This window comes from Impatiens glandulifera, chromosome 1 (genome assembly GCF_907164915.1).
Source record: "Impatiens glandulifera chromosome 1, dImpGla2.1, whole genome shotgun sequence".
Classification (NCBI taxonomy): domain Eukaryota; kingdom Viridiplantae; phylum Streptophyta; class Magnoliopsida; order Ericales; family Balsaminaceae; genus Impatiens; species Impatiens glandulifera.
In genome coordinates this window covers 18,034,581-18,106,669 of record NC_061862.1, presented here as the reverse complement: position 1 = coordinate 18,106,669, position 72,089 = coordinate 18,034,581, and the positions used below count along the sequence as shown (strand labels likewise).

The following is a 72,089-nucleotide window of genomic DNA, read 5'->3' as shown; positions in this document are numbered from 1 at the left end:
GTATTAAATTTTCTTTTCATGATTCCTAATTTCAATGGGTGACGGCATGGTTGAATTCATACTGATCTTTGTTGAAAATTTGAAATTGTTGTTGTGAGAATTTTATTCGGAAACAAGCATGATCATTCTATTTGAAAAAATGAAAAAATAAGTAGAGCCATCACTAGATCCTTTAGTTCAATTTTCTTTCATTTCTTTTGAAGAATTTGGCAAACAGAAAAGGACATTGTTCATATATACTTATAAGATGTTTATTCTCTTGCATTAACTCAAACAATGCACCTTTTGATCCATTGGCAGCTGCTGAAATTGTAATTGATTTGGTTAAGGTGAGAAAGGTTGGAACAATGTAACGCCTTTTTTTGACCAGCTCAAAAAAGACGATATTTTTTACAATCTATTATTTATAAATAATTTTAACATCGAATAAGGCTAAACTTGATTTTGAAAGAGTTCGTCGCCCAATTTTCCTCGTTAAAAATTAAGAAATAAAATTATTTTGCATGTTCAAACACATTTTTATACGATATTATTTATAAACTAATTGTTTATTTTAATTATGTGCAATAAGCTTGTATAGAAGTTTTAAAAAAAAAATTGTTAACTCAGAATTGTTTAAAATTTATAAATTGAGCTTTAAAAATGAGCATATAGAGTTAAAAAAACAACTTGGTAGGTGTTTTATTGTTTTATTTATTCCTCGAAGTTTATGAGCTCATGAGTTTTCAATTACGAGATAATATATGATTCATTGAGGTGGTTTTACTTAGAACCAACAAAAGTGTTGCTGATTTTTTTATTATTATTTTTAAAACTTCTATAATTATTTAAGTCAAAAAGAAATTTTTTAGAATTAATAAATTTATTAGAGTTGTCACTTTTAGTCTGAGGATGATAAACAATTTCTTTTCACTTGAGGATACTCAATTTTTTGTTATCTTTGCAAAGAACTAATGCATTTGAAATCACATTTTGTTGGGTAGTCGCAAAATGTGAAACACTCATGCTTGATGAAGAGTTGATCAATTGAGGAACTACACATGCTTACGTTTTAATTTCTCTAAATTCAATAAAAACTCAAATATTTTGAAACATTTTAATTTCTTGTATATAAATTATGTGATTAATCATGACAGAGAATGAATGTCATTTGTATAACGACATAAAAAATGTTATTTGTGTTAGAATTTATTCTAATCATGCATTTAAAGAGACAAGACTATGTTAGTCGAAATTGTTTTCACAAAAATTGTCTCGGTGAGAACAATCTACCCATATTTGTTTTGAGCATGCATAGTTGTTTCACGTCTATTATTGTTCAAAACATGGCAATGTAAATGCTTCGATTAAGACATTAAATATATTTGTAGTTATATTTTATTTGATTATGTTGATAAGTGAATATTTAAATATATCATGCATATTAGTTAATAATATGATGATTCATGTTCATTCATATTAAGTATAATTATCTTGTAATTTGTATATATATATGAATAAAGATCTATTAAGTATAATTATCTTGCAATTTGTATATATATGAATAAAGATCTATTGTATATATATATTTTGTTTTAATAGATAATTTTGAAATTTGTCACAAAATTATGTGTGTTTTGATTGACAACGATTTTTTCTATAGAAAATTAAAGTTCATCTACTTAATTAAGAAACGAATAATTGATAACACGAATAATTATTTATATAATTAATTAGTTTTATATTTGATTAAAGATAAATGGTCAATAATATAATTAATTGTATTAATTAATATTTTAATTAATTATTATGTATTTTATAAAGGTATTTTAATAATATATGAAATTGTATATATATTTGTTTAATAATATATGAGATATTATTTATTCGATTATGTTTTTAAATTATTGAATATATATATATTTATATTTATTGTGAATATAGTTTTTTTTGTCGTGCATATATTTGTTGTTGGAGGTGGAAGACAAATAGAGAAAGAAATTCAGATTAGTCAATTCTCTTACAATGAATAAATCATTGAGATTATAGTTGATTGTGTTTATGAATAAAATAAAACAAACAATAATATATAATATCATATATATTTAGAGACAGTGGTCATAAGATGCTAATTAAAAAATGAAAAAAGAGCTATTGATATGCGGGCAAAATTGAATGATTTATTCTCAAATACTTAAATTACCTATAACATTTTTTTAACTATATCCGTAACAGTTGCATCGGTGTAAATAAGTGGAAATAAGTTTCTCGAAGTTGAAGTTAATCAAGAATTATCTTCGATCAACAATGTCACATGATATACTAAATGGGCTAGCAATGTTGTCGATTGAGAAATAAATAATTCATCAATTAGATTATACATATTTGATCAATATTTTTACCTCTAAAATAGTTAAACGAGTGATGTTTATTTAGTTATTTCAAATATTGTTAATGTTTGTCTTTTTATTCACGTGCCATATTGTTTCTGGTTTATTTATTTATATATATATTGCATACTAAATTTTACGGCAATAAAAGAGCCCTTATCGAAACAGTTATGACTCCGCTTACCTTACTTTTTAGTTCAACTTAATTTGAATTCAATTTCCTTTTAGGCATATACAAATTTTCAGACAACTAGATTGGTGATATTGCTTAAGATCTTCTACATTTTAAACAAAAGAAAGTCAAATGGTGTTCGACTGATATAAATAACATGAATATTATTAGGGCATCCAATTATGGAATAGGCTTGTCCCATGGTCACCACAACACCTTGTGATTATTAAATATTTGTACTAATTATTATAACTTTACTTCTTCTTCTTTTTTCCTTTGAAGAAACTAAATTATGATCTCTACTATCTCCTTAGCATAAAGAATCATTATATCTCCTAATCATCATTATGTGTTGCCTCTATCTAAAAGAAGTTGTCTTGACATTAATTACGTCAAAAAGTGTCAATGTTAACTTATTAAGTTAAGTTGTTAAAACACCCTTATTTAAACAAGAGAACAATTAATTTAATTTTTATTTTTTAGAAGGCTATGACGTGTCGCCTAATTTTCCTCGTTAAAAAATAAGAAATAAAATTATTTTGCATATTCAAACACATTTTTATACGATATTATTTATAAACTAATTGTTTATTTTAATTATGTGCAATAAGCTTGTAGAGAAGTTTTAAAAAAATTTGTTAACTCAGAATTGTTTAAAATTTATAAATTGAGTTTTAAAAATGAGCGTATAGAGTTAAAAAAAACAACTTGGTAGGTATTTTATTGTTTTATTTATTTATCGAGGTTTATGAGCTCATGAGTTTTCAATTACGAGATGATATATGATTCATTGAGGTGGTTTTACTTAGAACTAACAAAAGTGTTGCTGATTTTTTTATTATTATTTTTAGAACTTCTATAATTATTTAAGTTTAAAGAAATTTTTTTAGAATCAATAAATTTATTAGAGTTGTCACTTTTAGTCTGAGGATGATAAACAATATCTTTTAACTTGAGAATACTCAATTTTATTGTTATCTTTGCAAAGAACTAATGCATTTGAAATCACATGTTGTTGGGTAGTCACAAAATGTGAAACACTCATGCTTGATGAAGAGTTGATCAATTGAGGAACTACACATGCTCACGTTTTAACTTCTCTAAATTTAATAAAAACTCAAATATTTTGAAACATTTTAATTTATTATATAGAGATTATGTGATTAATCATGACAGAGAATGAATATTATTTGTATAACGACATAAAAAAAGTTTTTTATTTTAGAACTTATTCTAATCATGCATTTAAAGAGACAAGACTATGTTAGTCGAAATTGTCTTCACAAAAATTGTCTCGGTGAGAACAATCTACCAAGATTTGTTTTGAGCATGCATAGTTGTTTCACATCGATTATTGTTCAAAACATGGCAATGTAAATGTTTCAATTAAGACATGAAATATATTTGTAGTTATATTTTATTAAATTATATTGATAAGTGATTATTTAAATATATCATGCATATTAGTTAATAATATGATTGATGTTCATTCATATTAAGTATGATTATCTTGCAATTTGTATATATATATATATGAATAAAGATCTATTGTATATATTTTGTTTTAATAGAGAATTTTAAAATTTATCATAAAAGTATGTGTGTTTTGATTGACAACGATTTTTTCTATAGAAAATTAAAGGTCATCTAATTAATTAAGAAACGAATAATTGATAACATGAATAATTATTTATATAATTAGTTAGTTTTATATTTGATTAAAGATAAATGGTCAATATTATAATTAATTGTATTAATTAATATTCTAATTAATTAATATTTATTTTATAAAGGTATTTTAATGATATATAAAATTGTATATATATATTTGTTTAATAATATATGAGATATTATTTATTCGATTATTTTTCTAAATTATTGAATATATATATTTATATTTATTGTGAATATAATTTTTTTTTTGTCGTGCATATATTTGAAAGAAATTCAGATTAGTCAATTCTCTTATTGAGATTATAGTTGATTGTGTTTATGAATAAAATAAAAGAAACAATAATATATAATATCATATATATTTAGAGTTAGTGGTCATGAGATGTTATTTAACAAATGAAAAAAGAGCAATTGATATTCTATAATGTCTGGCAAAACTGAATGATTTATTTCAAATACTTACATTACCTATAACATTTTGTTAACCATATCAGTAACAATTACATCGGCAGAAAAAAGTTTCTCGAAGTTGAAGTTAATCAAGAATTATTTTCGATCAACAATGTCACAGAATAGACTAAATGGGCTAGTAATATTGTCGATTGAGAAATAAATAATTCATCAATTAGATTATACATATTTGATCAATATTTTTATCTCTAAATAGTTAGACGAGTGATGTTTATTTAGTTATTTTAAATATTATGTTAATGTTTGTCTTTTTGTTGACGTGTCATATTGTTTTTTTTATATTTATATATATATATATATATATATATATTTATTTATTTATTTATTGTAGACTGAACTTTTGATTTATTTGATCAAGAAACTAAATTATGATATCTACTATCTTCTTAGCATTAGCATGAAGAATCATTATCTCCTAATCATTATTATGTGTTGCCTCTATCTAAAAGAAGTTGTCTTGACATTTAAGTCAAAAAAGTGTCAATGATAACTTATTAAGTTAAGTTGTTAAAACACCCTTGTTTAAATAAGAGAAAAATTAATTTAATTTTTATTTTTTTAGAATGATATGACGTGTCACCGGACTAAAATCGAGGATCTAATGAGTACGAGGATATTCAGTACTTTTTTTTTTGTTAAGTTAGAAGAGAGGAGGTAAACATTTAATTTGAGAAGAGGGTATGTCATGAAATTACAAATAATATTGTCAATTCCTAGTCAGCATGTGGTGGATAAATATATATAATTTTACCTTTGAAGACCTAGAAAAAAAAAGGATAAATTTTTAGTTGAGGGATTTGCCATTGCAGTTGACACACCTTGATTGGTGGTGATCTATATAATTTATTATATATAATTCACATTAACCCTTATACCAGTATAAGACTTAAAGCTGATTGATCAAGCATATTTACTCCACATGCTAGCTAGCTTTACAATGTTTTCTTTTGCCCATATATTAATATTATATAATATAGAAATTGCAATGATTTTCAACAAGAATTACGTGACACCACTATCCCTTGTTGGCCCATTGGAATATTTTAATCTTCTCAACATTTGATGAGTAACTCATATCTATGTAGTTTCCAAAACTAAATTTCCCAATTTTTCATCAATATATTTTTTTATGTGTCAATTTATATGCCTCTACTGCATAAACAAAACCTAAACCAAAGAATCTTGAGATAGTGATGATTTCTGACAAAATTAAAATTAAAATTAAAACAGCAACATAAATCAATCATACTAAATCCTGTGTCTTTCAAGGTGTAGACGAACAGATGGAGGAATTACTTTAAGAAGACCATGACAATGGTATTCAAACAAATCAAATTCTATGCTTGCTTGAATATGACTATACTCCCAACTATCAAATCTTTTGTACGCCTTCTTGTATGGACTAAGGCCCAATTCTTTAAGCACAACTTCGTTTTGATTTCCCCCAAACCCATTCACCTTTACCTGGCTTATGGATCCATTAGGGCATTTCTCCATGACCTTTTCCTCTTCTTCATCTTCTATCCCCATCTTTGTTTTTTTTTATCAGCTGGCTCGGGTTGAAAGGTCTGTCCAACTGCAACATTAAGAATAAATTAATAATCTAATCTAATCAACAACTACTAGGAGACATTTAACTCCAATGTTTGTAGCAAGGGGAAAGCCTTCAAGATATATCTAGCCCATATCAGTTTGTCTTCACTGTGGGGAATGGAATAACAGGCAAAACCAATCGCCTAATATTAGGGAATTCAGTCACTGGTTTAGGGTTCATGAAATACTGGGCAGCAAGCAACAATAACAACTTGGTTAGTTACAAGAAGATTAAATAAATAAATAAATTAACTTGGAGGACGGAAGAGAGATTTACTTGTAAATTATTTCCCGGCGATAAAATTAGATTCTTCAGCATAGGGAAGTTAAGAGCCAATCTAGAGATGTTATAATCTAAATTTTTGGCATCACAACTAAAGTAGCTTATAAAAGCATTTGTCAGTCTCGGGGTTTTCATAAATGACCACGATATTAACTTTCCAGTGTATTTAAGTCTATCGACATTGTCAGCACAAAGATCGATATGCTCAAGTTTGAAGCATCTCTTCAAAGAAATAAACATCAGACTTGTGTTGTTAGAAGAATTACGTACCAATCCTCAGATGGGTGAGTTTTTGACAGTAGTACAGAGTTAGGTCTTTAAGTACCGGGCAACTTTTTAGAAACTTCGTCTGCTCGTGATTACTTATATATGACTGTTTAAACTTAAAGGAAATGAGATTGTCCGCACAGAGATTAATCTCCTTAAGTTTGCATTGCTTCAAGTACAAAACTTTCAACCGTGTGTTGTTCAAAGAATCGCCATTTCTGAGATAAGTGAGTTTAGTACAGAAATGCAGACTTAAATTTTTAAGTAAAGGGATCATTGTAAAGTTTCTGAACTTTGGATTGATTTGTAGAATTAGGTTTGAGAAGAATGAAGAAGCAGATTAAGAAAAATGCTTTGGGAGCCCTTCAATCTCTTTTATTAATGTAATAAATCTGTTACAGTCCCTAAATTATTTATCAGGTTTTAATAAAGCTATAAACTTATAAAAACATATAATATCAACATATTTTCACATCCCTCCCTCAAGATGAACATCCCTTAAGTTCATCTTGTCTCTAAGATTAACAAAAAGTCGAAATTTTAAGGGCCTTGTAAAAATGTCAGCTTGTTGAATTTTTTAATATACATGTAATGGATGAATAAAACCTTGTTTGAAACTGTCCCTCACAATATGACAATCTATGTCGAGATATTTCGTTCTCTCGTGGAAGACTGGATTTTCAGTAATATGTATTGCAGCTTGATTGTAGCAGCGTAGTGGAATCGGGAGATGGACTGCAGCATTGAAGTCTTTCAGCAAAAAAGTGATCCATTTCAGCTCACTCACATACAGTGGTGGCCATGCTTCGGTATTCCGCTTCTGCAGTGGATCGTGAGATTGTGTTTTGTTTTTTTTGTTTTCCAAGACACCATGGCTCCTCCAAATTTAACACAATAACCTGTAAGGGACCTCCGACTGTCTGTACAAGTTGCCCAATCGGCATCTAAAAAAGCCTCAAGTACACTATTAGTATTACAAGAGTAAAACAGTCCAAGTGAAGGCGTGCCTTTAAGGTACTTGACAACCTGTAAGGCAGCCTCTCAATGGACTTCCAGCGGTTTCTGCATATATTGACTTAGTTGCTGGACACTAAAACCGATATCTGGTCTTGTAAAACTCAAGTAAATTAAACGTCCAACAAGTCTTCTGAACATCTCTGGTTCATCCAATTCTGGACTATTTAATTCATTGAGTTTGATCCCTTTTTTCATTGGGATATCAACTGGTTTACATCCAGTAAGACCTGTGTCAGCCAGTATGTCAAGAATATACTTGCGCTGATTTAGTACGATGCAATTCCAACCCTAGAAAATATTTGGCTTCGCCCAATTCTTTGATTGTAAATATTTTATCAAGATAAATTTTAACATCATTTATAACTTTTATGGAATTTCTAACAATAAGTATATCATCTACATAAACTAACAAGGCAGTAAATGTTTTTTCAGTTTTAAAAATGAATAAACAGTTATCATTATTTGATTGAACAAAACCAAAATGAATTAATTGTTTTGAAAACTCTTTATTCCACTGCCTTGAAGATTGTTTTAAGCCATAAAGGCTTTTGTTTAGATGACATACCAGATTTCGTTTATTTAATTCTCCCGTTAATCCTTCTAGAATGTGCATAAAAACATCCTCTTCCAAGTCACCGTTGAGGAATGCATTGTTGACATCAAATTGCTGCAAAAACTAGTTATTAGCAGATGTTAAAGCAAATAAGATTCTTATCGTGACTGTTTTAGCAACTGGGGAGAAACTGTCGTGGAAGTCAATGCCGTCTTTTTGATTGTATTCTTTCGCCACTAAACGTGCCTTGTATTTAGCAATCGATCCATCTGGATTCAATTTGGTCTTATATATCCATCTACAGCCTATCGCTTTCTTCCCTTTAGGAAGTTGAACTAGACTCCATGTGTTATTTTCTTTTAAAGCTGTTAATTCATCATCCATAGCATCTTTCCAATGTTTGATTTTTACAGCTTCTTTAAAATTTTGTGGTTCTTTAATAGTGGATATGTTTCCTAAAAACACTAGGTGTTCAGCATTCATACATTTAGTCGAATAAGGGAATGTGTTTGGAGTATATGACTTATCATTGTTATTTGTATTTGAATTGACAACATAACTGTCAAGCCAAGTAGGAGGCTTTCCATCCCTGTTTCTTTTTCTTTGTTGTTCTTGTGGATGAATCAATGAATCATTTTGACTAGGCTGTGTAGATATGTTTGACTCAAAATTTTGATTTTCAGTTTGATGATTATCAAAATCATTTGAAATTAATGGATCATCTTCACCATATAATTCTGATTCTTCATCAGAATTATCAAAAAAATCTACATTTGTAGGGTTTTGAGGTTTTTCTACAAAAATATTTTCATTTTGATATGGAAAAATATTTTCATGAAAAGTTACATCTCTTGATACAAAAATATTTTCATTTGAAATATCAAACCCTCTATAACCCTTCTGTCCACATGAATAACCAATAAAAATATATTTTTTTTCTCTTGGCTCAAATTTAGTTTTGTAAGGTAAGTTATTTTTCACATAACACAAGCAACCAAACACCCTAAGATTTAAAAAATCTGGATTTTCTTTATACAATTTAAAAAATGGACTTTCCCAATTTAAAATTTGTGAAGGGTCCTATTTATGATATGTGTGGCCATAAGGATTGAAAATGGCCAAAAAGTTGTGGGTAATTTAGCTTGAAAAAGCAGAGAACGTGCTACTTGTAGTAAATGTTGATGTTTTCGCTCTACCACCCAATTTTGTTGTGGGGTGTAAGGGCAAGACTTTTGATGAAAAATACCATTTTTTTAAAAAAACTTTTGACATTCGTAACTTAAGAATTCACTACCATTATCTGTTCTTACTGTTTTGATTGATGATTCAAAATGTGTTTTAATCATTGTATAGAAATCAATAAAAGTTTTACAAACAATATTTTTTGATTTAATCATATATGTCCATGTGAATCTTGAAAAATCATCTACAATCGTGAGCATGTAAGGACAATCAATAAAAGATGTGTCTTTATAAGGGTCCCATACATCCAGTGAGGGATGTGAAAATTCTCATTTTTATCTAAATTGTAAGCATGCTTAAGTGCTATATCAGATAGATGACCAAGTCTTCTATGAATCAACTTGAAATCATTACATGTGTTATACACTTTATTCCCTAATTCAGTTTCTAGTAAGTAAAGGTTTTGGAAAAGATCTCCTCTGCCTATGATCGTATTGTCATTAACATTCTGTAATAGACAATCAGTAGAAGAAAATTGACAACTAATATTGTTCCTCTTAGAAAGTTTTGAAACTGAAATTAGGTTATATGTGAAACCTTGTACATGCATAACAACATATAATTTTAGTTTTGTAGAAAGTCTAACATTACCTATATGTTTTACATTTTTAAATGTTCCATCAGGCAAGAATAAAGGCAGACTATTTATCATCTTAACATCGGTCATCAAACTCAAATCAGAACAAATATGACAACTAGCACCAATGTCTACTATCCAAATAGGTTTTTCTTTATTATTACTATGCACATTTAGACTATAAACACTAGCAAAATTTTGATTAGAAGACATACCTTCGTAGTACTTGTCTTTACCTTTTCCTTGGGTTTGCAGCCCTTTTATGACTTCCTTCACCACATCAGCAATTTCAGTGTTACTGAATTTAGAATTTTGATTTGATGATGATTCTGGTTGATCTTCACAAAAGGAAAATGGATTATTCACTACAGTAGTTGCTGCATTTGCAGAATTTTTTATCTTCTGATCTCGGTTTCCTTTCCACCATTCCGGATAACCTATGATCTTGAAGCATCCTTCTTGAGTATGTCCTCCATCCTGCAATGTGTACAAAACATGTTTGTTGTTCCTTTGTTGTTTCTTCTTGTCTTGTTGATTACTCATTTTCCTCTATTGTTTCGAGTATTATTCTGACTTCTTTTCTGATCAAAATTCTCCTTCATAGACATTGCAAAACTATTTGTTTGTTCATTCATTAAAGTCTGCACTTCCCTTTATTTTTCAATGCTAAGCAACATGACATAAGCACGATTTAGGCTTGGTTTTGGGTCAATGAGGAGAATCTGTTGTCTTGCGTTATCAAAATATTCGTTCAATCCCATTAAGAATTGTGTCAGCTTGTTTGATGTATTAACTTGGACCACCAATTTCGTCATTCTGCAGCAGCAAATAGTTCTTGGGTCACAATCGCATGCTGGTAGAGGTTCTAAGATCATCAATTCATCCCAGAGTTTCTTGATCTTGGAAAAATATTTTTCAAGACTTAATGTACCCTGTCTCAGGTTACTAATGGCCTTCTGGATCTGATAAGCTTGTGGACCGTTGTTTTCTTGATATCGTTCTTTGATATCAAGTTGTTTTCTTGATATCGTTCTTTGATATCAAGTCATAAGTCCAACGCTGTGGTTGTGGAAGAATAGTTTGATTTAATCTCATCCGACACAGTGTTCAGAATCCAAGAACGGACTAAACAGTCCATCTCTCGCCATTTATCAAACATTTCTGATTCTTTTGGTACAACTAAAGATCCATCAATAAACCCTAACTTTGATTTCGCTTCTAGGGCTAATCGCATATCACTACTCCGGCCAATATAATTTCCACCATTAAAAATAGTAGTACATATAATCACACATGTATGATCTAAGTTACGCATCGTTAGCACATCATTTTCGTCTTTCTTCTTTCTAGACATTCTTGATCTTTCGTCGTTCGAACTATTTGTTGAAGAAGATGAAAGGTAATCGCTGGAAGAAGAATCGTCGGTGTTAATTTGAGTCTCTTCTTCGTCTTCTTGATTTCGACGAGCATCTAGCTCTGATACCATGTGAAATTTCTGAACTTTGGATTGATTTGTAGAATTAGGTTTGAGAAGAATGAAGAAGCAGATTAAGAAAAACGTGAATGATGGCTTTGGGAGCCTTCAATCCCTTTTATTAATGTAATAAATCTGTTACAGTCCCTGAATTATCTATCAGGTTTTAATAAGGCTATAAACTTATAAAAACATATAATATCAACATATTTTCACAATCATTCTTGAACCTCCTTGAGTTGAACATCGTTTATAGTCAGTCACCTTTATAAGCTGAAGGGAAATGAGTGAATCAAATTTCATGGAACATGATGCTTTAGTGTCCCGGAAAGTAACGGAAAGTTGGTTAGAAGCCACGGAAAGTTGTAGCACTTCTGGAAGGATGAAGAAAGATTAATGGAATGTAATTTCAAAAAATCAAGATTAATGGTCTCAACACCTTTTCGAAGGGCACAAATCCACATATCTATAGATTGAGAAAAGAACTCCCCCAACACAAAAGAAACGCGAAAATAATTAATCTTGCCTTCTCTTTTGAACCTCTGTTGCATAGTTTGGTCCACGTATTTCACAAAATAACTGTCTGCACCTACTGAATCTTTCGCAAGCTTTTTACGGTCCAATCCAAATACATTAAGATGATTAAATACGAGGTCTGGATGGTTAATCCAAATATATTTCCATCTTTTCGATAAAATACTCGTCTTCACTGCATCTTTCAGGTCCAACTTACCGGTGATCATTCTCAGAATATCATTTGGCAACTCTCTAATGTAATCATTCGTTGTTTCCTGCAAGTTTAATGCAAGTTTAATTGAAAAGGATCAATATCATTAACAATTATTTATATAAATTAACAGGGTCGGCCAGTCTGTCTAGTAGGCTTTTTCGTACCATCAATTTAGGGGCTTTGTGTCCTCGACTCATCGCGTAATCCTCGGTAGTTATATGGAAATACACCTGCAAATATCAACTAAATAACTATATAACAAGTTATTAATAACAACAATGGAATTGGCATAAATGCTAATCAACCAAATTCCATCTAAGACTCATCACTGATACTATCTGATTCTTTTTTCAGCATGTTTGAAAAGTATATCAGCAAAAAAAATTGAAACTGACCAAAGTTATATATAAAAAGATGGTTTCTGCGGATTTGACTTCTAGGTTCATTGTGTAATCCTTCCGATCTAAGAGTGGGAAGCAACTATTTAAAGATGATGTTGAGACACAAACAAGACCGCACTAGTACTTATCTTCTTCAATCAATGATGATTCTTCTGTAATAATACTTAATAGTTCTTGAGAATAAACCATGTTTTAGCACCAAAAGTACACATTCAAGTATAAAATTCTCTTCAATGCTGTCTCAACAAGCAATACACAACTCAAAAGCAAATTATCAAAAACAATGACATGCAAGATTTCAACTAATTAACAGTGCATGTTTGTTTGTTCACTGTGCAGAGTTGTAAGTTGATCCTTAATACGAATGTATAAACACAGAGTTCTTAGTTGATATATAAACGCGAGACGATTCACCGTTTCCCTTCTGGTCTAGATCAGGTTTACCAGATTTGGAAGATGTTGTCTTCTATAACATAGCAGTTCTCGTAGTCAAGAAGTAAGAGAACAAAGTTGAAGTGAGTCTATGAATTAAAAAATAGTTAAAATTCTTAATCACTCAATATCTCTCAAATCTCTCAATTTGAGAGGATCAGTAAATTTATCATATTTATTCTTCTCTTTTTAAATTTGTACTAAAAAAACCCATCAGCTACGAAAACATATACCTACATTCAGATTTGTCGCAAATATTAATTAAGGAAATGCTCTGAAAAAATAGTGGCTATTTATCCACATCTTACTCGTCGCAAAATTAGGAGGGTAGTATCAGTAAAAAAATTCCTAAGAAAATTATTAATTTGTTGAAAAATTCTAAAAAAATGTATTAGAAGAAAAGTTGTAACAAGTTTTTCTATGAGTTTTTATTGTAAAAATATTATTTACTTCGCTAACCAGTAAATAAAATATTTTTGAATTATTATGTAATTACATATTTTTCATAAAAAAAATATTTTATATTTTTACCTAAGTCAAAAATATAGATTATAACTTTTAATCTAAATATCATATTTTCTTTTATAATATTTTCATATGTAGAAGTGTAAATATATTCACTTGTAGACATAGAGTCTTTCATTTAATAATATTAATATATATTTTGTGGTGTGCAATTCACATCCTTAGTGGATTTAATCATTTTTATCGTAATTTTAAACGATAAAAATATCATACATAAGACATGTAATGAAATAAGTTTCATTGTCTTCATAATATATAGTTATCACATCCATTTTTAATCAAAGTATGATCAAAATTTCATATTATTATAATAAATTTTGTTATAAATCATACAAATACTTTTAAAAAAAAAAAATCATCTCTTTCATAAAATTCTTTTGAAGACATTCGTTCTTCAATTTTTTATGAAAGTAATGTCAAAATCTTACACGTTTCTTGATTTCAAAATTCTCAAATTAAAATATCGATTTGAGCACCAACTCAGCAAATGTAAATAAGATATTTTCTTGTTATTTTTTTTAAGGTTGCGTAATTTTATCTTTTGTAGAGAACATATTTCTCTATTAATAAATTATTTTTCTATTTATCATAATATACATAATAATTTTTGTGTTATTATCAATAAAAACATTTGCCCCACATTCGTGTGTTGTGTGTTAGTATCTTTTTAAAGTCTCGTCTTCCTCTTAAAGTCTCTTGGCGATTTCGGCATCAGCGCGAATCTGTTCTTGAGTCTTATCAGCTTGCATTTTAGACAGCTCCTCAATCTGAGCCGCCATAGTCTGCATCATGTCGAGTAAAGGAGCGGTTGCGGTTTGAACAGATTCGTCGATCATTGACTTGATTGATGTTTGAACCGTTTCGGCAATCTTTGAGTGAATGGATGCCCGACGGTTTCGGTTAGATTGGTTTCAACGGTTGCAATCTTCTCATCTGTAGCAATGCTATACTTGTGGAGACTAGAAATAATTGTGTCTATAACCACTCCCTTCATTTGCTCAAGTCCCGGACCCTGATCAGTCTGTGGAGGAACACTGCTCCGGTTTTCTACTGTCTTGGAGGACTCTCCAGTAACAAAGAAGGGTTTGCTTCGAAAAAGATCGGCATGTGTTAAAACATGTTTGCACACGTCTCTCCATTCTGCTTCGAGCCGGTCAACACTTTGTGTGAGATTGTCCCGCACCGTATGAAACCGCTCAAGCATTCTTAACTCCATTGGAGTTAGGTCTATCCCTTCTGCCTTCTTCATGGCATCTTCTACTGCATGCAACCTGGCGTATTCTTGTATCGCCATAGTTTTGGAGTATGCGGCTTGAATAATGTCGGTACCTGTTAACTTAAGAGTCTCTTCTTATAAAGCCAAAAGTTTCTCCCAATACTTGTTACCGCTAAGATCGGGGATCATGTCTGATAACTTTGTTTCACAACGCAGCTTGACCCATAAGTGGTACAGTGAGGCCAGCTCTTCAGCTTCCTTGTTCATATCCTTGATGAATTTCTGGAACATTTCCTCCTCTTCTTCTGCTGAAATGGGAACCTCGGCTTCGGTCATAATCTCAGTTTGTGAGCCGGTTTGTAATGCACTTTCTCCTCTCACTTGAGGACTTTCAACCAGGACTTCCTTGCCTTTGCTAACCTGAGATGGGCCTTCAGGTGTGATCAATGGATTTGTCGGCCCGTCTTGAGCTGGTTGGATAGTTGTGTCGGTTGGAACGGATTTACCCCCAACGGAACCGGATGGTTCTTTTTCTTCGATGTTTCCCTCCTAAGCCGGAGTGGTGATGTTTACTGTGGTGGCCGTTTCTTCGACCGGATGGATTTCATTTTGACTGGTTACTTCAACTCGATCAGTTGGTTTGAGAAGACTTGTTACATCGTCTTCGGTTTCATGATTAATCGTTTGGACTACGTCCACTATGACCTCTGAGGTTTGCAAACCCACATTGGCCATTACTTCATCGAGGTTTTTGATTAGGGACTTGGAGTTTTCGGAATGAACACTAACCTCTTTAGTCGAATTCTCCTTCGACTTTGACTGAATTTCTTGGCTCCCCGAGAGTTCGGTTTGCCTTGATGATGGGGATTCGGCTGGATTTGGATGAACTGTGTTGATGGGAATGGGCTGAAAGATATATGTGGTTCTCTTCGGTGAATTGTCCGAGGATAAAGTTTTCTCGGAATCTGCCGGTTTCTAGGTGCTCTTCTTTGCCGACTTCTTCTTTCTTCCCTTTTTCTGTGGGGCTTCGGCTTGAACCGCCTTTCCCTTAGGATCGGCATGTTTTGAACTTTCACCAGCCGGTGCAGACGAGCTGGTTCCTTTTGATGATTTGGTTCTGGATGATTTCGGCCTAGCCGCTTTAGCAGTTTTCTTGCTCATCTGCTCAGAGTTTAGAAGATTACCGGATGGAAGCGGTTCACCTTCACCAAGTTCAACTTGAAGGAATTGCAAGATCTTCCCTATTTACATGGCGTATGCCTGAACCCGGCCATCCTTCTTTACCACCATTTCACAGAACTGTTCGAACAGAACGGTTCCCCAGTCAATCTTGTCACCACGGACAATTGCCATCAACATCTTCAGTTTCAGCTTGGTCAGGTTGTCGAAGTTACCTCCTCTACCCTGAAGTGATTAGGAAATTATGTTCAGCATCCATCTGAACTCCGGCTTGAGTTTGTTCTTCCAGCTAGAGTGAGTCACTAGATCCTTGTCATCACTTGATATGGCCAACCGGACAGCAAGTTTATCACGTTTTTCACACGTTTTCCACACGTTTTAACACGTTTTTCACGCTTCTCATACGTTTTTCACGTTTTCACACATTTATCACGTTTTTAACACATTTTTGGAACATTTAACACGTTTTTGACATTTTTAATATATTTAACATGTTTTTTTACACGTTTTGATAGGTTTAAAACGTGTTAAACATGTAAAAAACGTAGAAATGTGTTAAACGTATCAAAAATGTGTTAAAAGTGCCAAATAAGTGAAAAACTTGTTAAACGTGCCAAAACGTGAAAACGTGTTAAACATGTTAAATGAGTTAAAAATGTGTCAAACGTTTTAAAAACGTAAAAAAATATGTGAAACGTGTCAACAACGTGTTAAACGTGTGTAATGTGTTAAAAACATTTTAAACGTGTTAAAAATATTTTAAACGTGAAAAACGTGTTAAACGTTCCAAACATGTGAAAAACTTGTTAAACATGTCAAAACATGAAAAACGTGTTAAACGTGTCAAAAATAAGGTAAATGTGTCGAAAACGTAAAAAAAATGTGTTAAAGGTGTCAAAAACGTGAAAACGTGTCAAAACGAGGTAAATGTATCTGAATCGTAAAAAATGTGTTAAATGTGTCAAAAACGTAAACAAATGTGTTAAATGTGTCAAAAATGTAAAAAAAAAACGTGTTAAATGTGTCAAAAACGTGATAAATGTGTCAAAAACGTGTAAAAAATGTGAAAAACTTGTTAAACGTGCCAAAATGTAAAAAACATAAAAACGTGTCAAAAACGTGTTAAACGTTCCAAACATGTGAAAAACTTGTTAAACGTGGCAAAACGTGAAAAACGTGTTAAACGTATCAAAAATGTGAAAACATGTTAAACGTGTCAAAAACGTAAAAACAAAAACGTGTTAAATGTGTCAAAAACGTGAAAATGTATTAAACGTGTTAAAAAAGTATTAAATATGTGAAAAACTTGTTAAATGTGCCAAAACGTGCAAAATGTGCCAAAATGTAACAAACGTGTTAAACATGTCAAAAACGTGTTAAAAACGTGAAAATAATGTTAAACGTGTCAAGGATGACGTGAAAAACGTGTTAAATGTGTCAAAAACGTGTTAGTGTCAAGGACGTGAAAAACGTGTTTAATGTGTCAAAACGTGTTAAACGTGTCAAAAACGTGTTAAACGTGTCAAAAACGTGTTAAACGTGTCAAAACGTGTTAAACGTGTTAAAACGTGAAAATCATGTTAAACGTGTCAAACGTTTCAAGGACGTGAAAAACGTGTTAAATGTGTCAAAAACGTGTTAAACATGTCAAAGAGGTGAAAAACGTGTTAAATGTGTCAAAACGTGTTAAACGTGTCAAAATCGTGTTAAACGTGTTAAAAACATGAAAATTATGTTAAACGTGTCAAAAATATGTTAAACGTGTCAATGACGTGATAAACGTGTTAAATGTGTCAAAATGTGTTAAACGTGTCAAAAACGTGTTAAACGTGTTAAAAACGTGTCAAAACGTGTTAAAAACGTAAAAATCATGTTAAACGTGTTAAAAACGTAAAAATCATATTAAACGTGTTAAACGTGTTAAGGACGTGAAAAACGTGTTAAATGTGTCAAAAACATGTTAATTATAATATTGACCATTTATTTTTAATTAAATATAAAATTAACTAATTATTTAGGATCTTCCATTTTTTTATTGAAAAAATTTTGTGAACCAAAACACACACGTAAGTTTATTTATTAAAACAAAATATATATATAATAGATCTTTATTTATATATATATATACAAATTACTAGATAATCATACTTTTTATTATTGTTATAAATTATTATTATTATTATTATAAAATATTATTATTATACTTATTATTATTATTATAAATTAATATTATTAAAAATTATTATTATACTTATACTTATTATTATTATAAATTATAATAAAAATTATTATTATTATTATTTATTATTATAAATTATTATTATTATAATAAATTATTATTATTATAAATTATAATAAAAATTATTATTATTATTAATATAATTTTTTTTTATTATTATAAATTATTATAATGCATATACCTTTTATTATTATAAATTATTATTATAATTATAATAATTATAATTATAATAATAATAAGTATAATAATAATAATTATTATAAATATAATAATAATAATTTATAATAATAATAATAATAATTTATAATAATAATAATAATAATAATAATAATAATTTATAATAATTATTATTTATAATAATAATTTATCATAATAATAATAATTATTATTATTATTATAATAATAAATATAATAATAATGATACTAATAATAATAATTATAATAATAAATTTAACAATAATTATTATTATTATTATTATAATATTTTTATTATTATATTATTTTTATTATAATAAATATAAATTATTATTATTGTAAATTATTATTATTTGTAATAAATATAAATTGTTATTATTATATTTATTATTATTATTATTCCTAATAAATATAAATATAAATATAAATTATTATTATTATATTTATTATTATTATAACTATTATAATTATTATAATTATTATATTTATTATTACCAATATTATTATTATTATCATTATTATTATTATATATATTATTTTTATTACACAATTTTATTATTATTATATATATTATTTTTATTACACAATTTTATTATAATTATAATTATTATTTTCATTATTATTATTATAAATTATTATTATAAATTAATATTCTTATTATAAATTATTATTATTAATATATATTATTATTATTATTATAAAAAATTATTATTATCAATTATTATTATAAATTATTATCAATTATTATTATAAATTATTATTATTATTATTATAAATTATTATTATAAATTATTATTATAATAAATTATTATTATGTAATAATTATGAATTACTATAAGTTTTATTATATAAATTTTATATTATTATAAATATTATTATAACTAATTATTATTATTATTTAGACTTATTATCTATAATATTATGAACTTAACTTATTATTATTATTATTATTATTATTATTATTATTATTATTATTATAAATTATTATTATAAATTATTATTATTATTATTATAAATTAATATTATTATTATAAATTATTATTATTAATATATATTATTATTATTATAAATTATTATTATTATCAATTATTATTATAAATTAATATTATTGATATAAATTATTATTATTATTATAAATTATTATTATTATAAATTATTATTATTATTATAAATTATTATTAATAAAAATTATTATTATTATTAATATAATTTTTTATTATTTTTATAAATTAATATTATACTTATTATTATTATAAATTATAATAAAAATTATTATTATTATTATTTATTATTATAAATTATTATTATAAATAATAATTATTATTTTAAATTATAATAAAAATTATTATTATTATTAATATAATTTTTTATTATTATTATAAATTATTATTATAATTATAATAATTATAATTATAATAATAATAAGTATAATAATAATTATTATTATAATTATTATAAATATAATAATAATAATAATTGATAATAATAATAATAATTTATAATAATAATAATAATTATTATTATTATTATTATAAATATAATAATAATAATTATACTAATAATAATAATTATAATAATAAATTTACAATTCTTATATTATAATAAAATTATTATTATTATATTTTTTATTATTATAATAAATATAAATTATTATTATTGTAAATTATTATTATTTATAATAAATATAAATTGTTATTATTATATTTATTATTATTATTATTACTAATAAATATAAATATAAATTATTATTATTATAATTATTATATTTATTATTACCAATGTTATTATTCTTATCATTATTATTATTATATATATTATTTTTATTACACAGTTTTATTATAATTATAATTATTATTTTCATTATTATTATTATAAATTACTATTATAAATTAATATTATTATTATAAATTATTTTTATTTTTATTAATATATATTATTATTATTATTATAAATTATTATTATAATAAATTATTATTATTATCAATTATTATTATAAATTAATATTATTGATATAAATTATTATTATTATTATTATAAATTATTATTATAATAAATTATTATTATTATAAATTATTATTATTATAAATTATTATTACTATAAATTATTATTATTATAAATTATTATTATTATAAATTATTATTAATATAAATTATTATTATTATAAATTATTAGTGTAATTATTATTATTATTATTATTATTATTATCAATTATTATTATCAATTATTATTATAAATTATTTTTATTATAAATTATTATTATTATTATAAATTATTATTATACTAAATTATTATTATTATAAATTATTATTATTGTAAATTATTATTATAAATTATTATTATTGTAAATTATTATTATACTTATTATTATTATTATAAATTATAATAATTATAGTTATTATTATTAATATAATTATTATTATTTATTATTATTATTATAAATAATTATTATTATTGTAAATTATTATTATTTTATTATAAATTATTATATTTTAGTGTTTAGTAAATTGTTCTCTTTAGTTTATAATGCATGTTGTTGATTGTGAGCGTCCAGAGTATGGATACACTACCTACTCCTATTTCTGTCTAAGTCTTACCATTAAACTGCAAACTATAATTATTTTGATTATTGTTATTATAAATTATTTTTATTATTAATATATATTATAATTATTATTATAAATTATTTTTATTATTATATAAATTATAATTATTATTATAAATTATAATTATTTATTATTATTAAGATAATAATTTTATTATTATTATATTATATAGATTAAGCGGTTATTATAGATTATTGTTATTAATATTATTTTTATTATTATATTATTCTTATTATAAATTATTATTATAATTTAATATATTAATTTTTATTATTATTATTTATTATCATTATTTTAAATTATTATTATTATTATAAATTAATATATTTAGTTTTATTATTATTATTTATTATTATTATTATTATAAATTATTATTATATTATAATAATTATTATTATTATATTGATTATTATAATAATATTTATTACAATTATAAATATTTATATTATAATAATAATTATTATACTTATTATTATTATTAATTATATTTAATATTATTATTATATTTATTGTTTATTATTATTATTATATTTATTATTATTAATTATTATATTTAATATTATTATATATAATATTATTATATATAATATTATTAAATATTTTTATTTAATATTTTTATTATTATTATTATTATAAATTATTATTATTTTTCTAATTATTATCATTATTATTATTATTATTATTATTATAAATTATTATTATTATTAATATAAATTATTATTATATTAATTATTATTATAATAATTTTATTATTATTATAAATATTTATATTCTAATTATTATTATTATATTTATTATATTTATTATTATTAAAGATTTTATTAATTATTTTCATTATTATATTTATTATTATTATATTTATTATTATTATTATCATTATTATTATTATAAATTATTATTATTATAAATTATTATCATTATTATTATAAATTATTATTATTATTATTATTAATATTTATATAAATTATTATTAGTATTATAATTATAATTATAATAATTATTATTATTGTGATAATTATTATAATTATTATTATAATTATTATAATAAGAATAATAATAATTATTATTATTATTATTATTATTAATATAAATTATTATTATTATAATTATTATAATAATAATTATAATTATAATAATAATAAATTATTATCATTATTATTATTATAAATTATTATTATTATATACATAATTTATTTTTATATAAATATTTATATTATAATTATTATTATATTTATTATTATTATTATTATTATTAAATATTATATTTAAAATTATTATTATTATATTTATTATTATTATTATATTTATAATTATAATTATTATTATATATTATTATTATATTTATTATTTTTTATTATTATAATCAATTATATTTATTATTATTATAAATATTATATTTATTATTATTATATTTATTATTATGAATTATTTTTATTATTATATTTATTATATTTATTAATTATTATTATTATTGTTATAGCATTCCTAATATATGTGGATATGCTGCCAATTAAATGGCGGATGATTAAGAGGATATTATAAATTATTATTATTACTTTCATTATCATTATTATTAATATTATTATTATATTATTCACATGATACATTTTTATTATCAAGGCTGAAATCACGGCTGAAATCACAGAGATGGAAGAAAGAAACGGTAAAAGACTCTGACCTTCACATAGATTAGTCGGGTAAATCGATTTTTGATGTCGGTAGTCATCCAAATCGACAGGGGATCAGCAGTAAGAGAGTCAACCGAAATTTCTGGAGAAAGAAGACTTGAAGAATCATGGATTTGATGAATCAAGATCAAGAAGTAGAAAGTCTGAAATATTATTGATGAAAAAGTAGTCGGTGATTAACACCAATGTTTGATACATAGCAATTGTCATTTGCCCCGATTGTTCTTTCCGTTACAACAAATAATACAATAGTCCTCAAAATATTACTTTATATTTAAGTAAGGTATTGAACTTATTATACTAACAAATTATCTTTAAACTTTATATTCTGCACAAATTAACTCACAAATTAGTTAGTATAAAATTATAAATAACAAATTAATATTACTTATCTCAATACTCCCCCTTCAAGATGAACATCTTGGAGAAATAGCTTGGATCGAAGATAATTGAACATCGGAAAATCCAAAGCTTTAGATAATATATCTGCAATTTGATTCTTGGTAGAAACATATGTCAGTTTAATAAAACCAGCTAAATAATGATTCCTAACAATATGACAGTCAATGTCAAGATGCTTTGTACGTTCATGAAACACTGCATTTTCAGAAATATGAATTGCAACTTGATTATCACAATATAATGTAACTGGAATTGGCATTTCAATTGTAAAATCTATAAACAGATATGAAATCCATTTAATTTCACAAGACGTAGCCGCCAAACAACGATACTCAGCCTCAGCTGATGATCTAGAGACTGTTGACTGTTTCTTTGTTTTCCAAGAGATAATAGAATTCCCAAGAAAAATACAGTAACATGTGAGTGACTTTCTAGTAAGAGGACAAGATCCCTAATCTGAATCTGCATAAGCATGTAATTTAATTTCATTGTCAAATGGATAAAATGTCCCAATAGAAGCAGTACCTTTTAAGTATCTTACCACATGAAGAGCTGCTTCCCAATGACAAATAGACGGTTCATTCATAAACTGAGATAGTTGTTGCACAGCATATGCAATATCAGGTCGAGTATAATTTAAATAAAGCAATCTCCCGACCAGTCTCCAAAACCTGCTTGGTTCAGGTATAGATTTATGCAATTCTTCATGCAATTTGATACCCCTAATCATGGGGGTTTTAGCTGCTTTACAACCAATTAGACCAACATCATTTATTAGATCTAATATATACTTTCTTTGATTCACATGAATGCCATTGGCAACATGTATGATTTCTAGACCAAGAAAATTTTTACAATTTCAAGATCTTTAATTTTGAATTTTGAATCAATTGATTTTTTAAGCATAGAAATTTGATCAATATCATTTCCAGCTATCAATATACCGTCGACATAGATAAGTAGGGCAATAATATACTGATCACAATGTTTAATGTATAAGAAATGATCATATTCTGATTTTTTAAAACTCATTTGATTCAACATAAAGGATATTTCTGAATGCCATTGTCTAGAAGCTTGTTTGAGTCCATACAGACTCTTATTTAGCTTACAAATAATGTTTGTAGATTCAGATTGAAGACAATCTGGAATTTTCATATAAATTTCTTCTTCAAGTGATCCATGAAGAAAAGCATTATCAACATCAATTTGGTGTAAAAACTATCTTTTAGAAGCTGTTAAAGTAATAATGAGTCTAACAGTAACATTTTTGGCAACCGGTGCAAAACATTGATTAAAATCAATTCCACTCTTTTGATTGTAGCCTTTAGCTACAAGTCTTGCTTTGCACTTGTTTAATGTGCCATTAACATTCAGTTTAGTTTTAAAAACCCACCTACATCCAATTGCTTTCTTTCCTTTAAGTAATTCTGTTAATTCCCAAGTTCTATTAACTCTTAAAGCTTCTAATTCATTATGCATAGCTTTCACCCAATCTGGATTTTGTGAGGCTTCTAAATAAGTTTGAGGTGTTGAAGTATGATCAATGTTTGATAAAAAATTAATGTATTCATCATCTTTCAAAAAAGAATGAAAATGATAAGTGTTTGGTGTATATTTACTAGATTGTTTGTGTGAAGTCTCAACTTGATTAACTACAAAATCATTCATCCAAGTTGGAGTGTGTTTGTATCGATGACTTCTTCTACAATTTAGTTTAGAAACATTCTGATTTTGTCCAATTTCTGTTTGAAAATTATTATGATCTACTTTAGAGATGTGTTCATGTGAAGGTAATTCAGAAATATTTTCATTAACTAGTGTGTGATTTGGTTTTTCAGATTCATCTTCTGATGAGGAGATATACATTTGATCTTCATTAAGAGGTATATTATTTGAAATTATTGGTTTCTTTTGAAAAGGAAAAATGTCTTCATGAAAAGTAACATCTCGAGATGTTGTGATTTCTCCCGAATCAAGTTGATAAACAAGATATCCTTTTTGGTTTGAAGGATATCCAATAAAAACACACTTTATGCCTCTATCTTGAAATTTTGACTTGATTGGTAGAGGATTTGCAATATAACAAAGACTACCAAAAACTTTTAAATTGTTATAGTCAAATTCAGTTTGAGTGAGCATATAAAAAGGTGTTTTCCATTTTAAAATATATGTAGGCATTCTGTTTATTAAATATGTAGCAGTAAGTAGAGATAATGACCAAAAACTAATTGGCACACTAGAATGTTTCAGTAAGGATCTTGCAACTTGTGTTAAATGTCTGTGTTTACGCTCCACAACTCCATTTTGTTGTGGAGTATAAACACAGGTTTTTTGATGAATTATTCCCATACTATTAAAAAATTCAAAACATTTAGCATTAACAAATTCTGTTCCATTGTCACTTCTGATTGTTTTAACACTATTATTAAAATGATTTCCAACCATGAGAATAAAATTTTTAATCTTATCAAAAACAAGTGTTTTGTCTTTAAGGAGAAAAGTCTATGTGCATCTTGAAAAATCATCTACTATTGTAAGCATATAAGCTGTGTTTGTCAAAGACTCTTCTTTATAAGGACCCCATAAATTAATGTGTATAAGATCAAATCTTTCTTTTGAAAGAGACAAACTGTTTTGAAAAGGCATTCTATGAAACTTTGTAATTGAACAAGTTGAACAATGAGACATTTTATTTGCTAAAGAATGAAATATTATTTTCAAGACTTTATTAGATGGATGCACACATCTTTGGTGCACCATTGCAAACTCACTAACATTGAAAGAATTTTCAGAAACAATGTGTACTGTTTCTTTATTGAAATCATTTAAAGAAGAAAAGAAAAAAAGATTCCCAACTCTCTTTCCAATTTCATAGATTGCATTTTGATCATGGTCATGCAACACATAATTATTTTCAGAAAAAGTGCAGGTTATCTTCTTATTATCTTGTATTAATTTTGCTACTGAAATGAGGTTATATTTGAAATCTGGTGCAATAAGTACTTCTTTCAGGTTAAAGTTCTCATTTAACCTTAAATCTCCAACTTCACTAATGGATTTGGAAGATCCATCTGCAAAGTATAAAGATTTGTTTTGCTCCAACTTATGTATTTGTGTAAAAAAATTCCTATTATTGCATATGTGACTGCTAGCACCTGAGTCTATCAGCCACATATTCTTTCCTTTCTCTAAATGATTTAGGCTCATGCTTAATTCAATAGCTGTAAAAACATAAGAGTTAGTAGACTTACCTGCTTTAAAGTTTATGCTCTTTCCTTTTCCTACTCCATTTGAAGTTCCTCCTCCATTTGAAGCTCCTGCTCCATTTACATCCATCCTCATTTCTTTAAGCAGCCTCTGAATTACTTTAAATTCTCCTTGAGAGATTTCAGCTGGTGCATCTTCATCATCAGAAAATGGAGTGTTTGCTGCATATACTGCATTTCTTTTCTTTGGATTTTTCCACCATTCAGGATAGCCCAAAATTCTGAAACATTGATCTTTAGTATGCCCTCTCATCCTACAGTGATTACACACTATGTTCTTGTTATTCTGCCTTCCATCATCAGGTCTCCTTGTCTTTTTCATAGGTCCTCCATTTGAATTCACGAACATGGCCGAATGATGATCATGATTTTGAATATTAATCTGTCTTTTCTTCTCAACATTGAGTAGCATGGTGAAGGCTTTGTAAACATTTGGTAAAGGGTCCATCATGAGTATAGAATCCTTGATGTTCTCAAAAGAATCATCAAGGCCTAATAAGAACAAGTATAAATTGCTCTTTTCATAATCCATTATCACTTGTTTTTCTAGTTTACATCCAACACATGTGTGTATGTTACTTCTATCACAAGTGCAGTTTCTGTGTGGTTGTAAATGTAGAAGTTCATCCCAGTAAAGCCTAGTTTTTGAATAGTACTCTTCTAGGTCTAAGTTACCTTGTTGAATTGTGTAGATGTTCTTCCTCAATTGATACTGTGTTGGCTCATTGTTTCCTTCATAGCGTGCTTTGATTTCGTCCCATAATTGTTGTGATGTAAGAGTGCTCTGAAAATGGAATTTATTCTTCTTATCAATAGTATTCATAATCCAAGTTCTTACAGTTGCGTCGACCATCCTCCAAAGTATAGCTTCTTTGTTATCACTCGGCATCTTACAAGAACCATCTATAAAACCTGTCTTCATCTTGGCCAGAAGTCCTAATTGAACGCTCGTGCTCCACTCAAAGTAGTTGAGCCTTGTAAGAACAGTCGATGTAAGAACGGTTGAAGAGGATTCTCCACCATGTAGATATAGAGGATCAGTACGATCACGCTTTTTTTCTGCCATTTGAAAGCGTAGAGGAGATGGATCTTCAACAATTTCTTCTACAGTTGTGTTAGGGTTTTGATCCTCCACTAGTTGTTCGTCGACACTTGAGTCTTGATGAATTCTTGAATCAGATTCTTTAATAGTTAAGTGGTGTACCTTAGAATTAGGGCTTAGATCTTCTTTCGGTTCGTCTAGAAGATCGTCGTTATCGTAATCGAACGGATCGTAGACTGGTAAATCTTTTGTAGATTGTTTCCCCTTGTGCTCTGATACCATATTAAGACTTGAAGAATCATGGATTTGATGAATCAAGATCAAGAAGTAGAAAGTCTGAAATATTATTGATGAAAAAGTAGTCGGTGATTAACACCAATGTTTGATACATAGCAATTGTCATTTGCCCCGATTGTTCTTTCAGTTACAACAAATAATACAATAGTCCTCAAAATATTACTTTATATTTAAGTAAGGTATTGAACTTATTATACTAACAAATTATCTTTAAACTTTATATTCTGCACAAATTAACTCACAAATTAGTTAGTATAAAATTATAAATAACAAATTAATATTACTTATCTCAATAACTATTGTTGACGACTTCGGATAAACAGTTTAATAGAAATCCTGTTAGGGATTAATATCTCTTTCTATTCTTCACAAAACTTTGCAAACTCTTGAACGATTCAAGTGCGGAAACGTTTACTTAAGTTTGAAGCTAAAAACCAAATAAGGAGAAGATGACAGAATGTAAATAACACAGCAGATTGTTTATGGATGTTCGAAGCAAACTCTCCTACGTCACCCCTTCTTCCAACCATCGAAAGGATTCACTATACTTTTCAATCAAATACAGTTTGCTGACTAGCTAACACTCTGTTGAACAGAACAGCCTCTATTCAACTAACAACACACTGTTAATGACTATAAAATAGTCCAGTAACTTATCTCTCAACTTCACGTAGTGATTTACAAAATACACTTGAGAATAAAATATCTAGAGAGAGAGTAAGTTGATTCAAGAAATCAAGCTTCTAGAAATCTGTTGATTCAATGAGAGAGAAAGCTTCAGCGTCTGTCTTATTTTCTGCTTTTCTTCATTTTCATCCTTAGGAAGAAATATATTTTTGAAAAGCTACAACGGTCGAATCCTCCTTTTGGATACGTGGCAAGCATCCATTGGAAGGCCGCCCATAGTACACAAGTACAACAGACACTGTGCATATGGAACGTGGTCGTACCAATCTGGTAGTGGTCAAATATTCTTCTGAAATTGTCCTGCACAGAACAAGTAGTGGGAATAATATTTACTTACATGGCATTCATCAATTGGTTACAGCTGGCTGTCGTACTGATCTTCATAGGAGAGTGGAGCAGGAGTAACGTACAGCTAGAGCACGTGGGTAGGCGGGTACTAGTTTCAAGCATACTGCTTAAACTGAGCATTAGACGTATTTTAGTTAGACGGATTATGAAAATCAGTCTAATGAAATTTAAACATCACCGTCTAATAACAGAGTCTATTAGACCGCCTGGTCTAATAGAATTAGACTTACGTCTAATTACAATCACTTCAGACTAATCTGAAGGAGTTAGACTTACATCTAACTTTCACTTAATTAGACTACACGTCTAATTATCAAATAACCATTACACTGCACGTCTAACTCCACTGAGTTAGACTGCACGTCTAGATCCGGTTTTACCTCAGACTTGTCTGAAGGAGTTAGACTCACGTCTAACTTTCACTTAATTAGACTACACGTCTAATTATCCGATAACCATTAGACTGCACGTCTAACTCCACTGAGTTAGACTGCACGTCTAATTCCGGTTCTACCTCAGACTTGTCTGAAGGAGTTAGACTCACGTCTAACTTTCACAATCCATTAGACTTGCACAATCCATTAGACTTGCGTCTAATTCCACAAATATATTAAACTACACGTCTAACTCCACTAAGTTAGATTGCACGTCTAATTCCGTATAATTAGACTTACGTCTAATTCCAACATTAGACGTTTTTCATAAAATCGGTCTAACTCCGCGTTGACTTTCAGTTGTGCCTGCAAATTAACAAAACTCTAATTATTCATTTTGCACCTGGTGATATTCGAACCCAAGTCACATATATGACAGGCGGGCATGCTTACCACTACACCACTTAAGATGTTAATATCAAAATATATATTTATATATTTGATATGACTAACAATTATTGAACTTCCAAAAACTATTTCACCAATCATCAAATCAAAATTGTTAAGTTATTTTTAAATCAATTAAAAATCTCAACCCAACAATTTCTCCCTTTTTTTGATTATTTAAACTAAATTATCAAAACCAGTTTAAACATTAAAAATTTTAACCCAACAATTTCTCCCTTTTTGATTATTTAAACTAAATTATCAAAACCAGTTTAAACATTAAAAATTTCAACCCAACAATTTCTCCTTTTTTGACTATTTAAACTAAATTATCAAAACTAGTTGAGTTCATGATTTAAACATAATCTAAGCATTATCATAATCTAACAATTCTAAAAATATTTCTAAGGTAAGAAAACTTAGACTCAAGAAGTGGCTTTGAGAAGATGTTAGCCACTTCAGGCTGCTGATTGTCATATGCTATGTCCGAGCAACCGGCTGTCCAGATTCCGTCTTGCTCTTTCAAGATGCTTTCCTGTTTTACCTGCATTCAAAGACAATAACGAATCTCGTACCCATTTTTCTTTGGGTCCATGGCTTATTAGTCCCTTGAGAATCCATACTTTGATTATTTTTATGGATTTCCCATGTTGCGTTGTGATCGGTGAGTATGATTTAGGCTTAGCAGACGTCTTCCTGCTAGCAGCTGAACTATTAATCTTAGAGGATGGTTTTTGTCTAAAACTCCTTGACTTCCTGTCAAGTTTTAATATGCCAGACTTGCTGGCTGCTTCCATCTTAAGTTTCAGCCAGCTAACAGTTGGCGGAACAAAAGTAATCTCATCCTTTAAGGTTAACTCATCACGGCTTGGATCAGTTCCATTCTCAGTTAAGCTCCCTTTGACAAAGTTTATAGACTTAAACTTGTCAGTTTCTGGGTTTAACTTTTCACAAGACTTGTCTGAGTCATTGCCATCAAATCCTAGACCGGATTTGCATCTGGCAGGCCTCAGCATACTTATCTGTTGTCTGACTGCATCTCCAGACTTCGTCCAGGAACCGACCACATATGTCAAACGTTGGTTTTCAGAAAATAGAGTTTGAACATTTTCCTTGAGTTTCTCATTCTCAGATGAGAGCTCAGCCATTTTGTTTTCAAAAACTTCAGAATCATTGTTTTTAGATGAAGAAGAGCTATCAGATTTGTTTTTCAAGTTTAGTTCATCAAAAGAGTCTGACAGTTTCTTGTACTCAATGAACATGTCATTGAGTGCAGCCACTAATTCATCTCGTGTAAACTCTTTTGGAGAGAAATCACATACCTCGGATTCCTTAGATCTTTCTTCTTCTCTTGCCATGAAGCAAGTGACCTTTTCATCATCACTATCTTTGGATGATGAGTCATCTGAGTCGTTGTCGGCCCACTTGGCTTTGTTTTCAGCCGCCATGAGAGTCTTCAGCTCTTTCTTATTCTTTTTCTCATCTTTCTTTTTCTCATCAAGCTTCAGCTTGCTGTTTCCTTCCGTGAAGTGTCTCTTCTTCATGAATTTGCAAATTTTCTTCATGAAAAGAGCCATGGTATCGCTGCTAATCTTCATAGTAGTAGCCTTCACAGCAGTGGAAGTAGATGGCTCCTCAACAGTCACTAATACCTTTGTTATGATGGTGGATGTGGGGTGCTTCTCTTTATTTCTATGGTTCAACTCGAACTCATAGGCCTTTAGATCGGTCAGCAAGTCAAAGAGCTCCATCTTTTTGAGATCTTTAGACTCCCTCATCGCCATCGTCTTAATATCCCACTCTTTGGGCAAAGCACGCATGACCTTGATCGCAACCTCTTTGTTGTTGTAAGTCTTGCCCAAAGTGGATAGAGAAGTGATAACCTTACTAAATCTTGCATCGAACTCAGTCATCGTCTCTCTAGGACCCATCTTGAAGTTATCGAACTGTTGAGTGGTAACCATGAGTCTATTTTCTTTTGTTTGCTCGTTGCCCTCACACAGTTTAGTCAGCTTCTCCCAAATATCTTTGGCAGTGGGACATGTAATGATCTTGTGTACCATGTTGTCATCCAATGTCTTGTAGAGGATGTCTTTTGTTATGTTGTCGAAGTTGTTCTTTCTTTTATCTTCACTGGTCCACTCAGATCTAGCCTTCTCAATCTTTATCGGACCGTCGGTGATGACAAACCACATGTCATCATCTATGGCAGCTAGATGAGCGTGGACTCTCATCTTCCACACAACATAGTTTTCCTCTGAGAACATGAGAACATTGTTGATGACAGCCATAAACATGATTCAAATTCCTTAGAAGCTTGAGAATAGAAAACGAGGCTCTAGTACCAATTGATAGGATCGGCGACACCAATAGAGACGGGGGTCTGACTATTTTGATGACTTCGGATAAACAGTTTGATAGAAATCCTGTTAGGGATTAATATCTCTTTCTATTCTTCACAAAACTTTGCAAACTCTTGAACGATTCAAGTGCGGAAACGTTTGCTTAGGTTTGAAGCTAAAAAACAAAGAAGGAGAAGATGACAGAATGTAAATAACACAGCAGATTGTTTATGAATGTTCGGAGCAAATTCTCCTACGTCACCCCTTCTTCCAACCACCGGAAAGATTCACTATACTTTTCAATCAAATACAGTTTGCTGACTAGCTAACACTCTGTTGAACAGAACAGCCTCTATTCAACTTACAACACATTGTTAATGATTATCAAATAGTCCAGTAACTTATCTCTCAACTTCACATAGTGATTTAAAAAATACACTTGAGAATAAAATATCTAGAGAGAGAGTAAGTTGATTCAAGAAATCAATCTTCTGGAAATCTGTTGATTCAATGAGAGAGAAAGCTTCAGCTTCTGTCTTATTTTCTGCTTTTCTTCATCTTCATCCTTAGGCAGCAATATATTCTTGAAAAGCTTCAACGGTCGAATCCTCATTTTGGATACGTGGCAAGCATCCATTGGAAGGCCGCCCATAGTACACAAGTACAGCAGGCACTGTGCATATGGAACGTGGTCGTACCAATCTGGTAGCGTCCAAATATTCTTCTGAAATTGTCCTGCACAGAACAAGTAGTGGGAAGAATATTTACTTACTTGGCATTCATCAATTGGTTACAGCTGGCTTTCGTACTGATCTTCATAGTAGAGTGGAGCAGGAGTAGCGTACAGCTAGAGCACGTGGGTAGGCGGGTGCTAGCTTCAAGCATACTGTTTAAGCTAAGCATTAGACGTATTTCAGTTAGACGGATTATGAAAATCAGTCTAATGAAATTTAAACATCCTCGTCTAATAAGAGAGTCTATTAGACCGTCTGGTCTAATAGAATTAGACTTACGTCTAATTACAATCACTTCAGACTAATCTGAAGGAATTAGACTTACATCTAACCTTCACTTAATTAGACTACACGTCTAATTATCTAATTACGATTAGACTGCACATCTAACTCCACTGAGTTAGACTGCACGTCTAATTTCGGTTCTACCTCAGACTTGTCTGAAGGAGTTAGACTCACGTCTAACTTTCACTTAATTAGACTACACGTTTAATTATCCAATAACCATTAGACTGCACGTCTAACTCCACTGAGTTAGACTGCACGTCTAATTCCGGTTCTACCTCAGACTTGTCTGAAAGAGTTAGACTCACGTCTAACTTTCACAATCCATTAGACTTACGTCTAATTCCGCAAATATATTAGACTGCACGTCTAATTCCGCTGAGTTAGACTGCACGTCTAATTCCGCTGAGTTAGACTGCACGTTTAATTCCGCTGAGTTAGACTGCACGTCTAACATTAGACATTTTTCATAAAATCGGTCTAACTCCGCGTTGACTTTCAACTGTGTCTGCAAATTAACAAAACTCTAAATATTAATTCTGCACCTGGTAAGATTCAAATCCAGGTCACTTGTATGACAAGCGGGCATGTTTACCACTACACCACTTAAGTTTATATCAAAATATATATTTATATATTTGATATGACTAACAATTATTGAACTTAGTTTTATCCAAAAACTATTTCATCAACCATCAAATCAAAATTGTTAAGTTATTTTTAAATCAATTAAAAATCTCAACCCAACAATTTCTCCGGTTTTGATTAATTAAATTAAATTTTCAAAACCAATTTAAAGATTAAAAATTTTAACCCAACAAATATTCATTCTGTAGAGACAGCTCCGATCAACCAAAGCAAACCAGAAATGGCTTTATCGATTCACTCCCCTCATCTGGTGCAAAGTCATGCGGCTGCCCCCTTCTCAGACGAAATGAAGGAATTTATTCAGAATGTCGTTCAAGCCAGAGCCTCCACAACCGACTCCAAGATTGAAAAAGATTGAGTCGACCACCACCCAAATATTTCAAATGATTCAGGTTCTATCGGCTCAAATTGAGGAAATGGCAAGGGTCAAGGTTTCGGCCACCGAAGAACAGATTCGAAAAGATGAAGAAACGACTCAAAAACTTCAGGCCGAAGAGGAAGAGTAGGATCAGCGGCTGAAGGAACTTGAAAAGAATGATGAACGTCTAGCCCGAGAAATTCATGAAAAAGAAGAAAGGGCAAATCGTAAAGCAGCCGAAATAGAAAATGCCGAGGCGGCTGACACTCGGGACTCACAGCCTGTTGCTAGAATGATAAGGTCCCGGACAAATAAGTGGAAAAAAAAAGAAGTTGCTGAAGTACTGAATCAGGCAGAACAGAGAATGATTCAAACGGTTGTAAATCCTGCTAACCCACTTGCCGATGACGAAGAGGAGGATGATAATCCTCTAACTACAAGGAAACGTAAAGCCATATTAGAACCGAATCCTTCCACTCAGCCAGATTAGGGCACAAATGATGACACCATTGCCAACTTCATACAGGGTGAGAGAACTCCACCCTCCGGGGCTCAGACTCGACCGTCCAAATCGGAAGACGACTTCTTCAACTTCGACTGAACCGCCTCGAGACCATCTTTCCTAACAGGTTGGGGATTCGACGCGGATAGGAGGGTGAGAGAGGCGCAAAGGCAAAAGACTAGGGGAGAAATCCAAACTCTTGAATCTATATCATGTCTTTCATTTATATGACTTTTAAACTTATATTATATTACTTAATATATTTTTGAAATTTTGGTTTAAGTTTAAATACATATTCTCGAACCTATGATTTTTTTTGAACCTATGATATTTTTGAACCACCCTAGTTCAACTCTATGATTTTCATACTGGTTTTGATATTTTTTGGCTAAAAGCATCAAAAGGGGAGAAATTGATAAGATATTTAAAAAACAAATTCTCTAAACCGACCAAATAAACTTAAGTTCTTTGAAATCGATCAACGATCACATTGAATATTTATTCTAAATAATCAAAAAGGGAAATTTTGTTAGAAAAATCAAGATAGTTAATTTATTAAAAGAAAATTAACTATCCAAAGAACTTAATCAATTCTTAACTATATGTGCAGGAACAGCTTCAACCGAATCGGCTAAATTGATCAACCAAACCGGCCAAGCCAAAATGCTCAAACTTGATTTATCATCTCGGTTAAACAAAATTGGCTCAATCATCACATCCGCAGTAACCCAGATCGGCTTAACCTCAGATTCGGCTAGAGTTAAAAACCTATAATATCCGACTAACTCAACGTATATAAGATCCTAAAGCCAACGGGAAGATCACTCAAAGCTATGAAAAATCTAAAGATGACGTAATGAATATTCCTTGGGAATATGCAAAAGAATGATCTGAAATAAGGCATGCGGCAATTTAATGATTACGGGTTTTATCCAAATCCACAAACAACCTTCACGGACAGGCGGTCGCCTAATGCATGTTTGCCATGTGTACAAAAGGCAAAGCATGCACACTACCTTCTCTGACCGTGTCGGCTACCTATGATCAACCAACTTAAGAGAGAGAAATATGATCGTTGTCATATTTCCTATATAAAAGGAAACCAAAGCATTGAAGAACAGCGACACATAATTGAATCTCAGAAGCAATCAGATCTGAATTATATGAAATTTACACAATTCTTTTGATCAAAGTGAAACAGTTGTAAACATTAAACATTCTCTTATAAAAGTGTATTACATCACTGCGTGAGTGTTGTAAAGTGAACGACGAGCAGTAAATAAGACTCGATCCTATTGTGTTGTTGAATATTCCATTAGTGAATATTCTTCTCACTATTTGAGAAGAAGGGGTGACGTAGGAGAGTTTGCTCCGAATATCCATAAAAATCTGCGTTTTGTGTTCTTCATTTACTTTCTGTCACTAAACTAACCGAACCGGCTTTCTCCCACTCCAACCGAACAAAATCATTATATATACTTATTCCCACCGAACCGATTTTACCTCAGTCCAATTGGTTTCTCCATACTACCTCCCTTAGCTGAATCGTGTGTGTTTGCTTCAGGTTGAAACAGACATTTTCGCCATTGAACTCGGTTCAAGAGTCTATGACGACCTGCGTAGTGTTAAGAACGGTTCTAATCTTTATAAGCGATTGGTGTGTGTTTATTATAAGTGATTTCCTTTAGTCGGACCCCGGTCCACTATCGGCGATCCCAATCCTAACAGAATTGATAGTTTACTTTTGAAGATCAAGACCGAACCTATGGACTATATGTTAAAAATAATAAATAATTAATAATCTTAGAAACATTTAATGTGATGGTGAAACTCAAAAGTTAAAGATGAAGCGTGAAGGAAGATGAAGCTCAAGTGATGCCTTGTTTAATTGTATTTATTTTGAGTTCTAGATCCTTCTACTTTATCCTATAATTGAGGTTCACTCATTAGTTTTTACATATCAAAATTAAGTAAGTTGTAGCTACTTAAGATTTTTATCAATAAAATCTTATTTTCTTAGTTATAATATTTTCCGCACCAACAAATTTGGTATCAGAGCAAGGTTACGTTTCAATATTGAAATGGCATCCACTCTATTCTCATACTCTCCAAATCAAGTTCCTATCTTTGAAGGCGAATTCTATGAATTATGGAGCAGCCAAATGGAAACAATTTTCATATCCCTAGGTCTTTGGGATATGATAGATGAAGAAGAACTCGATGTGCCCAATGAAGACGACGAAGGATACAAGAAATTTGAAAAGTATCTCAAAAAAAGAGATGCACTAGCTTTGCGTTATATTCAACAAGGAGTTGGGAAAACCATATTCCCTCATATTTTTGGAGTAAAAAAGGCTCAAGATGCTTCGGTGATATTGAAACAGGAATTTCAAGGTACAGAAAAAACGATCGCATTAAAACTCCAAGCCATATGGAAAGATTTTGACAATCTAAAGATGGAGGATCGAGAAAAGGTACAAGATTTTTCTTCTCGTGTTTCCACTATTGTTAATCAAATAAAAAGCAGCGAAGATGAAATCAAAGATAAAAAGGTTGTTGAAAAGGTTCTTCGAAGCCTTCCTCAAAAGTTCGATCATGTTGCTGCTGCGATTGAAGAATCAAAAGACTTGTCCAAGATGACAATATATGAGTTGATTAGATCTCTTCTAGCACATGAGCAAAGAATTAATCGCTCTTGTACTCCATTAACTAATCAAGCCTTCAAATCCAAGCAAGTACCAGAAGCGTTTTCAAGAAGTCATCACAACAAATTTGGTAAGAAAAATGAGAAGACATTCGGTTGGAAAGGTAAAGCACCACAACAATTAAGTGATTCTTATTCGTGTATCATTTGCAAGAAATCAAATCATGAGTCAAAAGATTGTTATTTCAAATGCAAAAGATGCAAAATCCCTAATCATTCTCAAAGGGATTGTCGATTTCAAAATCAGGAGAAGAAAGAAGATGATGCAAAATTTGTGAAAGAAGATTATGATGTTATGTTTTTTCTCTAAATGGTGAAGAGAAGTCAAAAAGTCGATGGTATCTTGATAGCGGTGCTAGCAACCATATGACAAGCAATAAAGATATTTTGTGGAGCTCAACTCGGACATTACTCAACCGTTGTTCTTGGATATGGTTCTTATCAAGATGCGAAAGGAAAAGGAACCATTGATGTTCCAACTTCGGGAGGTAACAAAAAGCTTATCATAGATGTTCTATATGTCCCTAATATTTCATATAATCTTCTTAGTATTGGACAACTTATTAAGAAGGACTTCTCGGTATATTTTGATGATGAAAGATGCAAAATATTTGACAAAAAGAAGAATGTGGTTGTGGCAACTGTCGAAATGGAAGATAATACTTTTTCTCTCACGTTTCCATTGAAAAGTGATTGTGCATTAAAAGTGGAAAATGAAGATTTGTCTAAACTTTGGTATTTTCGATATGGTCATCTAAATCAACGGGGACTTCAGTTGCTAAAAGAGAAAAATATGGTGGTTGGACTTCCTTTTATTCATGTGATGAATGATATATGTGAATGTTGTATTTATGGAAAGATGCACAAGCTCCCATTTCCCAAAACTACATGGCGAGCAAAAGGACCACTTGAACTTGTCCATTCTGATATATGTGGCCCGATGCAAACTCCTACTCCTGGAGATAAGAGATATTTCATTCTCTTTGTTGATGACTATATAAGAATGATGTGGATTTATTTCCTTAATCAAAAGTCCGAAGCATTTTCTATTTTCTTATGATTCAAGTCTCTAGTTGAAAAGGAAAGTGGTCATATAATGAAGTGCTTGAGAACTAATCGTGGAGGAGAATATCTCTCAAATTCTTTTACGGAATATTGCAATGATAATGGTATCAAAAGACAATTAACTATTAGTAGATCTCCACAACAAAATGGTGTATCTGAACGGAAAAACCGTAGAATTGTAGAGATGGCTAGACGCATGCTGAAAGGAAAGGGAATTCTAAATCTATATTGGGTCGAAGCTGTTCACACAGCTATATATATTCTCAATCGATCACCAACCAAAGCGGTCAGAAATAAGACTCCATTTGAAGCTTGGTATGATAAAAAGCCCGTCATTGATCATTTTAAAATATTTGGGAGTATTGCTTATGCTCTAATACCATCTCAAAGTTGTGAGAAGTTTGAAGAGAAAGGCCAAACAACAAAATTTGAAAATTTATTGTGTAGTGAGTTAGAACTCCCCTCATGAGACAAAAAGGCACACTTCCTCCATCATAAACCTTTTTTCAAGTTTTGAAACATTCAACAGTAAATGCAGATTGTTGGGATTTACCTGATTCAAAGAGATAACATGGAAAACAAAATACAACATCCTTCAAATGAGAATACTCCAATCATGTGAACTTTTTAAACCAAGAGTATTGAAATTGACATTGTTGCTTTCCAAATTCAGATCTCGGAAACTCCGACAACATAGGTTGATATGGTTTCATTTTAATATAAGTTCGTCTAATTTTATCGTGATGATTTACAGGGTGTCGCCACATAGAAATACGCAATTCAGGATCTCTTTCAAGGTAGTTTCATCAAACTCAACTCTTTGAGATTTAGAAGGAGATTCTAAATTCTTATCGAAAATTACTGTATTTGGTTTGATTGACTCAAATAATGAAGGATTATCAATTTTGGCTTAAAAAAAATAAAATATTATTTTTCTTCACTTTCTCTTTGAATTTGACATTAAAAATTATTGAATTTTGAGATTCTTAACCTACAAATTTATTAAATACTAAGAAAATTATCATCAGAATATGAATAATGTAAAAACGATTCACATAGACACACATTACTATAAAATTGAAATTATACAAACTTGGTGAGAGAATGAATTTCAATTTAAACCGACAATTTGTTAGAGACTTTTAATTAGAAAACAATAGATTATATATTATTGTATAAATTATTTATTTAGGAATTAATAAATTAGGTTGTTTTTTAATTATGAATAAATATAATATATAATATATTAGTATTGATTAGTATTTTTTATTTATTTATTTAAGAATTAGAATTAATAAATTAAATTTAGATGATTTAAATAGAATAAATATACTGTAAAATATATTAGTTAGAATTAGATGTTATATAGAATAAACATATTATAAAATATATTAGTTAAAATTAGACGTTAGATAGAATACATATAATATATATTTAGTTAGCTGGTGGGATCTCCCCGGCTATAATAGAGAAGTTAGTAAGGTAGCTATAATAGAGAAGTTAGTAAGGTAGCTATATAATTATATATTATATATTAAAGTACTCTTAAGCAGGTAAGTCCCTCTGCATCCTTACAACGGATTATTGACTCAGGTATTACTCACTCAATGTTAATTATGTTCCAATATAGACTATAAATTGCAGTCACTCATCTGTAATGTAAAAGTAAGTGAAATGTAAAAAACGTGTAACATAAATTTTCACTTATTTTTACACTTTTCAAATTTATAAAATTAGTGAATAATATAAAATTGTGGATGATAAATTTTATGTGTAAGCCTTTTTGGTTTATATACCTTCAAATGTAAAATTTAGTTGAGAAAATTTTGGATGATTGGTTTTCAATAATTTTCTGTTTGAGTTAATTCTTTAAAAATATAATTATATTTAGATAATTTTTAAATTAAATAAATTTATATATGAGTTAGTTCTTTAAAAATATAATTATATTTAGATAATTTTTAAATTAAATAAAATTTTTTTATATATTATAGTTAATAAATAAAATTTAAATATTAAGAAAAATATTTAATTATCATCAAATTACATATATTTTTTAAATTTTAGTTAGGATAAGTAATTCGATTTTTTATCTCAACATCAGTAAACCCACTAATTGAATTGTTGATACTCATGTCATATTATTTATTCGATTTAATATTTAGAACATTTGGTTGATTAAGACGGTATTATTGATTTTTTTTCTTTTTATTTTGAAAAATGTTAATATATATTAAAAATAATAAAATTGGTTTGAGCACAACCAAAAAAATCATTACATTAATAGAAAATAAATAATAAAAAAAATAAAAAAATAAAATAAAAAACAAAAATAAAAACAAAAAATATTACTAAATAGGTTATCGAACTCGTGAGTACTCGAGAAGAACGATTAACTTTTCGACAGACTCTACCGACTTTCCCGGATGAATCAGAAAACATCATAATAATAAGATTATGAATTATACGTATCGGACGAGTACGATCAGTGAAAGTTCAACGATTTCTCTCTAACCAGATAGTCCACCAAAAATAATTGGAATGATAACTCAATTATGTAGTCTTGTCATATTATGCGCATCAATTCAAATTTCTCAATAATTACCCAAAGACTCAAGTATCACCTAATAAATCACAGTGATACTCCACAAAAGACTTCAGATACTAATCTCCTCTTCTAGCCTAGCGGCAAAAAGAGGTGGATACCAAGCCTAAGTTCTTGGGTTTGAGCCCGTCGGGCGGCAAGTTCCGCGTTTGCTTAAATGATTAAGTGTGTTTGCGGGCTACATACTTCTTCCATTGTCCCATTTTTTTTCCCAAAAAAGACTTCAGATACTAGTCACTTATCGACAATACAAAAGTAAGTGAGTTATCCATTGTCCCATTTTTTTTTCCAAAAAAGACTTCAGATACTAGTCACTTATCGACAATACAAAAGTAAGTGAGTTATCGATTCAACTTTCTCGTGACACATACAATGACTAAACATTGTACCTCTCTTTTCATACTTGATTTTACATTTGTTTTATATAAGAAATTAATTTTGATTAAAAAAATTGATTATGTTTTAAAGTACTTAAACTTTAGTGGTAATAAAAAATGGCTTTGGAGTTTGTTCTCATCGCATTATTTAGATTTTTTTTATTTTATGAATGGTCTCCGCCGCAACTCCATGCCAAGTAATTACGTGTCATTCTCCATTTTATTAATATTTTTATTTTATATATAACAATTAATTTAAAACACTGTTAACATCCAATTAATACTTTTAATCATATTATTTAAATTACTAACTATGATATCAAATTGCTTTAGAAATTTTATCAACTAAATAATCTGTTTATCTACCAAATATATTTTAAATTATAATCTTCATTTCATTTAAGTCAATACCAAACAACCTTTTATAAATAATAAAATAATTGAATTAGTTAACTCATTAATAAGCAATGTTTTCCCTTTAATTAAAATAATACTTTGCTTTTGTTATAATTCAGAAAGAAAAAAAAAAGTACACTACTTTTCAAACTCATTTATTAATCTGAAAACTGAATTTTGACTAGATAAATACTATTTGTTTATTGACCCAAAAACAATATTGTTTAAATATTAATGTTTAAATTTGAGCTTAACAAATATATTTTTTTAAGAATTTATTTGTTCTTAGGTTATTTGAAAATAAAATTGGTTATGAATTTAAAATTTTATTGAAGGGGAAAATGAATTATTTGAGATTATTTTAAATCAAATTATTAAAATTTAAATATTATATAAAATATTTTGATAACTTAAACAAATAAATTAACTAATTGGATTGATGATACGTGATCTGTGAGACTTAGTTTTATTTTATTTAAATATTTGACGCTGAATGAATTCTAAATTTTGGGTTGGTTTATTTGGGCTCTTAAATGGAATCGACTATGATATTTTGGTTTTTAAATCGACTCTTATCACTGAACTACTTTGGTGGATGTGTAGTGAGGACTTGTTATATATATCTCTATATATTTTCAATAATAAAGAATGTGAAAACATAACTTCACAATAAAATAGAGCATTATTTTTTTTGTCGATTACTTAGCACTTTATATTGAACCAGATTTAGTTAAGGATATAAAAGTAAATTTTATTGAAGGGGAAAATGAATTATTTGAGATTATTTTAAATCAAATTATTAAAATTTAAATATTATATAAAATATTTTGATAACTTAAACAAATAAATTAACTAATTGGATTGATGATACGTGATCTGTGAGACTTAGTTTTATTTTATTTAAATATTTGACGCTGAATGAATTCTAAATTTTGGGTTGGTTTATTTGGGCTCTTAAATGGAATCGACTATGATATTTTGGTTTTTAAATCGACTCTTATCACTGAACTACTTTTGTGAATGTGTAGTGAGGACTTGTTATATATATCTCTATATATTTTCAATAATAAAGAATGTGAAAACATAACTTCACAATAAAATAGAGCATTATTTTTTTTGTCGATTACTTAACACTTTATATTGAACCAGATTTAGTTAAGGATATAAAAGTAAATTATATAATAATTGAGTTTATTTTTTAGAAACTCGTAAAACTCAATTAATTTGAACATTATAATATCTCTTTTTATTTATTTATTTATTTATATGTATATAATTTATTACCTCTCTTTGGTGAGTGAAAAAAATATTTTAAAAAAAAGTGAAATTAGCATTGCATGATTCTACCTTGAATTTATATATTAAAATAATAATAGGTTAATATATAGTATAAAAAAACATCCAAAATGAATGGGGACAAGGAGATGCTAAAATAATATCTAGGAATTAATATGTTCACCCCCCAAAAAAAAGTTGACCCAGGACTGCTGTTTTGTTTGAACTCGAAAGACTTAAAAAAGACAAGATCAAATGGTCAAAAACAAAGGCTTATAACTACTTTCTTGCTTTCACATTCAAAATAAATATGTATATAATAATAAACAGTAAAATAGTTATATTTTAAAAACACACCACTATAAAACTGTCACCTTATAAAATTTACAACTCCACCTTTTTCTATTTTTTAAATAATAAGAACACTTTAATGAAAATGAGATTGTGTTAGCATCTCCGGTTAAAATAAATAGAAAGAAAAAAAATGCATCAAAATTAGAATTATGTTTACCTAAATTTTACTTTTTTTTAAATTGATAGATAATTTGCAGAGAAAGATCAACCAGACGTCTTATTCAATGCAAATTAAGTTGTAACTTATCTAATTGTTTGTTAGAGGTTGCGTGATTAAATTTGATTGAATAATTAAAAATAAATAATCTTAAAAATTATGAGGTTTTGATATTATTAGTTGTATTGCTTTTCTATCATAGAAACTGTTGACTTATTTCCATTTTAAATAAAAAAAAGTTGCTGAAATTTACAAAGATGTGCTGCAAATCATGTTCCAATGTTATTAAAAACTCATGAATAAACCAACTAATTCAAGATCATTCAAATCAACTATTGAAAGGAAAGGGATGAATGGTTAAATCACACATATATAGACTAATCATTTGTGGAAAAGAAGAAGAAAACATAAAAAAAAACAAAATTATGATTCATATATAATTGAAAACCATAAGAGACTAGTTTTACTTTGAGAGAAAGTGGAATATAGGTGTTAGCTAGTTATTTAATTAAGGTTCATTATAGGTTAGGCTTATTATTAAATTAATTGAATGAACTGTTATATTATTATTATTTTTAATCAAATAGCTCAAATATAATTTACTTTGTTTAATAAAATAAAAGACACAAAGTAATACATGTAGAAATTAATCAGGAATTTTAACCCTTAATTTTTTTTTTCATAATAATTGAACTAATGACTTTTGGTTTCTTAAACACAAAATTTATCTTTAGAAATATCTATTAGGTATAACGTTTTGAAATAAAACTAAATATAAATTCACTGATAAATGTTCTGGTCTTCGAGTTAATTTTAATTAGTCGGATATATTTTTCTCATGTTTTGTTTTGAATAGAAGAATTATGAGGTTGACAAATTAGAATTGGTGTTCTTTCGTCAACCTATCTTCGTATGTCATTGGGTGTTAAATTATGATCAAAGACCTCTTGGACCCGATTATTACTAAAATAGAATGTAAGCTATCTATATATAAAAGTAAAATAATCTCAAAAGGAGTCGACTAATCTTCATTAAGATTGTGTTGTCATTTATGCCCACATATATGATGTCTTTATTCAATCTCCCCAAGAATGTGGCGGTAAAAATGGAAATAATAATATGTAAATTTCTATGAGAATTTTCTAATTTATCATTTTGTCATCTAATTAGTTGAGATAAAATTAATGTTTTAAAGATAAAGGAGGTCTCAATATTCGAAATATTGCTTCCTTTAATAAGGTTCTTTTATCGAAATATTGTAGTAGATTTGCAACGAAGCCGAATAATTTTTAGGCATTGATGATCAGATATAAGTATGGTCAAAATTTGTTTGGGTGGTTCACCAAAATTTTCTAGTTATCAAGCAGGGTGTATCATTTGGAAGGAATTTATTCTATATAGAAAAGTTTTTGCGAGTAGTCCAGATTCATTGTGAGGGATGGATCTTCGATCAGTTTTGGAGATGATATTTGGTGTAGTGTCAAAAGTTTAGCTATGATGTATCATAAACTTGTTTCTATTATTATATGTAAAAATGTCACAGTTAAGGACATGTTTGATCATCAGTCTAGTAGTTTTGCTAACTGAATTATATATAAAAAAGAGATTAAACACTATGGAGATTTATTCTCATTATAAAGTTTTTAGTTTTGGTAAAACGCAAACAAGTGTCACCGTTTGAACAAAACGTTATGCGTTGGCAAAACCATTAATAGTTTCCATGTGGGACATTGTTACATTTAAGTTGATACTATATAATTTTTGTTGGGAGAAACTTGGGGAATAAAAGATTATATCCAATATGTTTTCTTTGGATGAAGCGATATTCACGATGTAATTCTTACGGATGATATGTGCATTAAAAAATGGTATTATGATAAATTGTTGTCATATGTGTCGTGAGAATGTTGAATCGGAAACTCACTTACTTTTGCATTGTCGAGTGTGGCCAGTATCTTGAGTATTTTGTGAAGTATTACTAGTATTCACTAGGTGATGCCTAAGTTTTTGAGTAGTTGTTGAGAAGTTTAAATTGATATGGTCGATATGGCTAACCTACATATTTGGCTTATCATCCTAATTATTTTATAGTGGACTATATAGTTTGAGAGAAATTGTCGAACTTTTAATGAGCATAGTTGTATGATGCGTATCATTCATAATGTTATTATTATGACGTATTTTGATATTCGTTCCGAAAAATCGATAGAGTCGATCGGGGAGTTAATCGTTTATATCGAGTACCTACGAGCTCGATATTGTGTAATGTGATTGTATTATATTCTTCTTCTTTCTTTTTCTTTTTCTTTTTTATTTTATTTTTTCTTATTTTTTCATGTATATTTGTCGATATTCTTAAACGATTCTTATCATTTTTAATTTATATTATTATTTTTTAAAACAAAAAATATTAATAAATTCACTTCTCAATCCCATTTAAAATCATTTTTTACTTTATATTAGTTTGGCAGTCTATTCATTTTCTCTTAACCATGTGAACAATCAAGATGATCCAATTTTGTTTTAGATGATCTATGAAAATTTAATTCTTGTTAAAACAACCAAAAATGTATTAATTACATTAAAAAAATGCGTAAAAAATTGAAAAACATAAACGAGAAATATCAAATGCAAAATATCAAATGCAAAATCAAGGAGCACAAATATCATCCAAAAGAGCAATGAGATCACCGAACAAGTCTACGTTCTTACCGGATTTCACCTCAACCAGTGTCACGATAATAACGTTTTGAATGGACTTCAACGGTCGTTTATAGTTGTCGAAGATTCTTCGGTTCTGCTCAAGCCATATAATCTACTAAAAAATAACGTTTATAGTTGTCGAAGATTCTTCGGTTCTGCTCAAACCATATAATCTACTAAAAAATAACGGGAATAAAAATTCACCGATTTAGACCAGCTAATTTAGATGCTCCACCCAAACTTTCCAATAACTACGATGAATTTAGGCATAACATATGGAACCTAGTCAAAATGCAAAAATAAGGCTCCAAAATGATCACTCTCTAGCTTTAATTTTATTTTGATAAACTCGGATAGACGCTTTATCCAATCCATTATATCATACATGAAATATATATCAATTAAATTAGGGCAAATTACTTGGGTGGCCCTCGAATTACTCCGATCGCTCACTTTTAACCCTCAAATTAATTTTTGAAACAAATCGCCTCTTCAACTTTTAGAAAGATCATCAATGGCCCTTCCGTCAACTTTTTAGTTAAACATAACGGCTTAAACTTAAAATATATATATTTTTTTATATATTATCTTTAATCTTATTTTTTATATTTATATATATAATTATTAAATCGCTTATATATAATATTATATATATATATATATATCTTTTATTATTATTATTATTATTAATTTTTATATTTATATAATTATTAAATCTCCTATATATATATTATTTACTTTTATATATAAATTTATATTGGAAGGTTATTATTACTTTTAACCTTCAAATTATTTTTTAAAATATATAATCTATAAATTATATAAATTTATTTATATATATATATATATAATTAATGATTAAAGATAATATATATTTTAAACTTCGTTTTATAGATATAAATATATATATATATATATAAGAGATTTAATAATTATATAAATATAAAAATTATTATTAATAATAATAAAAGATATATATATATATATATAATATTATATATAAATATAAAAAATAAGATTAAAGATAATATATAAAAAATATATTTTAAGTTTAAGCCGTTATGTTTAACTAAAAAGTTGACGGAAGAGTTATTGGTGACCTTTCTAAAAGTTGAAGGGGCGATTTATTTCAAAAAATAATTTGAGAGCTAAAAGTGAACGATCAGAGTAATTCGAGGGCCACCCAAGTAATTTGCCTATTAAATTATTAATTAATAAAAACTCTAGATAAATTTAGTCCATGGGTAATTAAATACAACACATGCAAATGGTATTAATTAGTTACCATGCAGATGGATTTCAACATTAAGAAATCCTAAATCACAAACATCTAGAGTGGAACTTTTTATAATATCAAAAGATCTCACATGTTCTACAAGTTAAAACCTAAATTATTGTTGTTGTTGACAAAGAGATCGAGATTGTTGAAATGATGATCATCGACATCCCAGAAGTTGTCCCAATCAAAAGACGTCGACATCTGGTCGTCGAGTACTAAGTAATTAGGATTGGTACTCATATATGAAGGAGAAAAATAATTGATCATTTCATGGGGTTGGATCAAGGGGACTTCATCTATGCAAAACTCATCATGAGATGTAGTATGATCTCCAAATAATATTTTATCAACATGATCATTATCAAATATTTGTTGATGATCATGATCATCATCGCGATGAGTTTTGTGTTGTTCTTGATCATGATCTTTAGTAAGTGGTTCTTGATGATCGGGAGTAGATATAGAAGGAAGTGGTTTATGAGTGTTTGGATCAATTCCCATCTTCTTAAGCTTTTTCTTAATGTAGGTATTCCAAAAATTCTTTATTTCGTTATCAGTTCTTCCCGGAAAATGAGAAGCAATTTTCGACCATCTGCAAATTAAATCAATATATAATTAATCAAAAACATGCATGCATGAAATAACTAATTAAATTAAAACACTTTGAAATAAAATTGTACCTATTGCCTAGCTGAGAATGGAGATGAATAACCATATTCTCTTCATAATCGGAGAGAATCCCTCTTTTAAGATCAGGTCTCAGATAATTTATCCATCGCAATCTACAACTCTTTCCGCATCTCAACAATCCTATATTATCACTCTTAATTAGTTAATTAATTGTTGAAATTAAGATTATTTGAAAAATGAATTAATTACCTGCAAGTTTTGGAACAGCTCTCCAGCAGTATTGATGATTGGTGAGGATGAAGTTAATGAGCTTATCATCTTCTTCAGCCGTCCATGGCCCCTTCTTCAATCCAACCTTGTCACAACATGGTTTCCTCCCCATAATTATTAATATTATTATTATTAATATTATTCAGATTATCAGTATATATATATATAGTACAGATCACACTGCTTGCTGTGTGTGGAAACTGAGATTACTTTATGAGAGAGACTTGGATAAATGACATTTGAGCTTGAACTACTATATATAGAAATATCACAAATATGTCCCATTATAATTTGAATATAATAATATATAATATAACAAGAAAAACAAAAATGATAAATTAGTCAACATCACTCCTCTAGAAAACACGGTTAATTCATCATGGATATATTATTATAATATTTATCTTCAATGAATTATTAGTCATTTAGACTATATTGTCCTTATTTTATTTTTTTCTGTCAGGGGTGGTCCAATTTTGTAATCGGATAAATCATTGCTAAAAGGATTGAAATTCTATGTCAAATAAATGTGTACAAGTGGGATAATCAAGGTTTGTTACTCTTCATTGTTATTTTAATCTCGCAAATATGAAAAATATTGAGGATTAAATAATTGATTGAAATAGCTCAAATTAAATTAATTTTAAGTCAATTATAAGGTCTCTATCTAAAGTGGAGAATCATGGTATAGGAATTCTGGTTTAAACAAAAAATAAATAAGTCCCTTATAACTTAAGAATACCATTCATAAAGATATTATTTAAACTCTCTTAATATATATATATATATATATATATATATATATATATATATATATATATATATATATATATATATATATATATATATATATATATAAATTTGGTGATCATTCTAATTTCTAATTAATTCATTTATAATTGTGGACACAAGTAATTAGATCTATTTAGTATTTGTTCAGTTATCTCCCAACCAGACCAAAAAATCAAAATCAAGCCCTTGTAGTGGCCAGTTGACTATCTTAGACTTTGCGACTGCCAAATGATCATACATATATAGATCTGATTCAATTCAATTATTATTTCATTTTTGACTCCTAAATTAAACCCTTCTGAATTAATTACTTTCCTTCTTGTTTTCAAGAACAGAATTGATTGATCATGAATGAAAGATCTCCAATAATTTGTTTTCCAATTGAGACATGAAAATGATGCACTTTCTTATATTAGTCTATTATGCATAATCAGCGACAAAGAACCACATTCTTGAAGATTTACAAACTCAGATCAATCAAGGCGATGATTTTGAATCATGAAAACAACGTTAAGGCGGGTTAACAAGCCAAGGGCCAGCGTCGACATTATCAAAAGATTCCGCGATTGATTTTTTCATTGTGGACACTCTTTTACAACCCTTGTTAACCCTAGCTAGTCTAATTAAGATGAAACCAAATCCATGAATTAATCCCAACAATTTGTGCTTGAAATTGAATTATTATTGGCCATGTAACTAAGGTTCTTTTGGGTTCACTTATTTTTTCAGCCACTAATGGTGATATTTTGACCTTGCCCCCACACTCTAAATGACTATTCAATATTGGACTTTCTTACTATAACTAGAGAGCTTGTTTGGTGTAGATTTTTCTTCCAAATAATCTGATTTTTTGGAAAACAAAAAATCTTATTCGATGAAAACGTGGGTTAATTAAATAAGATGTCTTTTTATTCAATATATTTAAATATTATAAAAATAAAGTAAATTTTTTTAGTTCTTAATTTAAACAAAGAATCATTTGTTATGGGATAAGGAGTAACCCTGCATCAAACAAAGCTAATGATAGTTCCCCTTCTTCTGCCTAGGACTTGTGGAATTAATTAGGCATTGCACAACTTATTGAGCCGTAAATCAAGAACACACAACCAAACCTAGACTCATGTATTTCAGTCAATTTGAAGTCTAGTCCTAGAATTAGCAAACTATGGCCTTTTTTTCAACAAGTATTTATTACCAAAATGAGAACACACCTACAATCCAATCTTTAAAAACAATTCAATAAAAATGGCAAACAAAAGTCTAATATGAATCAGTACATAGAATACCTGTTTCTAAATAGGCTACATGTTTTATTAAATTACCACGAATTAGAAACAGCATTCATCTTTAATCTACAGGAATTCAATCTGTAATATACAGTATAAAACACATGAATATAGTCTTGCATACAGGTTTCAGCCAAATCATACCTTGCATGTGTAGTAGGATTCAGGACGATTCAAACTCAAACTGTTTATCATGCATTACAACTCCAACTGCTTGCATGATCGAATCAACATCCTTCCAACGGATGATATCTTGGCAAAGGAGAATACTCCAAAAAAAAATTAGATTTAACTCTGGAAACCTGGTCATTTGTGTATACATTCTCCTATTGTCATTAGAAATGTCGCAGGGTCATGCTTCGAGAATCTAATGGCAAGTTTCCTTCTTATGTTAGAGGCTAGATTTCATTGTCATGCAATTGCATAGGTATACAGGAGGGTAAGCGTTTCCTTTGACTTGAATGTTCAATCCTAGAATCATATAGTTGAAGCTGTTTTCTGATCCAAGGAGGGTCATTATAGCTAAGCCATAGAACTTCACCAGTATCCTTGTGTTTAAAATCAGGACGCTGTTCTGTTGCCTTTGTTTTCCTGTTATCCCACCAGTCATCAGGATTTGCAAAAAACACTTGCCATAAATACATTTTTTTACTGTATTTTTCTATCTTGGTTTCACCTGCAGACAATATTGCATCTAGAAATTACATATATAAGTCAATGTGAGATAGGAAAGGTAGGATAAAAAATATAATACAAAAAAGGGCACAAGAGTCATGTTTTAATGCATGCCTACAAGCCTCTTTGATTTACTCAAGATTCAGAGATTCAGTTGTTTGATTTGTAGCATGAAAAGAATTCCTGTAACTATCCATTTTGTTTCATTCACTTTCTGCACTAAAGCCTCTTTATTCCAGTTAATCAATAGCCAATGTAAAGGTTTTTTTATAAAAAAAAAAGAGATAAACAACTAATTTGGTACCAAAACTAATGATATCTTCCAAGTTAAACCTACTATTGGAATTGAACCAATGATTTACAACATGCATAGGTTCAGCTAAGTTTCGTTCACTTCACATGATATACAATGAAAACATCCTCCCATCAGCCCATAACAGAACCAATCAAGAACTGTTGCCTTTCCAAACTACACTTATAATAATTTCCACTAAAAGCCTTAAACCAGAATGCTAAGTTCTTCCTAATCAAGCACTATCCTCTGCCCAGTACCATTGATTTTCTAAGAAGGTCGTCAAGCAATAGCGCATTGGGTGTGGTCAAGGGATACATTTACAAATTATACTCCACAAGTCTTACATTCTTATCCTCTCCTCTAATTCCTTCCTCAAATGGCTTGAAAGCATGTAATCAAAATAGTACCTTCACATGAATCTGCTTGATGAAAATTTTGGCTAGTTGAGCCACTGCCACACCCTGCGACATAGTTTATTTCTTTAACAACCACCTACACAGATTCAATACAATCAAATCAATTGAATATCCAGAATAACCAATCAAGTATGCTAACAATATAAAACCTCATAAAATGTCCTGGCATCTCTGTCAATGCCACCTTTACTGTATGATGCCAAGAAACCTGAAACGTAAATGTGATCATTGGGTTTCAAATGTTGCATAGATATTTCAGCCATATCATTCCACATCTTCAGCAAAACCCTGTAAGTATCATTTAAAAGTTCACTTTGTAGTATATCCAAAGCTATAAAGATAGTGTTTTTATGCGTTTGTGTGTCTGTTACCTAAGCGAGCATTGGGAGCGAAGAGTTTTGTTGACGTTGAGGATGGTATGGACACCGCATCTGGTACTACTAGTGTTGACTCGCTTGGGGGAATATTCGACAGTTCCAATGAGGGTAACCAAATTGAAAAGATTGTTTCGGAACTCGATGGTTTGAGGGCGTTGGAATTTAAGGGTGTGGCTGTAAACAGAGCTGATACCGTCGTCTTTGGAATCGTCGAGAAGAGAGCTCTCCCTTCTGTGATAACTATCCGCCGGAGACGAAGAAAAGGAAGAAGACGAGAACGGCCGTAGTAGACTTCCCAGTGATAAAGAAGAGAACAAAGACAAACCTCTTCTGATTAGAGATGGAATACGAGAAGAGGCCATAGATCGATCGATTGCAAACGTGAGCTTCTAAACATGATTAGGGTTTACATTTTTGAACAGACACTCTTTCTTGTTCCTTATTCCTAAAAAATTACCCGAACGACAGGTGTATCTGCCTTGTTCCATTTCTACAGAGCGGACAGGGTTTAGGGTTTATCGATTCTGATTCTGGTTCAAACAAATAAAAAAATATTGATACAACTTATTTCAATAAAAACATAAAATAATATTGTAATTAAATTTTTTAAAGATAATTTATTGGATATTGCTCTCATGGTTTGGAACACAAGATGTCAATTTTATAATTCTTCTAACTCATATTTTTTTAATTTCATATTTTTTTTATTATTATTATTATTAAAAAATTAAATTTATTTTTTTATAATAGTATAAATTTTTAATATATTACACTATATAAAAATGTAATTTTATATTAACAAATATTTATTTACTTTAAAATAAAATATAGTTTAAACAATGTCCCAATATCATAAGTCAAATAATATATCCACTTTGTGCCCCCATATTCTATTTATTGAAAAAAAATATATATTTAAGTGAGTAATTTTTAATAAATATAATAGATCAATAGTGCTTATTTTTTTTTTGTTGGTTTTTGAGTACTGTACTACTTTAACTTCATCATATATATATATATATACTTGAACTTCATCATATATATATATATATATATATATATATATACTTGAACCAATTTGAGTACGAAAATTTACACTCTAACTCGATTCGATAACAATTCTAACTACTCGAACTCGAAAATTAAGTTTTATTAATTAGAAATGGTTAAGATTCGATATATTATTTTAGTGTATGAGAGAAAGATAAAGACATTAAGAGAGGATAGTTTAGGAGAAATGACAAGGTAGATGAGAAGAACTCAATTACAAAATCGATTTCCTCGAACTCAAGTTCTGTCCTACCAAATTCGAATCGAGCTTTAACCTGCCATGAACAGCTTTGACTCGGTTCACATCCCTAATTTTTTTAGGTTTTTCTTAAGTATGTGCGGTTTATGGGACATGAAAAAGCACCATTTTAAATATATATATATATATATATTGTTTAAAAAAATAATTAATAATCTTGGAAAACATTTAATGTGATGATGAAGCTCGAGAGTTGAAGATGAAGCGTGAAGGAAGATGAAGCTCAAGAGATGCATTGTTTAATGTCATGAATTGTATTTATTTTGAGCTCTAAATCCTTCTATCTCAACCTTAAAATTGAGGATCACTCATTAGTTTTAATATCAAAATTAAAATTAAGTGAGTTGTAGCTACTTAAGATTTCTATCAATAAAATCATATTTTCTTAGTTATAATATTTTCCGCACCAACAAATTTGGTATCAGAGCAAGGTTACGTTTCAATCTTGAAATGGCATCCACTCTATTTTCATACTCTCCAAGTCAAGTTCCTATCTTTGAAGGCGAATTCTATGAATTCTGGAGCAGCCAAATGGAAACATTTTTCATATCCATAGGTCTTTGGGATATGATAAATGAAGAAGAACTCGATGTGCCCGATTAAGACGACGAAGGATACGAGAAATTTAAAAAGGATCTCAAAAAACGAGATGCACTAGTTTTGCGCTATATTCAACAAGGAGTTGGGAAAACCATATTCCCTCGTATTTTTGGAGTAAAAAAGGCTCAAGATGCTTGGGTGAAATTGAAACAGGAATTTCAAGGTACGGAGAAAACGATCGCATTAAAACTCCAAGCCTTACGGAAAGATTTTGAAAATCTAAAGATGGAGGATCAAGAAAAGGTACAAGATTTTTCTTCTCGTGTTTCCACTATTGTCAATCAAATAAAAAGTAGCGGAGATGAAATCAAAGATAAAAAGGTTGTTAAAAAGGTTTTTCGAAGCCTTTCACAAAAGTTCGATCATGTTGCTACTGTGATTGAAGAATCAAAAGATTTGTCCAAGATGATAATATATGAGTTGACTGGATCTCTTCTAGCACATGAGCAAAGAATTAATCGCTCTTGTACTCCATCAACTGATCAAGCCTTCAAATCCAAGCAAGTACCATAAGTGTTTTCAAGAAGTCATCACAACAAATTTGGTAAGAAAAATAAGAAGACATTCGGTTGGAAAGGCAAAGCACCACAACAATCAAGTGATTCTTATTCTTGTATCAATTGTAAGAAATAAAATCATGAGTCAAAAGATTGCTATTTCAAATGCAAAATATGCAAAATCCATAATCATTCTCAAAGGGATTGTCGATTTCAAAATCAGGAGAAGAAAGAAGATGATGTAAAATTTGTGAAAAGAAGATTATGACGTTATATTTGTTTCTCTAAATGGTGAAGAGAAGTCAAAAATTCGATAGTATCTTGATAGCGGTGATAGCAACCATATGACAAACAATAAAGATATGTTTGTGGAGCTCAACTCGGACATTACTTCGACCGTTGTTCTTGGATATGGTTCTTATCAAGATGCAAAAGAAAAAGGAACCATTGTTGTTCCAACTTCGGGAGGTAACAAAAAGCTTATCACGGATGTTCTATATGTCCCTAATATTTCATATAATCTTCTTAGTATTTGAAAACTTATTAAGAAGGACTTCTCGGTATATTTTGATGATGGAAGATGCAAAATATTTGACAAAAAGAAAAATGTGGTTGTGGCAATTGTCGAAATGAAAGATAAGACTTTTTCTCTCACGTTTCCATTGAAAAGTGATTGTGCATTAAAAGTGGAAAATGAAGATTTGTCTAAACTTTGGCATCTTCGATATGGTCATCTAAATCAACGGAGACTTCAGTTGCTAAAAGAGAAAAATATGGTGGTTGAACTTCCTTCTATTCAAGTGATGAATGATATATGTGAAGTTTGTATTTGTGGAAAGATGCACAAACTCCCATTTCCCAAAACTATATGGCGAGCAAAAGGACCACTTGAACTTGTTCATTCTGATGTATGTGGCCCGATGCAAACTCCTACTCCTAGAAATAAGAGGTATTTCATTCTCTTTGTTGATGACTATAAAAGAATGATGTGGATTTATTTCATTAATCAATAGTCCAAAGCATTTTTATTTTCTTACGATTCAAGTCTCTAGTTGAAAAGGAAAGTGGTCATATAATGAAGTGCTTGAGAACTGATCGTGGATGGGAATATCTCTCAAATTCCTATACGGAATATTGCAAAGATAATGGTATCAAAAGATAATTAACCGTCAATAGATCTCCACAACAAAACGACGTAGCTGAACGAAAAAACTGTACGATTGTAGAGATGGCGAGAAGCATGCTAAAAGGAAAGGGAATTCTGTTGGGTCAAATTATTTTGACTAAGTGTTGAAATAATTTAACCACTGATATTTTGATGATGAAATAACATATGAGTTTTGATACAGGTGTATTGAGACAATATGTTATAAGACTTGGATCTAATGAGTATCATTAGACCGATTTTGGCTTTCATTGCATAAAATTAGACTTACAGTCTAACTCATCGGAGTTAGACGTGTAGTCTAATAAATGTAAATAATTAGACGGATGGTCTAATGAATACACGGAATTAGACGTAAGTCTAATAGAATTAGACTTACAATCTAACTCATCGGAGTTAGACGTGTAGTCTAATAGATGTAAAGAATTAGACTAAGGGTCTAAAGAATACTCGGAATTAGACGTAAGTCTAATGCATAGAATTAGACGTACAGTCTAACTCATCGGAGTTAGACGTGTAGTCTAATGAATGCACGGAATTAGACGTAAGTCTAATATGCTTATAATTAGACGGGTAGTCTAATTGATATTCGGAATTAGACGTGCAGTCTAATAGAATGTGAAAGTTAGACGTGCGTCTAACTCCTTCAGACTAGTCTGAGGTAGAACCGGAATTAGACGTGCAGTCTAACTCATTGGAGTTAGACGTGCAGTCTAACTCATTGGAGTTAGACGTGCAGTCTAATGGTTATTGAATAATTAGACGTGTGGTCTAATTAATGAAAGTTAGACGTGCGTCTAACTCCTTCAGACAAGTCTGAGGTATAACCGGAATTAGACGTGTAGTCTAACTCAGTGGAGTTAGACGTGCAGTCTAATGGTTATTGTAATTAGACGCGAGTCTAATTCTATTAGACCAGGCGGTCTAATAGACGTTTTTCTGTTAGAAAGAGATGACTTATTTCATTAGACTGATTTTCACAATCCGTCTAACTGAAATACGTCTAATGTTCAGTTTAAGTAGTACGCTTGAATCTAGCATTTCTCCTACCCACGTGCTATAGTTGTACCCTACTCCTGCTCCACTTTCTAGTGAAGATTAGTACAACAGCTATATGCATCCAATCAAGGAATGCCACATAAGAGAATTTTCCTCAAATTACTTGTTTTGCAGGTACATCCCTGATGGAATATTCGGCGCACTACCAGTGATGTACGACCACGATCCTTGTGCTTAGAACCTGTTGTGTACAATGGAGGCTTTCCAATGGAAGAGTGCCACGTATCATTCTTGAAGTTTCGACCGTTAGCTTTTGCTCAATATTTAACCAATCCTAAGGACAACGGACGAAGCATCGGTCACTTGCCAATCTTGCTTACTGAAACTACAGAGAATTCAAGCCTTTGAATATTGTGAAGTTTCTTTCTGATTGTACTGTGTGTGAATCGAGAGAGAGATCTAGAATCAAAACACCTTTAGCTGAGTGATATTTTCATCTTGTAATTGAATAGAAAGTGTTATGTTCAATAGTGAGCTAAGTGTGTGTATAAACTGTATTTGATTTTAATCATCTTATAGTGAATCCTTTCGGTGGTTGGAAGAAGGGGTGACGTAGGAGAGTTTCTCCGAACATCCATAAACAAACTGTTGTGTTCTTCATTTCTGTCATCTTTTCATATTTCATCTTGTGCTTCAAACCCAAGTAAACAATTCCGCCTTGAATCTGTTTCAAGTGTTTACACAAGTTTGCGTAGAATAGAAAGCGAATTAAATCCCTAACAGGATTTCTTTCAAACTGTTATTCATAAGCCTTCATCCTTAGCCAGACCCCAGTCTCTATCGATAAAGCCGATCCTATCAAATTCCAAATCTATATTGGGCTGAAGCTGTTCACATAGCTATATATATTCTCAATCGATCACCAACCAAAGCGGTCAGAAATAAGACTCCATTTGAAGCTTTGTATGATAAAAAGCTCGTCATTGATCATTTTAAAATATTTGGGAGTATTGCTTATGCTCTAATCCCATCTCAAAGTCAGGAGAAGTTTGAAGAGAAAGGCCAAAAACTTGTGTTCATTGGCTATAGTGATGAATCCATTGACCAACAAAATTATTGTATCTCGAGATATTGTTTTCGATGAAAAAGCTACTTGGAATTGGAAGGGAAAGAAGTTGAAGACTTGGGATCACAACCATTTACTAATCCAATTGCATCCCAAGCTAGTACATCCCAAACTAGCTCATCTCAACCTTCTGCACAAGACTCAGAACCTAATTCAGATAGTCCTCCAAGAAAGACCCGAATGGTTCAAGACATTTATGATGAAATTGAGTTTGAATTATTTTCTTGTGAGCCACAATCAATCCAAGAAGCTTCTCAAAAAGAATATTGGCAAAAAGCAATGATGGACGAGTTATCTACAATTGAGAAAAATTCAACATGGGAACTCGTGGACTTGCCAGATGGAAAGAAAACTATTAGTTTAAAATGGATCTACAAAGTAAAGTACAATGAGGATGGTTTGATTCAAAAACATAAAGCTCAACTTGTCGCAAAGGGTTATTCTTAACAACCGGGAGTTGACTTCTCAGAAACTTATGCTCATGTTGCAAGAATGGAGATAATTTGTACTTGTGTATCCATTCCAGCTCAGTTGGAGGTAAATATATTTCAACTTGATGTAAAATCAGTTTTTCTAAATGGAGAAATTCAAGAAGAGGTGTATGTTGAGCAGTCCGAAGGTTTTGAGATCAAAGAAAAAGATAAGAAAGTTTATCGACTAAAAAAGGCATTGTATGGGTTAAAGTAGGCACCCCGAGCGTGGAACAACAAAATCAATAGTTATTTCATCAAGAAAGGCTTTAATCGAAGTACAAGTGAATCATCTCTCTATGTGAAGACTATTGACAAAGATTTCTTGATTGTATGTTTATATGTAGATGATTCTGTTGGCTTTTGACTATTGGATCATTAAAAAACGATTACGAAGAAAGAAAACCCTAGAAAACTAGGAAGGACAATAAGATTTGCTAAAGAGGAAAAAGTATTTTTATTCTCAAGTGATGTATATTCAACCTTTACAAACCACCTTTATATAGGAGTAATTAGCCTAGAAACCTTAAATTACGTATACATACAGGCCCAAGCCCATTAATAATTAAATAAACTCTAATTGTATAAAAAACAATAAAGGCCTGCAACTTTCAATTTTCTAACAATCAATGCTTAAACTCACAATCTCTCCTATAAGCTTGATTTTGTTCAAGATTCTTCACATCGAGCAGCTCTCGCATCTCTGCAAATTTGACTCTTGCTAGTGCCTTAGTGAGAATGTTTGCACGCTGCTCTCTAGTGCTTACGAACTCCACATTAGTTTGTCGGTTCTCGAAGCATTCACGAATAAAGTGGAACCGAGTGTCGATGTATTTGTTGCGTCCATAAACCACTGGGTTCTTCATTACTGCTATTGCAGACTTGTTATCGACGTAAAGGGTTACCGGCCTCGACTCGCATTCGAGCATCTCGCTCAACAAGTTTCTCAGCAAAAGTCCTTGATACGACGCTGTAATAGCTGTCATAAACTCCGCCTCACATGAAGATAAAGCAACAGTTCGCTGCTTCTAAGATTGCCATGTGATCAAATTCCCGTTGAGATAAAACATTATCCCTCAAATACTTTCTCTATCGTCTGTCACCGGCTAGGTCGCTTTTAGTAAAACCAACGAGTTCTTCAACTTCTCGTCCTCTTCTTAACTGAATCCCATAGTTCGTCATTCCCTTCACGTAACGAAGAATGTGTTTTACTGCTTGTTGGTGTAGAGTGGTAGGCTTCTCCATATATCAACTCGCTATGTCAACTGCATAAGAGATAACGAGTCGAGTGTGCGTCAAGTACCTGAGACACCCGATGATACGCCTATACTCCTTCGGATCCACTAAGCTTCCTTCCACATCCTTTCAAGCTGCAACTTTGCTTCCATGGGATACTTGCTCGAGTTACAATCCTCCATTGCAAACTGTTTCAACACCTTCTTTGCATAAGCTTCATACTTCACCTCAATGTTATTTTTCTTTTAGTCCACCTCGATACCAAGAATAAACCTGACTATGTAATGTTTCGCCACCGGTGCAAAGTTCTTCTCAAAATCATTGTCTTGCTTCTACACATAGTCTTTTGCTACCAATCTCGCTTTGTGCTTGAGGATGTTGCATTCGTTGTCTCTTTTTAACTTGAAAACCCACTTTAACTCGATGGTCTTGTGACCGGGTGGTAAGTCGGTGAGCTCCCATGTCTTATTCTTCCTGATAGACTCGAGCTCTTTGTTTATGGCCTCATTCCACGACTCTTCGACTACCGCATCGTGATATATTGTTGGCTCATCGGTGGTGAGCAACAACAATTCATCAGGATCCATCTCTACCAGTGGTGCCTCCACATAGACATCTCGTAGGATTCTGAACTCCACGGGATTTTGTACGAGCTTGTTGTTGTTGTTGCATCACTCCCACTTCTTCTCCTCCTCAAATATGACATCTTTGCTCACATAGATTTCCCCGTAAGATGAATTAGGAAACTTGTGCGCCTTGCTTCCGTCTTCGAACTTCACATTTCCAGTAATTTTCTCTCATTGAGCTTCTCTCAATGACCCGTCATATGGTTGCTTACTCCATTGTCAAGGTACCACACATCGATGTGATTACACTCATTGCCTCTTGCGAAGAGTTTCTCCATGACTTTCTCTTCATTGAACAACACCACCTCTGATTCCTCCTTGGACGTTTCTTGCATAAACTCTTCAAGGTTTGTCTTCTCGTCTCCCTTAGCAAACATTAATACTAGCTCCTCGTCATAGAAGTTAGCGAGGTTTGCATCATCGTCTTCGGGCAAAGCTTTCGTCACTACCTCAGCAAACATTAATGATGGTTCCTCGTCATAAAAGCTAGTGAGGATTGCCTCATCGTCAGACCTATTTTTAGGGCACTTAGACGCGTATTGCTCATACTTTTGACAATCATAACACTTCACTATGCTCTTGTCTTTGCGGGGCTTGGTATCTTCTTGTCGAGGTGATCTTTCTGTACAACCTCACCCTTGACCTTGCCCTTTGCCACGACCTCGGTTATCTCCACCGTTGTCACTACGACTCGACGATCTAGAAGAAAAATTGGCTTCTCCTTTTTTCTTCATTCGTGATATCCATTCATTATGCGTGAGAAATAGGTGCTCCTCCTCTTGGTCTTCATAGCCACGAAGTCTCTCCTCATGGACTTTGAGACGACTGACGATCTCCTCGACGATCATATTCTTGAGGTCACCAAATTGCTCGATTGCTGTAACGATCTGCATGTATGTTTGTGGTAAGGCTCTAAGGAACTTCTTGACGACGGAGATCTCCTTCACCTTCTCTCCCAACGAGCGGATACTAGTTACGATGGATGTCAATTTCATGGCGAAATCATCCACCGATTCACCATTCTTCATACGAATCGCCTCGAATTGTGTCTTCAAGGTTTGCATTTTTGCCTCCTTGACTCTCTCCACTCCAACATGCATTGTCTTTAGCGTCTCCCACGCTAGCTTGGAGGAATCCTTCTCAGCCACCATGAGAAGGACGTCCTTAGGGAGTGTTTGATAGATGGTGGCAAGATCATTCTATCCATCCGTTCGTCGACATCTTCGAGCATCACGACTTCCCACACTCCTTGTGCTTGTAAGTTTACTCGCATATTCAATGTTCAAACCGAGTAATTACTCTTCGCGAGTAACGGATAGGAGAGTGTCACGTTCCCTTCTCTTCCAATCTTCATTGTCGCTGCATCTCTAGTTGATCTTGTCGACGACGTGTTCTTCAATCTAGCTCTGATACCAAATGTTGGCTTTTGACTATTGGATCTTTGAAAAACGATTACGAAGAAAGAAAACCCTAGAAAACTAGGAAGGACAATAAGATTTGCTGAAGAGGAAAAAATATTTTTATTCTCAAGTGATGTATTCAACCTTTACAAATCACCTTTATATATGAGTAATTAGCCTAGAAACCCTAAATTACTTATACATACAGGCCCAAGCCCATTAATAATTAAATAAACCATAATTGTATAAAAGACAATAAAGACCTACAACTTTCAATTTTCTAACAATCAATGCTTAAACTCACAGATCTCGTCTATTTTGGAACAAACAAAGCTATGGTGGCAGAATTCAAGAATCAAATGATGAAAGAATTTGAGATAACAGACTTGGGACTCATGAAATATTTTCTTGGTATACAAGTTAAGCAAAGTCCAGGAAAAATCTTTCTAGCACAAGAAAAATATATTGAAGATCTGCTCAAGAAATTCAATATGAGTCAATGCAAGCCCCTCTCTACTCCTATGGCGTTGAATGAAAATTTTCAAGTTAACGACGATGGTGAGAAAGCTGACTCAACTAGTTATAGAAAGTTGATTGGTTCCTTAATCTATCTCAACACAAGACCGAATATCACACATTCGGTAAGCTTGCTTTCTAGAATTTTGAATGAGACAAGTCAAATTCATTTTGCCGCCGCAAAAAGAATCCTTAGATATCTTAAAGCCACAAAAACTCAAGGAATTGAATTCAAAAAGGAAAGTGAACGTAAGTTGGTTGGGTATATAGATAGTGATTGGGTAGGCTCAATTGATGATCGAAAAAGTACCTCCGATTATATCTTTTGTCTTGGATCAAATGTAATATTATGGAGCTCAAGAAAACAGAAATATGTGGCATTGTCATCAGTCGAAGCAGAGTATATAGCATGTACTGATGTAGCTTGTGAAGGTGTTTGGCTTCAAAGAATTTTAAAGGACATGAAGTTTGAGCAATGTGAGCCGACAATTATTCATTGTGACAATATGTCGGTTATTAAAATGACAAAGAATCCCGTTTTTCATGCTCGGTCCAAACATATTGAACTACAACATCATTTTATTCGAGATTTGGTTACTCAAGAAGTAATTTCCATTAAGTTTATCAAGACGGAGGATCAGCCAGCAGATATCATGACCAAAGCCGTCACGATTGACAAGTTCAACAAATTTAAGAAGAAACTCAAGATTACTAATTAAGAGGGGTGTTAAAAATAATAAATAATAATCTTGGAAAACATTTAATGTGATGATGAAGATGAAGCGTAAAGGAAGATGAAGTTCAAGAGATGCATTGTTTAATGTCATTAATTGTATTTACTTTGAGTTCTAGATCATTTTATCTGATCCTTTAAATTCAAGATCACTCATTAGTTTTAATATCAAAATTAAGTGAGCTTCTATCAATAAAATCATATTTTCTTAGTTATAATATTTTTCGCACCGATATGTGACGTGATCAAATCTTTGGAAATAGACACAAATAAACCACGTCAAAACTCTAATTATTATGATATCCAGAAGCATGAATTGAATATATACTGTATGTTCTAGGAAGAAAAATTGGGATAACAAAAAAACAAAAGTTTCAGTATCTATGTAGCCAAATTATTATTATTACATATTATTATAAATTATTATTATTATTATCATAAATTATTATTATTATTATTAATTATTATTATTATTAATTATTATAATTATTGTTATCATTATTATTATTATTAATTATTAGTATTATAAAATTATGATTAGAATTATTATAATTATTATAATTATTATAAATTATTGTTATTATATATTATTATAAATTATTTTTATTATGTATTATTATATATTATTATAAATCCAACTTACTTTCAAGTGTTCATTAGGAAATTGTGTTCATTTAGGAAATGGTATGCAAATATTCATTACCACCACAAAAAAAACTTTCATTACAGCAGTTAAAGACACACTTCTGATGCCTAATTACATGTTTCATGCCATTAAGTATAAAGTGGCAAAAAAATCACAGATCTTTGACAATTCCAGAAAATGCATCAGGGTTTTATTCAGAAATGCAACTAGAAGCATGTAATTCTCATAAAGTTCATTGTAACCTCTAATTAGAGCACAACTAACATGTTCTTATAATTCCAATGTCATTTGAATATGTTCACTTATTAGTGCAATGTTTCTTAACAAATAAGTTATAAGAATTTTTTAGATCTTGCATTATTTGGAAATAACATGGGTTATAATTTAAATAATGTTATTAGATCTAAATTGAATTATTTGAGATTATTGTAAATAAATACATTATTATAGTTTCAAATGTTACATTTGTGATTTTGATTGGGTTCAGTATTGGAGCATTGTTAAGTCTTAACTGAATTTAAAATTTTATTTGATCTTAGATTATTTAAAACAAAATGGGTAATTAATTAAAAAAAATTATTAGATTGAAGAGTGAATTATTTGAGAATATTTTAAATAAGGATTATCTGAAATTAATCTCAAGGATTATCTGAAATTAATCTCCAATCCCTGCCATTTCTTGAATTCACAAAACTAGTGTCTTATTAAAATAATGGTGTCGTATTAAAATAACTTATCACTTACTATAACCGTCTCGAGTGTTATCGTCTCGAGTGTTATCATTCTATTATGTTTGCTTCTGACTTTTCTCCAAGATTTAAGGTAAAGGTTTAAAATTTGAAAACTCTTTCGGTTCTCTAATCATCGTCAATGCACGTCATATTCACATCGATTTATTGCAATAAGTCTATGCGGGTAAAATGTTATTCTCATTTGTACCAATTATAATAAGGATTAGATATTTTATCTTTCAATTACATTTCATGTTATAAAGAAATTAAATAAAATACTATGAAGAACCATAACACATCGTTTAAGAGGTTGATTGAGAGAAATTATTATTATATATTATTATTAATATAAAATTTTTTTATTATTATAAATTATTAATATAATTATTATTATAAATTATCATTATTATTATTATCATTATTATTATAAATTAATTATAAAATTATGATTAGTATTATTATAATTATTATAAATTATTATATTATTATAAATTATTATTATATATTATTACAAATTATCATTATTATTAAAAATTATTATTATTATAAATTATTATTATCATTATTATTAATATTATCATTATCATTATTATTATTCTTATTATTATTATCATTATTATTATTATTATTATCATTATTATTATAAATTATTATTATTATTAATTATTATAATTATTGTTATCATTATTATTATAATTATTGTTATCATTATTATTATAAATATTAGTATTATAAAATTATGATTAGTATTATTATAATTATTATAATTATTATAAATTATTATATATATATTTTATTATTATTATATATTATTATAAATTCTTATTTTTTTATTATTAATTATTATTTTTATTAAAATTATTATTATTATTATAAATTATTATTATTATTTTAATAAATTATTATTATTATTTGAATTATTATTATTATAAATTATTATAAATTATTATTATATATTATTTAAAAAAATTATATTTATTTTTATTATTATTATATATTATTATAAATTATTGTTATAAATTATCATTATTATTATTATAAATTATTATTATTATTATAAATAATAATAATTATTATTATTATAAATTATTATTATTATTATTATAAATTATTATTATCATTATTATTATTATAATTTTTTATTATTTTTATAAATTATTATTATTATATACTATTATTATAATTATAATTATTATAAATATTATTATCATTATACTTATTATTATTATTATAAATCATTAGTATTATTATAATTATTATAAATTATTTTTATTAATTTTATTTAAATTATTATTATAAATTATTTCATTATTATAAATTATTATTATAATTATTATTTTAATTATTATTATCATTGTTATTATTATTATATGTATGATAGACTTGTGTTGGGGTGAATGGAAGAATATTATAAATTATTATTATTATTTATAATCATTATTATTATTATAAATTATTATTATTTTAAATTATTATTTTAAATTATTATAAATTATTATTATTATAAACTATTATAAAAAATTATTATTATTATAAATTAATATTATTATAAATTATTATCATTATTATTATAATTATTATTATAAATTAATATTATTATAAATTATTATCATTATTATTATTGTAAATTATTATTATAAATTATAATTATTATTATTATCTTGTAGGCGATAGGAGAATGAAAAAATATTATAAATTATTATTATTATTATTATAAATATCATTATTATAAATTATCATTATTATAACTTATTATTATTGTAAATTAATTTTACTATTAATATAAATTATTATTATTATTAATTGAAATTATTACTCTTATTATCATTATTCTTCTTATTATTATAAATTATTATTATTTTTATAAATTATTATTATTATAATTATTATAATTTATTACTATAATATATTATTATTATAATAATAATTATTATTATTATAAATTATTATAATTATTGTTATTATTTGTATTATAAATTATTACTATAATAAAATTATGATTAGTATTATTAGAAATTATTTTTTTTATAATTATTATTATTATAAATTATTATTACTATTATTATTATTATTAATTATTATTATGATATATTATTATTATTACAATAATAATTATAATTATTATTATTATAATTTATTAAAATTATTATTATTATTATTATTATTATTATTATTATTATTATTAGTATTATAAATTATTAGTATAATAAAATTATGATTAGTATTATCATAATTATTATAAATTATATTTATTATTATCATTATTATTATAAATTATTATCATTATTATTATTATAAATTATTATAAATTATCATTATTATTATTATTATTATTATTAAATATTATTATTATTATTATTGTAAATTATTATTATAAATTATTATTATTGTAAATTATTATTATTGTGAATTATTATTATAAATAATTATTATAAATTATTATCGTAAATTATCATTATTATATATTATTATAAATTATTATTATTATTATTATATATTATTATAAATCATCATTATTATAAATTATTATTCTTTTTATTATTATTATTATAATATATTATTATAAATTATTATTATTATTATTATTAATTATTATTATTATAAATTATTATTATCATTATTATTATTAATATTATCATTATTATTATAAATTATAAATTTTTATTATTATCATCAGTATTATTATTATAAATTATTATTATTATTATAATTATAAATTATTATTATTATTATTATAAATTCTTATTCTTATTATAAATTCTTATTTTTATTATTATTATAAATTATTATTATTATATATTATTATAAACTATTATCATTATATATAATTTAAAATTATTATTATTATATATTATTATCATTATATATAACTTAAAATTATTAATATAAATCATAATAATAATTATTATTATTATTATTATTACAAATTATAATAAATTATTATTTTTATTTTTATTATTATTATAAATTATTATTTTTATTTTTATTATTATTATAAATTATCATTATTATTATTAGAAATTATTATTACTATTATTATAAATTATAATTATAAATTATTAATATTATTATTAATATTATTATTATTGTTATTATTATAAATTATTATTATAAATAATTATAATTAATATTTATTATAAATTATTATTATTATCATAATTATTATGATTATTATAGTATTATTCTTCTTATTATTATTTTATTATCATAAATTGTTATTATTAAGAATTATTTTTATTATTAATTATTACAATTGTTATCATTAGTATTATAAAATTATGATTAGTATTATTATAATTATTATAAATTATTATTATTACATATTATTATAAATTATTATTATTATTATCATAAATATTATTATTATTATCATAAATTATTATTATTATTTATTATTATTATTATTAATTATTATAATTATTGTTATCATTATTATTATTATTAATTAATAGTATTATAAAAATATGATTAGTATTATTATAATTATTATAATTATTATAAATTATTGTTATTATATATTATTATAAATTATTTTTATTATATATTATTATAAATTATTATTATTATTATAAATTCTTATTATTCTTATTATTTTAAATTATTATTATTATTATAAATTATTATTATTATTATTTTAAATTATTATTATTGTAATTTGTTATAAATTATTATTATCATTATTATTATAAATTATTATTATTATCATTATTATTATAATAATTATTATTATTATTATTATCTATTTTTTAATATTTAATAATATTATGTTATTAATTTTTTTTTTATTTTAATATTAAATATATATCATATATATATATATAACTTTTTTATTTCTTTTGTATTTAAAATATATTAATCATATATCTCAGTTTATATTATTAAAAAAAATTAAATAATAAAAATTAATAAAATTATCTATAAAAATAAATAAATATATTTTAATTAAAATATTTAAATATTTAAAATTATATATTAAAAATAATCATATATAATATTAATATTAAAACTAAATAAATAATAATAAGTTATATATAATATTAAGAAATGATATAATAAAAAATAAAAAATTAAATTATATAAAAATAGTGTTGTACTAAGGGATTATTTACTATTTAAATATAAATTATAAATTATACATATAAATTATAAATTATATAGAGTATAAATTTGTACCAATATTTAAAGTAGGGTTGTAAACGAATCGAAGCGAATATTACTGTATTCGATTCGTATTCGTGAAACTATTCGAATATTCGTATTCGAAATTTTTTCGAATAATTAATGTGATTCGTATTCGATTTGAAATTGATATTCGTATTATTCGATCCGATTCGAGTATTCGATTCGATTTTTTTAAAACATATTTTATACAATTTATTCGAAAATTTGAAAATTAATATTTTTACATAATATATAACACTATTCAATAAAATTACCTAATAAAAATTAAATAATAATGTATATATGTACTAGGGTTTTAGAATAAATAATATTTATAAAATTAAAATTAATAAAACGGATATATATTTATATAATCGAATATTTAATCGAATATTAGCGAATTTGAAATCGAATATCTTGATTTTGTATTCGTTTATTAGTCGAATCGAATATTTTTATTCGAATTCGAATCACAAAATTACGAATACGAATATCAAAATTCGAATACGAATACCGAATCGAATCAAAAATATTTGATTCATTTACAACCCTAATTTAAAGTATAACCAGTAATAAACTAGAAATATAAAGATTGAATTCGATTGCAAAATTGATTTTCTCGAACTCAAATTTGAGTCTTAACCTGCCATTAAGAGGTTGATTCGTTTACAACCTTAATTTTTCTAGGTTTATGGGACATAAAAAAACACCATTATAAATATACATATAAATGATATTTGATGTGATCAAATATTTGGAAATAGACACAAATAATCCCATCAAAGCTCTAATTATTATGATATCCAGAAGCATGAATTGAATATATACAGTATATCATGTGATCAAATATTTGGAAATAGACACAAATAATCCCATCAAAGCTCTAATTATTATGATATCCAGAAGCATGAATTGAATATATACAGTATATCATGTGATCAAATATTTGGAAATAGACACAAATAATCCCATCAAAGCTCTAATTATTATGATATCCAGAAGCATGAATTGAATATATACAGTATATCATGTGATCAAATCTTTGGAAATAGACACAAATAATCCCATCAAAGCTCTAATTATTATGATATCCAGAAGCATGAATTGAATATATACAGTATATCATGTGATCAAATCTTTGGAAATAGACACAAATAATCCCATCAAAGCTCTAATTATTATGATATCGAAGCATGAATTGAATATATACTGTATGTTGCAATCTAAGAAGAAAAATTGGGATAACAAAAACACAAAAGTTTCAGCAGACCTATTCTCAACTGAAAGCTTTGCCACATCCATGGAGATCATTAATATAGTTAAACCTATTCTATCTATCTGAATCAAAGTATCATACAACTATGAGTTTATTAAGCAGACCTAAATAATAATATACAGAAGACACCCCTGACAATAAGAGAGGTTGCTGCCATTGTCAATCAATGAGAAGAAAACACAGCAGCTTACAAATGAATCTATGAAATATCCATGGCAAGAACCCTAATGGCTTGAATGAGGAGAAAAATGGAACCTTGAAATCCAACTTACTTTCAAGTGTTCATTAGGAAATGGTGTTCATTTAGGAAATGGTATGCAAATATTCATTACCACCACAAAAACTTTCATTGCAACAGTTAAAGACACACTTCTGATGCCTAGCTAATTACATGTTTCATGCCATTAAGCATAAAATGGCCAAACCAACCACAGATCTTGATACCTGTCACTGACTGATCTGATCTATATATGGTTCTTTTGAACTCCAAATCTACAATAAACAGGTTTGTTCTTTGACAATTCCAGAAAGTGCACCAGGGTTTTGTTCAGAAATGTAACCAGAAGCATGTAATTCTCATAAAATTCATTGTAACCTCCAATTAGAGCACAACTCTTTCACAGATTAACATATATGATCAGATATCTTCCCAACCAACGATAAGAACTCTTCCAAAGGAAACACAATCATGAAGTGAAAATATTAAGTTTCAATCTCAATCGAGTAGCATACATTTCAACCCAAAATTATTGATGTCATCACAAAATCGAACATGGACCCTTATATGAAGTAATCGAAGGTGTCTGAACAAGTAAATAATCAAGCAAACAGACCAAAATTACAAAACATGGAACAGAATGTAAACAAACGAGTAGAGGCTGCTTAGATCTATTGAAGAAAATCTTAGGGTGTATGTAAACCCAGATCCAAAACGAAATCAATCACTTGCCTTTATCTTCTCCAATCGCTTGCTGAGCTGATCGGCGCGAACAACGAGGCCAGTAACGGAGTACAATAGCCAGTAGAATGTAAGAGCTGCGGCGATGAGCAGGGCATTGCGCTGACTCTTCATGATGGATTTCTGGTGACGGAGATGTTCTGAAGGGCTGCAACTGTCGGATTCGCAAGAAGGTCGAGTCTCGTACTTCCAGTAGATATCCATTAGAAGGAAGAGACAGAAAGGGACGATCGAAAGGAAAGGCTTAAGGAGACTACGAGTAACGGAGATCAGACCCTTACGAATGGGATTGAGACCTGGAAGAGTGAGTAAGAGGAGCATGATTGCCTCAGCGGCGGCGGCGTAGCCAAGAACAACCCATTCCAAAGCCATCGTCCGGTGAGAATTGAGATGCGTTTACTCTTGACGATCGTCGCCGGAAGTTTCTAGAGTTCCACAAGAAGAATTGTCAAAATACAGCTAGCTGCCTTAGCCTTCTTTTATTTGGATCTCATTCCCATTTTATTTTATATATTTTTATTTTGTTTATTGCTAAAGTAGAGCTTATTAAAAAATGAGGTATGATAAGCCAACGAAAGGTTAGCGAAAGTAAGGCCAAGAATAGTACGTGACCTTGCCAGCTAAGAGAGAGGAAAAAAAACAAAATAAAAAAATTAAATATTTCAGTTTCCCCCTCTTTCTTCTTTCCTCTCTTTCTTCTTTCCTCTCTTTCTTATTTTCATTTATCACTTTCGGCGAATCCCGATTTCTTTTCTAGCGATTTTTCTCTCCGGCATCCCCGACTTCTTCTACTTTCTTCATCTTCTTTCGATCGAAAATGGTAAGAGAACTCTTTCGTGTATGTTCACTTCATTGTCTGCCTTCGTGTTCACTTCATACTATCTTTTCAGGCTGGTGGTCCAGGTACATCTCCATACAAGACTTCAAAATCTCCCAGATCTCAAAAGACAAGGTAAATAACATTTTCTTTTTTAGAATCGTAGATCATTTTAAAGATTTGAAGATCGTTTAGCTTTTTGCGGTTAGGGTTAGGGATTTTAATGATTTTAACGATAGAAAACTATGATTATTGTGTATTTGCTGCATTATGAGTCCGGAAATGGATGGTTTAGAGACTCGAAAGTATGATTGTATAATGTTTGGCTGTTATGGGTCTCAAAAATGTGATTTCGGGACCCGAAAGTATGATTATATAATGTTTGGCTGTTGTTATGGGTTTAGTTGCAGAACTAATTTCAATTAGGTTGTAAGAAAAAACCATTTCTAGTCCCGAAATCACTAATTTCTGGTCCCGAAACCACTCATTTCGGGTCCCGAAACCACTAATTTTTTTTTTTTTTTTTTTGCC

At 28.8% G+C, this 72,089-nt stretch overlaps 4 protein-coding genes across 4 annotated transcripts; 1 reads left to right on the top strand and 3 right to left on the bottom strand.

Annotated features, from left to right (window-relative positions):
* Positions 1 to 47,493: 47,493 nt before the first annotated feature.
* On the bottom strand, positions 47,494 to 48,564 carry LOC124921405 (transcription factor MYB20-like). Its single transcript, XM_047462067.1, has 3 exons — positions 48,431 to 48,564; positions 48,232 to 48,361; positions 47,494 to 48,143 (listed from the first exon to the last, which is right to left on the bottom strand). The coding sequence occupies exons 1-3, from the start codon at positions 48,561 to 48,563 to the stop codon at positions 47,645 to 47,647; spliced, it is 762 nt and encodes a 253-aa protein (XP_047318023.1). The 5' UTR covers position 48,564; the 3' UTR covers positions 47,494 to 47,644.
* A 1,898-nt stretch (positions 48,565 to 50,462) lies between these two features.
* Positions 50,463 to 52,817, bottom strand: LOC124920768 (protein OSB1, mitochondrial). Its single transcript, XM_047461321.1, has 4 exons — positions 52,287 to 52,817; positions 52,065 to 52,203; positions 51,907 to 51,991; positions 50,463 to 51,205 (listed from the first exon to the last, which is right to left on the bottom strand). Exons 1-4 carry the CDS (start codon positions 52,652 to 52,654, stop codon positions 50,928 to 50,930), a joined length of 870 nt encoding a protein of 289 aa, XP_047317277.1. The 5' UTR covers positions 52,655 to 52,817; the 3' UTR covers positions 50,463 to 50,927.
* Positions 52,818 to 61,298: 8,481 nt separating this feature from the next.
* Positions 61,299 to 62,955, top strand: LOC124919625 (uncharacterized mitochondrial protein AtMg00810-like). The gene is made up of 3 exons (XM_047459908.1): positions 61,299 to 61,376; positions 61,445 to 61,577; positions 62,027 to 62,955. Exons 1-3 carry the CDS (start codon positions 61,299 to 61,301, stop codon positions 62,953 to 62,955), a joined length of 1,140 nt encoding a protein of 379 aa, XP_047315864.1.
* A 7,509-nt stretch (positions 62,956 to 70,464) lies between these two features.
* Positions 70,465 to 71,205, bottom strand: LOC124920698. Its single transcript, XM_047461252.1, has one exon. It carries the CDS (start codon positions 71,111 to 71,113, stop codon positions 70,721 to 70,723), a length of 393 nt encoding a protein of 130 aa, XP_047317208.1. The 5' UTR covers positions 71,114 to 71,205; the 3' UTR covers positions 70,465 to 70,720.
* Positions 71,206 to 72,089: the final 884 nt, after the last annotated feature.

Bases quoted from the DNA above. Each gene is read 5' to 3' on its own strand.
- LOC124921405 (XM_047462067.1), bottom strand. From the start codon at position 48,563: ATGGGGAGGAAACCATGTTGTGACAAGGTTGGATTGAAGAAGGGGCCA. The intron at 48,362-48,430 runs GTAATTAATTCA...GTGATAATATAG, and splicing joins AGCTGTTCCAAAACTTGCAG to GATTGTTGAGATGCGGAAAG. The intron at 48,144-48,231 runs GTACAATTTTAT...TTTAATTTGCAG, and splicing joins CATTCTCAGCTAGGCAATAG to ATGGTCGAAAATTGCTTCTC.
- LOC124920768 (XM_047461321.1), bottom strand. From the start codon at position 52,654: ATGGCCTCTTCTCGTATTCCATCTCTAATCAGAAGAGGTTTGTCTTTG. The intron at 52,204-52,286 runs GTAACAGACACA...TGATACTTACAG, and splicing joins CGCTCCCAATGCTCGCTTAG to GGTTTTGCTGAAGATGTGGA. The intron at 51,992-52,064 runs GTTTTATATTGT...GAATCTGTGTAG, and splicing joins ATGCCAGGACATTTTATGAG to GTGGTTGTTAAAGAAATAAA.
- LOC124919625 (XM_047459908.1), top strand. From the start codon at position 61,299: ATGGATGTCAATTTCATGGCGAAATCATCCACCGATTCACCATTCTTC. The intron at 61,377-61,444 runs GTTTGCATTTTT...CTCCCACGCTAG, and splicing joins CCTCGAATTGTGTCTTCAAG to CTTGGAGGAATCCTTCTCAG. The intron at 61,578-62,026 runs GTAAGTTTACTC...TTAAACTCACAG, and splicing joins TTCCCACACTCCTTGTGCTT to ATCTCGTCTATTTTGGAACA.
- LOC124920698 (XM_047461252.1), bottom strand. From the start codon at position 71,113: ATGGCTTTGGAATGGGTTGTTCTTGGCTACGCCGCCGCCGCTGAGGCA.